We start from the raw sequence: 72,089 nt of genomic DNA, 5'->3' as shown, positions 1-72,089 counted from the left end.
TATGTGTTTGGCTTCGGGTAGCCTTCTAGCTTGTCTCTACCTTAATCGTTCTGAAACAAAAATCTTGGTCTAAAAGAGATGCCCTGCACTGGTTATATTAGTATAAGTAGATTCTCCAATAAATTTAGGAGTTCATATCATTCAATTTATTAGAAAAAAATTACATGTATCATCTAATATCTCAATTTACAAAAGATAAATCTTCTTTGCATTACTATTGCGATAGCTTCATCGTCATATTTGCAAATATATACAATTTGTATTGTTTTTATTTTAATATTTATAATTTATTTATTTATTTTGATAATAATATTTTTTTTGTTAGCTGCATACCTAAAAAAGAAGGTATACAATTAGAGTTTTTGAATGATAATTCTTCTTATCAAAATGATTGTATTAGGTTGGCTATTCTAGATTATGTATGTGAAGAAAGTAAATATTTTTTTTTATATTAAAACTGTTGAAACTACATGATAATTTTTAACTTAAAATTTAATTACACTAAAAGTTATGCATATATTATTAATTATTATTTCTTTTTATATTATATTTATAAAACTTAATATTCAGTTCTCAAATGCAACCACCACTTATGCATTATTAGACACATTTCATCAAGATTACACAAAAAATAAGGTAATTTTTATTTAAAATATTAAATTATTTTGTAAGAATTTGAATATAATACAACAAATAGTTATATAAATATTATACAAAATAAAGTATGCATTGTGTGCTTACATTTCTACTAAGTTTTGCTTGAGTTCCATTCAATTAATTTTTGTAAGAAAAGTAGGCTATGATCTCCAAATCTTACACATATTTGACATATTAGTATTTCAAAAATAGTTAGTTTTTGTTCACATCAACTTAATTTTTATTAAAAGTTAAATTATAGTGAATATACAATTTATTACATTAGATGTAATGATCTTAAAGATATTCTGAAAACTAACATGAAATAATATGGATAATATTGGCTCATTAGAATGTATAAAGGTATTATAATTTCATTAGAAGATCAAGTTATTTTGTGGTTTTAAGTGATAAATTTTTTATTAATGAATTATTTTTATTATTCGATAAAATTATGTTATATTTTGATTAATTTAAAAGATTGAACATTTAATCATTAAAGTTATCAAACTCACAAAATATTTTAAATTTTCCAATAATATCAATTTAGATGATAAATATCTTGATCATAGCATATTCTTGGAATTGAATCCATACTGCTTACTTTTATAAAAAAAATAGATTGCTTGTTGTTGTTCTTAATTTTTTTAACTTAAAATGTTGTAAAGAAAATCAAATGATGATAAAGAAAAAAACAGATATGAGAAACATTTCTTTGTAATGCAGTTTTAAAATAATAAAATATCAAACAAAAAATAATGGACTAAAAAATCTTATAGTACTTGCTGTATATGGTATCAAACTATAATTCTAACTAATTTGTGATGAGAATTTATTTATGAAAAATATAATTATTTTTTAAATATAAAATATTTCTTTATTATATCATTCATTTAAAATATTATTATTTAAACTAATACACATAATTTGTTATAGAGAAAATTGAGGAAATATAGGATATTTGATGATGATAAGCATGATTACAGATTTGTACTAGACCTAACTTTTTATCTCAAGATTTTTTTTATCTATATGGAAGCATAATATTCTTAAAATATCAGAAATTATATGACCATTTCATAATCCTTTAATTAATAGTCAATAATGTAATCAAATAAGAAATATAGTATTCTTATTAAAATATTTATTATATTTAGTTTAGTATTCTTTAGCAATTGTTAATTAATTTATGTCTCTATTTATGTCAACATATATGCACAATAATCATGAATAACATTCTTATATTAGATTCAGATTTGAAACTTCATGTGGTAATAGAAGGTACTAAAAGTTGTTAAATCTATTAAATCAATCAAAAGATAGAGTAATTTGTTCGAACAATAAAAATATTTTAATGATATAAAATTTATCACTTGAAACCACAACTTGATCTTCTAATGAAACAATAGTACATTTATACCTTTATACCATCTAATGAGCCAATATCAACCACATTACTTCATGTTAGGTTCAACGCATGTAATGTAACAAAATAAATATTAATTATAATATAACTTTTTATTATAATAAAATTTATATGAATATAAACTTATAGTTTCTTAAATACTAATATGCCAAATATAGGTAACGATTAGAGACCACACTCTATTTCTCTTGCAAAAATCCACCGAATGATTCCCCAAGTAAAGCTTAATAGAAATGTAAGTTTGCAATACATGCTTTATTTCCTATAACATTTATATAACAATGAGTTTTATTATATTCCAATTCTTATAAAATAATCTAATACTTTAAATAATAAATTACCTTATATTATTCATATAATCTTGATGAAAAGTATCTAATAATGTATACTTGGTGGCTACATTTAAGAACCAAAAATTAAGTTTCACAATCATAATCTGGAAAGAAAAGAATATTTGTTAATATATGCATAATTTTTATTATAATTAAATTTTAAGTGAAAAATTATCCACCAAGCTTTTTATAAAACTAGAAATACTTACTTTTACATATGTATAATCCAGAATTACCCAAATAATAAAATCATTATGATGAAAAGAATCATCATCCAAAAATCGATTGGCACATCCTCTTTTTGAGCTCTAACAAAGTATATATTGTATGCACCTAATAGAAAAATAATTATTAAAATAAAAACTATACAAATTATATATACCTCCCAACATAATCGATGAAGCTATCGGAGCAGAAGTACAAAAGAGATTTATCTTTTGCAAATAAAGATTATTAAATAATACATCTAATATTCTTAAAATAAATTCAAAGATATGATTTTTCATATTTCTTAGAAAATCTATTAGTACTGACATACTCGTAGTCGTGAATAAATCTACTAATATAAAGAGTATAATACTAACATCTTGTAAATGATCAATAGATATTGGGAATCAATTTGATAAATTGAGTTATATGATAGTGTTATTGATTTTGTTTAAACATAATAATATCACAAAAATAATCATATATTTTTTAATAATTATTTATGTCTTATGAAACATCAAATGTTGTCTAACAATAATATTCATAATTATTATATATATATATATATTTATTTATAAGAATACAAATTAATCAATCTAAAAATAATTAATAATACTAAGTTTGGATTAATGTAGTAATAAGAACAAATATTATATACACATAATGAATTATAATAATAAAAATTAATCAATTTAAAGATAATCAAGAATACTATGTTAGTATTATTATGATAATGAGAATAAACATTCATCAATATCATTCATGTTACTTCACATATGATTTCTATCCATTTTTTATATTTCTATGTAAAACATGTTTGTAAAAATTTTTCAATAGACTAGGCTCTTGAATATTGTAATGCTAATAAAAAATATTTGAAATTAATCAAATGTCATCAGGATGGTGCCATAAGTATATCATCAATTAACTTGTTATGCTATACAAATTCTATTTTACATTTACCATTTTATGATATACTAAAAATAAATGAAACATAATTTTTATCTTTTATTTCATAAATAAGACAATAAATCAAATATTCTTAACTGAATTTATGATTTTCTATATATTATAATGATAGCAAAAGATCTATATGGTCGTCAAATGGTTCGGACCTTACAATTTGGATTTGTTTTTATTATTTGTTGTTTTACTTCCCAAATAAGATAAAAGATATTAAAAAGCTTTTATCTTCATAAAAAAAAAATGTTTGCATAAATTTTATACTTAATAATATTTTATTTGAAATATGATATTTTAGATATAAAAACATTTGACATCGTGCTCATCATCATCACTAGCTTATATCATTGTTATTTCTTCAATTTTCTATAAAAAAATTATATGCATTATTTTAAATAGTAAACTTTTAAGTAAATTATATAATAAAGAAATATTTTATATTTAAGAAATAATTATATTTTTCATATATAAATTCACATAATAAATTAGTTAAAATTATAGTTTGATACGAACAAAAGCAAATAATTTAAGGTTTTTTTAGCCACATTATCTTTTGGTTAGATATTTTATTATTTTAAAATTATACTATAAAAGAATGATTCTCATAGTCCTTTTTTCCTTTGTTATCACCTAATTTTCTTTGTAACTTTTAAAGATAAAAAATTTGAGGAAAATGACAAGCAATCTTTTTTTTTAATAAAATTAAGTATTATCGATTCGATTCCAAGAATATGCGACTAATGATCAAGATATTTACCATCCAAATTGACATCATTGAAAATTTTAAAATATTTTGTTAGTTTGATGATTTTTTAAATTATTAAATGTTAAAATTTTTAAATCGATCAAATCATAAAGTAATTTGATTGAATAATAGAAATATTTCATTGATATAAAATTTATGACTTAAAACCGTAAAATAACTTAATCTTGTAATGAAATAATAGTACATTTATACTGTCTAAAAGTACTTTATCGTTTATACCTTCTAAAGCCAATATCATCCATATTACTTCATGTTAGTCTTCATAATACATTTAAGTTTATTGAATCAAATGTAACAAAATGGATATTAACTATAATATAATTTTTAATTATAATAAAGTTGATGTGAATATGAACATATTTTTTTTTAAATGCTAATATGTCAAATATGGTTAAGGTTTAAAGACCTTACCCTTATTCTCTTGAAAAAATCAACCAAATTGATGCCCAAGCAAAGCTTAATAGAAATGTAAGTACACAATACATGTTTTGTTTCCAAAAATATTTATATTAATTATCTTATATTCTTCGTATAATCTTAATAAAAAGTGTCTAATAATGTATAAGTATTGACTGCATTTGACAAATGAAGATTAAATTTTACAATCATAATCTGAAAAAAAAGAATAATTGTTAATATTATGAATAATTCTTAGTATAATTAAATTTTAAGTTAAAATTATCATGAAGTTTTTAACTTTTAATAAAAATAAAAATATTTATTTTCTTCACAAACATAATCCAAAGTTGCCTACCTAATAAAATCATTATGATGAAAAGAATAATCTTCTTAAAACTGATTGACACACCCTCTTTTTGAGCTCCAACAAGATATATCTTGTATGCACATAATAAAAAAATATAAATATTATTATTAAAATTGAAAACTATACAAATGGTATATACCTCACAATATGATAGATTAAGCTATCACAATAGAAATACAAAGGAGATTTATCTTTTCTAAATAGAGATTATTTAATGATACATATAATATTCTTCTAAGATATTAAATAATATGACCTCCCAAATTTATTAAAAAAATCAACTAATACTAATTAATAAATAATTATTTTATTACTTCTAAAATAATTAATTTGTAATTCTATGATGGTAAATGTATAATGTGAAATATTAAGTGTAAATAAAATATCACTCAAATTGAAATGACTAGCAAAGCAAATTATAAAGGTATCGTATAAAGCTAGTTGTTAATTGGAACATATTTGTGCAGCATTCAACTGATATCTCAATAAAAGATGCTTCTTAATCATGTTAAAACACATATACTTATCCATACATTTTGAAGTTACACTCATTCAGTTACGTTTTGAAGGTACACTCAATCAGTTACGTTTTGATATGGTAATTTGAAACTTTTATTTTTAGTCTCCATAGGTTAAGGCTTTATAGAATCACTAGATTTGGGTATAAAAGTAGATGCATAACTGAATCATGACACCTTTGGCTCAGATCATATTCTTTTTTATCACTAAATAGGAAGCTAGCTACTTAGTTTTGATGAACATCTTCTATTGTTTATAAAGTAAATTGTCATGCCGTGTAATTCTTTATGTTGTTTTTTTTCTTTTATTTTTTCATGTAATATAGTATCAAAACTTAATCGCTGACCCGTATGCTTGTCCCTCTTGGATTTGTATGCTATATTTGTATGTAGTTGTTTTTGCTTTTCATGTACTTTCCAACTTTCATGAATGAATTGAATATTGGTACCAATTCTAACGCAATATGATGTGATATAACATAGAAATACAAAAATTGTTAGTTGAAATCTTTAGGAATGTATAATATATTAATTAATGCTAGCAAATGATCGGATTGATGTTGTCAAATTGACTCTGTTAGAACGTCAATCCTTGTTGTCAATATATCATACCAACTCAGGCAAAACATCAATAACATCAATCCTTATTGTCAATATATCTTGGTTACTTTAATTATGGCTATCTAAAATTGAAACATGAAAAAAATATTGAGGAAAATAATTTGGAGTACATAAATTAATTTTTATGACTTTTAAACATAATATAGTTGTTTGAGGTAAAATTCCAAATTATTTTGTTCTGTTTAATGAAATTTACCACCAAATTGGGAGTATAACTAAATTTCCTTTGTCATGAGAAAAAATAATAGATAATTTTAGAAAGAAATATTGATAACAATTAAGAAGAAGTTGACAAAAACATATAGCACAAACAAAACATATAAAATATTTAAAATAATTAGGAAAATATGATTTAATTGAAAGCAGTCTGAAAAATGTTTAAATAAGATTTAACACAATAAAAACATGGAAAATTAAAAATCTACTTATGTTGATAAAGATGTCAGAGAAATGTTTACAAATTTATGAAAAATAAAAATTTCACAAAAGTTGTCTTAGTCTAAGAATATATTTTCCTTGAAAGTCCATAATAATTTATCATACAATCAAAATCTTCAAGGGCATTCCTATAGACTACACCTTCTTGATCGAAAACATAGTTATCTAATAAGGGACATGAGGAGTGCCTACTGGGCCTCTACCTGAACTTCATTAACTTAGACAAACATAGTTCACTCCATCAAGGATCTCTGCTAATTTCCTTGTTCTCAAACACCTATTGCATCAATGATAATATATTTTATAATTTAAAAGATACAATCAACAAAGTAAAAATACTCTTAACATGTCTCCTTAGTTTTGATATAATGCATTACTTGGCTTTTAAGGAATGAATATTTTGATTTTTTTAAAAATAGATGTAATTGAAATAAAGTTTACAAAAGGTAGAATATGATGATTACGAATACTTGTTAATTGGCTAAAATATGTTAATTGTTGCCATTTAGTGTGTCTTCATTAAGAATTAATTATAAAAAATACAGTTATCATTTAATAAATATAAGGCATTGTTAGAGATTACAATTTAAAGGAAGGGAGACGCATAGTTGAAAAGATCATTTTATAAATATAAAGCAGTATTAGAGCTCAAATTTTAGCTGAAGAGAAGCATAGTTGAAATTTGAAAAGATCTACCAAGTTTTCTTTCTAGTCTAAAATATCACATTCTAAATAAAGATCTTAATGATGTTTGATGATGTCTATAATCTATTGTTTGGACTCTGGATTATAGTATCTCTTTCTCTTTCATTCAAATTTATTAATGATAAAAAATGACTAACAACTTGTTTGTATACCAGGCGAAACATGTTGGTATACTATCTTATATACCAGTACCATACTATGATATATTATTGAAACCGATATCGGACTGAGATTGAAAATATTATTTTTTGGTGTGTATTTTATTTATTTCAATTTGTTTACAAGAGTAGTTCTGATTCATTTTTATGGGCATTAACTTTATTTCTGGTAACATGTGGAATTTTACTGCAAGACAACTACGTAGTTTGCCAACATGACAACCAATTTTAGTGACTAAGACTTTTAGTTAAAAGCAAGGGCTTTTTAATTTTAGTTATTTTGGGTTACATGAATGAACAAATAGTGTACTTTTTTTCCCCAAAAGTGGACAAATTTAAACATGCAAGATGATATGCTATACATTGTTTGTAAAAAATGAACTAACAAAATGAAAGAATGCAAGAAGAACTCGTAAGACTCTGAACGTTTACATCTTTGGGTAATGTATCATTCGAACCAGAAGCTCAGCTTAAACACATACCTTACCTTCATTTGAATTAGTGAATTGGTCCCCCCTTTCTCTCTTTGTTAAGCCTTCTGAATTTTTTAATAACATGATAAGCAAAAAGGACACAAGGATATTGTTTGAGTATCAAGTTGAGTAAAGTCAATTTAGCTAAAGCATAGCAAACAATATAAAATGCCACATTATAAAACCTTATTAACTATAGTAATAATTGCATCATAAATGCATAAGAATTTCTTGCTGACAACACATCATAAAAATTTATAGTTCCAACGTTAAGGGCACAAAATTACAGACTTGACTTCAGCAACATTTCTAGAGCCCATGTAAATCTCTCAATTTGGATAAGTGAACATAAACAAAAACTTCGGATCAGTGAGCATAAACTAAAATCTTGATCACAAGCACTACAAAATGCTATTGGAAGTTGAATCTAGACAACATAAGAGCTAATAATGAAAGAAAAGACATTCTACCAAGTGACACTATCTCATAATTCCATATCCATATATTGCAATCGCCATCATCTGAGAAATGACCAAACTGAAACCATCGGCAATTAAGTCCCAAATTTCATCAAGACAAACACACCAACATTAACACCTAAAGGTCGAGGAGAGGTCATAAATCGTTGGAATTTGTTTGTATTAGCATCTACTTGATAGCAAATTTTGAAAATAAAAGAGAAACAACCCATATTAAGTGAGTGTCATCTGGTTACTAATCCTTATCAAGCTATGACAAATAACAATCACCAAGAGAGAACTCTAAGATCACAAGAAAGGTAGCTTTGCATTTAATATTCTATTTAAAATCATAAAAATATTTAAAGATGGACATTTATCTTCTTGAGATTCTCTTCAATTTTTTTTAAAAAATTTCTGACCTAGTTCCTAGCTCAGAGCAACATTAACATAACCAAAAAAACTGATAGCACCAACACTTGAGAGTAAATAAATCTAAATCATCATTGTTAAAATTGTATGACACCCAATGGTTATAACCAATCACACAGCATTTTAGAAAATGATAGTAGCTACCCATAATATCTTCATTTCTTGTTGTTGTTGGTACAATGAATAATCTGAATCTTGAACGAGGCAAATACACAGAGATGCACAAATTACTAAATATGGCATGTCACGTAAATCTAGATGATTGGCATCAATAAAATATTTTCTATATAAGATTAGAGAATGGACTACATAACAGCAGAAAAAAAAATATCTCAGAAAGATCTATTTTTTGAATTTCTATATTCATGACCAAGGTCTACAATACCGAATTGTACCGCCCGGTACGGGCGGTACATACCAGTATGCAAACCGCCCGCGATTAGGCGGTACATTCAAAAACACGTCGTATCGGACGATACGATGTAATATCGAGCGGTAATGGTCGAAATTTCAACCGTTACTATTAGAAAATAAATAGATAAACAAGTTGTAGAAGTAGATAATTGTTATTAACATATCCTCATTCCTTTTATACAGGTTAGAAGGGAGAATTTTCCTCAACAGATTAGAGGATTTCCCTCAACAGAGTAGAGAGATTTCCTCAAACAGTTAGGAAATCTCATCTACTTATCATGCCCCCGCAAGATGGTGCTCCGATCAAGGAGGCCAATCTTGGACTGATGGAATGCAAAAAGTTTACGAACTAGAGGCTTCGTAAATGAGTCGGCCAATTGATCAGCCGTATGAACATGAGAAACACGAAGTTGACGGCGGATAACTTGATCGCGTACAAAGTGGAAATCGATAGCAATATGTTTCATGCGGGAGTGGAATACCGGATTAGTGCACAAATAGGTAGCTCCAATGTTATCACAATACATTGTAGGGGTGGAATCGATGTTGAGTTCCTGGAGTAGATTCGTGATCCAATTGAGTTCTGCAGTGGTAGCGGCAATGACACGGTATTCAGCTTCAGTTGTAGACCGAGCGATTGTCTTTTGCTTCTTAGAACTCCAGCTGATTGGATGAGCACCAAGGAAGATAATATACCCTGATGTGGATGTTCTGTCATCAAGGTTACCTGCCCAATCAGCATCGGCAAAGGCATGAAGACAAAGTGGAGAGTGCTTACGAAAAAAGAGTCCATGATTTAAGGTCCCTTTAAGATATCGTAGAAGTCTCTTGACCGCAGACCAGTGTAGAGTAGATGGTTGATGCATAAACTGTGATAATTTGTTGACAGCAAATGAGATGTCTGGACGCGTGAGAGCTAAGTACTGTAAAGAGCCAACAACTTGGCGGTATTGAGTGGGTTCTGTAGCAGGACTTCCATCCGATAATTTGAGAGAACCACTAGTAGAGATGGGGGTTGTAACTGCATTTGCATCCTGCATGTTTGTCTTTAATAATAAATCTTGAATGTACTTGCGTTGTGATAAAAGGAGACCGGAAGATGTGAAGGTAGCTTCAATGCCCAAAAAGTAGCTCAAGGGTCCGAGATCCTTAAGCGAGAATCGAGCTGCCAACTGTTTGATGAACGCTTGGATGCTGATGGGATTGTTGCCTGTGACAATAATATCATCCACATATACCAGAATATACATTGTGTTTCCATGATAATGTCGCAGAAACAACGAAGTGTCAGATTTGGAGTTAAGAAAGCCGACAGAAATAAAAAATGAGCTAAGTTCAGTGTACCAAGCTCTCGGAGCCTGACGAAGTCCATAAATAGCTTTCTGAAGTTTGCAAACATGCTGTGGATACTGAGGATGAGTAAAACCGGGGGGTTGTTGCATAAAAACATCTTCAGATAGAGATCCCTGTAGAAATGTATTATTAACATCCAATTGTCGTAATTGCCAGCCTTTAGTGGTAGCCAGACTCAAGATGAGCCGGATTGTAGTGGGTTTAACAATAGGATTAAACGTCTTAGTGAAATCAACCCCAGGTCGTTGATGAAACCCTTTGGTGACCAAGCGTGCCTTATATCGGGCAATAGAGCCATTTAGGTTCCGCTTAATTCTAAAGACCCACTTACACCCGATGTGTTTTGTGAAGGATGGAAAGGAATGAGATCCCACGTTGAATTATGGAGGAGGGCATTATATTCCTCACTCATGGCAGTACGCCAATGTGGAGATTTTTGGGCTTGAGTAAAGGTGGTGGGTTCAACGTTGGGGGATGAGGAATTCATGATAGCTTGAAGGTTAAGTACCTGACGAGGTTTAAAAATACCATGCTTAGAGCGAGTGGTCATAGGATGATTAGAGACGACAGGATTGGGAAGTGATGTTAAGTGAGGATCTGTGGCATAAGTCGGGTCAAGTGGAGACACGTCAGGGGCACTTGGGCAAGAAGGAGATAAAGAGGATGGTTGTGTCTCGGAACATATTGCCCCATCAATTGGGGAAGAGTGGAGTGGAGTAGGAATGGGCAAGTGTTGAACTGGAGTGATATAGTGTGGATCAGGAGGGGAGGAAGAATGCGAAGTCATGGGAGGCTCGTCCGATTGGACCGAAGGTATACCCCAGTGAGATAGTGAAGTGGTCTGTATGGCAGGATATGGAAGGGTTTGGAAAGGAAAGTTAGACTCAACAAAGACAACGTGACGTGATATGAAGATTTTGTGAGTGTGGAGATTATAGCAGCGGAAAGCATTATGTTCAAGTGAGTAACCAATAAAGACACAAGGAGTAGATCAGGATGTTAACTTATGAGAGGCATAGGGACGTAACCAAGGATAACATAAACAACCGAACACTCGGAGTTTACGAAGGTTAGGGGGTTTGTGAAATAGTGTGTCAAAGGGGGACCGGTATTGTAGAACTGGTGTAGGCATTCGATTAATTAGGTAGACAGCAGTTTGAAAGGCTGCTGTCCAAAAAGTTGAAGGCATGGAAGCTTGCAAACATAACAATACTTCCATTGAATTCTTTCCTGATTCTTTTCTTGTTAAGGACTTGAGCACGGGGGCATCATTGGTCCAAGGCCCGAATAAAGACAACATTTACAAATGGCCGTCAACCTCTCGAATAACCCAGCCCACTGTTCATTCTTCTGTTGCGGCTCCAATTGATGTGTGGCATCGACGGCTTGGTCATCCCTCGTCCTTTATTCAGCAGAAATTATTATCTCGTCACTCTCTTCCTCTTTTTAAGTCCACTAATTCTATGATGCATTGTGATGCTTGTCTTAGTAATAAGAGTCATCGGCAGCCTTTTGGCTCATCTTCCATTTCCTCTTCTAAACCTTTTGAAATTATATATACTGATGTTTGGGGTCCTGCTCCAATCTTATCTTTTGATAAGTTCCGATTTTATGTTATTTTTGTAGATCACTTCTCTAAGTACACATGGATATATCCTCTTTCCCATAAATCTGACGTTTCTCGCAATTTTTTCTACTTTCCAGAAGTTGGTCGAAAACTATTTTCAGTCTACCATTAAGACAGTCTACTCTAATGGTGGTGGTGAATATCAAGCCCTGGCATCTCATCTCTCAGCTTGTGGCATTCAACACCTCAAGTCTCCCCCACATACTCCTCAACTAGTTGGTTCTGCCGAACGCAAACATCGACATATAGTAGAAACTGGACTCACACTTCTACATCAAGCTTCCATGCCTTCAACTTTTTGGACAGCAGCCTTTCAAACTGCTGTCTACCTAATTAATCGAATGCCTACACCAGTTCTACAATACCGGTCCCCCTTTGACACACTATTTCACAAACCCCCTAACCTTCGTAAACTCCGAGTGTTCGATTGTTTATGTTATCCTTGGTTACGTCCCTATGCCTCTCATAAGTTAACATCCCGATCTACTCCTTGTGTCTTTATTAGTTACTCACTTGAACATAATGCTTTCCGCTGCTATAATCTCCACACTCACAAAATCTTCATATCACGTCACGTTGTCTTTGTTGAGTCTAACTTTCCTTTCCAAACCCTTCCATATCCTGCCATACAAACCACTTCACTATCTCACTGGGGTATACCTTCGGTCCAATCGGACGAGCCTCCCATGACTTCGCCTACTTCCTCCCCTCCTGATCCGCACTATATCACTCCAGTTCAACACTTGCCCGTTCCTACTCCACTCCACTCTTCCCCAATTGATGGGGCAATATGTTCCGAGACACAACCATCCTCTTTATCTCCTTCTTGCCCAAGTGCCCCTGACGTGTCTCCACTTGACCCGACTTATGCCACAGATCCTCACCCAACATCACCTCCCAATCCTGTCGTCTCTAATCATCCTATGACCACTCGCTCTAAGCATGGTATTTTTAAACCTCGTCAGGTACTTAACCTTCAAGCTATCATGAATTCCTCATCCCCCAACGTTGAACTCACCACCTTTACTCAAGCCCAAAAATCTCTACATTGGCGTACTGTCATGAGTGAAGAATATAATGCCCTCCTCCATAATTCAACGTGGGATCTCATTCCTTTCCATCCTTCACAAAACATCATCGGGTGTAAGTGGGTCTTTAGAATTAAGCGGAACCCAGATGGCTCTATTGCCCGATATAAGGTACGCTTGGTCGCCAAAGGGTTTCATCAACGACCTGGGGTTGATTTCACTGAGACGTTTAGTCCTGTTGTTAAACCCACTACAATCCGGCTCATCTTGAGTCTGGCTACCACTAAAGGCTGGCAATTACGACAATTGGATGTTAATAATGCATTTCTACAGGGATCTCTATCCGTAGATGTTTTTATGCAACAACCCCCCGGTTTTACTCATCCTCAGTATCCACAGCATGTTTGCAAACTTCGGAAAGCCATTTATGGACTTCGTCAAGCTCCGAGAGCTTGGTACACTGAACTTAGCTCATTTTTTATTTCTGTCGGCTTTCTTAACTCCAAATCTGACACTTCGTTGTTTCTGCGACATATTATCATGGAAACACAATGTATATTCTGGTATATGTGGATGATATTATTGTCACAGGCAACAATCCCATCAGCATCCAAGCGTTCATCAAACAGCTGGCAGCTCGATTCTCGCTTAAGGATCTCGGACCCTTGAGCTACTTTCTGGGTGTCGAAGCTACCTTCACATCTTTCGGTCTCCTTTTATCACAACGCAAGTACATTCAAGATTTGTTATTAAAGACAAACATGCAGGATGCAAATGCAGTTACAACCCCCATCTCTACTAGTGGTTCTCTCAAATTATCGGATGGAAGTCCTGCTACAGAACCCACTCAATACCGCCAAGTTGTTGGCTCTTTACAGTACTTAGCTCTCACGCGTCCAGACATCTCATTTGTTGTCAACAAATTATCACAGTTTATGCATCAACCATCTACTCTACACTGGTCTGCGGTCAAGAGACTTCTACGATATCTTAAAGGGACCTTAAATCATGGACTCTTTTTTCGTAAGCACTCTCCACTTTGTCTTCATGCCTTTGCCGATGCTGATTGGGCAGGTAACCTTGATGATAGAACATTCACATCAGGGTATATTATCTTCCTTGGTGCTCATCCAATCAGCTGGAGTTCTAAGAAGCAAAAGACAGTCGCTCGGTCTACAACTGAAGCTGAATACCGTGCCATTGCCGCTACCACTGCAGAACTCAATTGGATCATGAATCTACTCCAGGAACTCAACATCGATTCCACCCCTACAATATATTGTGATAACATTGGAGCTACCTATCTGTGCGCTAATCCGGTATTCCACTCCCGCATGAAACATATTGCTATCGATTTCCACTTTGTACACGATCAAGTTATCCGCCGTCAACTTCGTGTTTCTCATGTTCATACGGCTGATCAATTGGCCGACTCATTTACGAAGCCTCTAGCTCGTAAACTTTTTGCATTCCATCAGTCCAAGATTGGCCTCCTTGATCGGAGCACCATCTTGCGGGGGCATGATAAGTAGATGAGATTTCCTAACTGTTTGCCGGATTGTCGTAATTGCTGTTGCGATTGCGTTTAACATGGTATCAGAGCAGCTCCTCCTTGGCGACAACAGTATCGCCGTGTGTTAGCCAAGCGGCCAAGCGGCCACAGTAACATGCTACCTCAAGCGGAGTCACTGAAGAAGCACAAGATAGGGATTCAGAGCCAGTAACGAGCATCGTCTTGGCTCTGCTCATCCACTTCTTCTCTTTCTTCATCGCCGGTCTTGCTTTTCTTCGCCGGCCTTGCTCCCTCTCCTATTTGCTGCCTACAGCAGACGCTCTCCGTCGTCGTCACGCAAGGAGGAAAACATCCTCTCACTGCCTCCTCAATAGCGGTGAACGGCGAACAGCGGTGTCTTCCTCGCTTCCCGGCCAGCAGTAGTCGCAACTGCTGCATCTTCCTCTACCGCAGCAGCCTTCGCTGCCGCTTCCCTCTACACAACGGCGCCTCCTTAACGGCGGTGTCCTCCTCCTCAATAGCTACGAACGGCGAACGATGGTGTCTTCCTCGCTCAGTCTTCCTTGCTTAACGACATCTGCTGCTTCTTCCTCCTTCGCTGTCGCAGTCGCTTCTCAGCCAGCAGCGAACCATAGTCTACATCTAATTGCTGTAGATTTCTCTCATTGCAGTTTCCTTGAGTAACACTGCAGATTTTCGCAGCCATTTCCCGGCGAACCACAGTCTTGAGTACCGCTACAGTTTTCGCAGCCATCTTCCGGCGAACTGCAGCCTCTATAATCTGCTGCAGCAAGCAGCAATCAACAGCAGCGAACCACAGTCTTGAGAATCGCTGCAGTTTTCGCGGCCATCTTTCGGCAAACTGCAGCCTCTACAATCTGCTACAGCAAGCTGCAATCCACAGCAGCTGCCGACAACTTTGGGCACTGTTGTAGATTGCCCAATCTGCTGCAGCAATCTATAGCAGCAGCCCCCTCCCTTATTCTCCACTTCTTCTAAAAAAAAAAAAAATGTCTTTGTTCACTTCTTCTGATGTTTCAGTTCCTGTAGGGACTCCCACTTGTTCTTCTACAGGGCTTAGCTCCATCAATGCTGCCACGCTGATACCCTTTAAGTTATCAAAGGGTGGCAACTATGCGTCCTGGCGAGCTCAATTTTCTAATCTTTTATTTGGATACGACTTGCTAGGTTACATTGATGGCTCTTTCAGATGTCCTCCGGCCATGCTCAACATCCCCGGCGATCTTAGTCCAGTACCCAATCCAGCTCACAAACTGTGGCTACGTCAAGATCGTCTCATCCTCCAAGCCATTCAAGCTTCAGTTGCTGGATCTGTTGCTCCCTTGATATCTTCATGTGTGACAACTGCTGATGCATGGTCTACACTGCAAACCACCCTGGCAAATCATTCGCGTACTTGCAAGCTCAGTCTTCTATCCAAGCTTATGGTGACAAAACAAGAGGGAAGTAGTATCTCTGATTATCTACAACACATCAAGGTTATCATTGATGACTTGGCCTTAATAGGTCATTCCCTATGTGACGAAGAGGTTGTCATTTATACCCTCAATGGTCTCGACACCGACTATAAGGAATTGGCTGGTGCAATTCGGGCACGCGACTCGTCAGTCTCTTTTGAAGATCTCTATGATAAGCTGACTGACTACGAGATGTACTTGAAGCGTGCAGACAAACTACCTGGATCAACTGTCACTGCTCAAGTCAGTCATAAGTCTAAACGGAAGAGCACTCGATACTCGCCGAACATCACCCAAGGTTTGGCTAATGCGCCTCTTGATTCTGTGAGTTCCATGCAACACCCCTCCTATCCTCCTAGTCATCACTTCTCGCAAAGTGGCAACTCCAGCCATCATCCGTCTTGGCGTCCTGCCCTACCGAGCCATCAAAGACGGGTCGTTTGCCAACTGTGTGACAAAGTCGGCCACTCCGCTAAAGTTTGCCGGTCTCGTCCCCGCCTCCCTGCTCCGTCACACTGGCCTCAGGCAAATCTCCTAACTTCTCCGACACCTAGCCAGTCCAACTGGATCATCGGCTCTGATACCATGTTAGAAAATAAATAGATAAACAAGTTGTAGAAGTAGATGATTGTTATTAACATATCCTCCTTCCTTTTATACAGGTTAGAAGGGAGAATTTTCCTCAACAGATTAGAGGATTTCCCTCAATAGAGTAGAGAGATTTCCTCAAACAGTTAGGAAATCTCATCTACTTATCAGTTACCACCCGGCACAACTCGGTAACGATCGATTTCGATCGTTACCGCACTGTAGCAGTGCTATAGTGCTCCAACGATCGTTACTGCACTATAGCAGTGCTATAGTGCTCCAACGGTCAATTTGACCGTTGGAGCCCTTTCTCATTCTATTTAAGTCATTCTTCTCCCATATTTCATTATACTCTCTTAAACTCTCTCTCAAACTTTTTTTTCTCTCTTAAATTCTACAAAACAATGATTTGTGAATTCAATCGAGGCTAATTTGGGAAGATTAAGAGGAAGAGCTTTCTAATCAAGAGGTATGTATTCGCTTTCTTTAATTAGAGAGTAATTAAGATCTTTAAGATTATGATTAGTGTGTTTCATGCATATTAAATATTGAATAATATTTATGATAGTAAAATAAGTTTAATTAAGTTTTATTAAAGTTATTTAATATTATGATTAGTCATTTTAATGATGATTTAATCAAAATTTATTCGATTTTATATCAATTCAATATCTTTAATACCTATTAGGGTATTTGTCATGTTTATAGTGTTGAAAGAGAAGTAATTAATAAAAAATTAACTATGTTAATCGTTTAATTAGTGTAGATAAATGATGATTTTATCATAATTTAAATCATATTGGATTAAAATTACATAATTAAATCATATTGATCCCATTGACCTCCAATTCTACAACGAAGATTCAGAGCCAATGTTAGATTGGGTGGAGGCCCATCGTTCGTTTTGGTGGTAGAATCAACAATCAGATATATCTATATATATGATTATTTAATTCATTTGAATTTTAGAGTTTATATTGTAACAAAATAGTCTAACAATTCAAATGATTTTTCTGTAGATATTTCAATCTATAACGGGCTGAAATACGAACCTCGAACAAAACTACCTCGAAGCCCGAAAAAGATATGTGATACTATTCTTATCTAATTTACATTCATTTTGCTAAACTTATACTATTACTATATTTATTTATATCTTGAAAACCCTATCCTAACTTTTTTTTTATTTTCAGGTATTTTCGGAGAGTTTAACGGACTGAAATCAGGTGTACCGCTCGGTACACCTGGGGGTATCGCTCGGTACACCGTACCGTACCGTACCGAGCTAAGGTCGAAACACCGATACGATACGGTATTGCGAACCTTGTTCATGACAACCAAAGCAATAATATACTCCTAAATTCTAAACATCTAGAAATGTAAACTTAGAGCAACGAGAAAACTATTTGCTACCTCATGTTCAAATGTGGGAAAAAAAATAATTTTGAAAAGTGGAGCCAACAACTGAAAGTCCAACAGCTAATTGTGCGAAGTCTTTAAGTGACTCATCAATAGCGAAGGTATTATGTTCAGTACCTTTACATGCAAATCCAACAGGGTAGGAAAACCTATATTATTAATATGATAAATTGTCAGTTTTAAAATGATGAAACAATTAGTTAAATATTACTACAGAATATATAGCCAGAATAGTGCAAAGTGGAAAACACACAAATAAAGGAGAAAAAACAAAGTCTAAAGGAATCAAAATGTGTCTAAAAATATTATCAATGAATGATCTATAATAAAGAGCAGTATCTAAAATGCAATTCCAGAATTTGATAGGTCTATTTTTTGCTTTCTTATGGAATAGAGAGACTAATAGAAATCACAATTCTTTGTTAGTAATGAGTACTGACAACTAATTTGTTCGAAAGATTATGGAATGTTATTATTGATGAATAATATAACAAAAGGAGAAAAAACAAAGTCTAAAGGAATCAAAACATGTCTAAAAATATTATTGATGAATGATCTGTAATAGAAGAGCAATATCTAGAATGCAATCCAGAATTTGATAAGATCTCTTTTTTTCTTTCTTACATAACAGAAAGACTATTAGAAGTCACAATTCTTTGTTAGTAATTATAACTAATTTGATAAAAAGATTACAGAATGTTAAGAGGCAGGCCAGAAGTTAGACAAGAAAGAGAATTAATTAGAGCACTAGACTTTTCAATGATAAAATTTGAGAAACCACCATAGATACTTTCTAGTAAAGGAGTAACCAAAATATTCAACAAAGAAAGGATACTTGAACCTGATCCTCAAATTCCAGTAAATGAAATATCAATGTTCTAAGTCTCTTTGTCCCTGAATGAGAAAAAAAAAGCAATGTGCCTTGATCATAACATGAATGAAAGGTAAGCCTCAACATATGACTGAAGTATCACAAATGGCAATCTATGAGAAAATTGTTAGAGGTGAAATATCTTTAAGCATGAAACAATTTGCAAACAACTTAATCTATAATCAGTGACGTTAGGCAAAATCTCATTGTATGAAGCTGAAAATATTGACGGTTATGACTAATAGTAGACATTTGTTATAATATTGACAATTATGGAAAGACCCTTACCATAAATTTATGGAGGAAAAGGAGAAAAAGAGGAAAAAATATGATGGAACTTAAAAATGGTGTCCATATTCCTTCTTAAAATCCATATGCAGGCTCAACAAAAAAATAACAGATGACTTCTAATTTTTTTACAAAACCAGTTCACTTAGTATATCACTAAAGTGCATTGAAGTAATTCTTGGAATAATTAAACTCTTCAAAACAATTTGAAATATTTCATTAAGAAGTTCAGAAAGCACAGAAAAAGAGGGGAGGACCAATTCATTAATTCAAATGAAGGAAAAGTGTGTTTAAGTTGAGATTCTAGTTCGAATGATACATTGTCCAAAGATGTAACATTCAGTCTAGTGAGTTCTTCTGGCTTTCTTTCATTTTGTTAGTTCATTTATGACAAATAATGTCTAGCATATTAGCTTGGAGATTTTATATAAAGTCGTCCACTTTTGGGAAAAAAAGTAAACTAGTTGTTCATGTACAAATTCTCTCAAATTTATATTCAAAGTGTGAGGCTTCAAGTCAAACACTAACAAGCACTTAGTAGAAGGATCTTTTATGGATGGCTCTACATCAAGTACGAAATATTCAGACCATTTGAAACAGAGGGGAGAATAACAAAATATGACCATTATGAATAATTATTATTCTGGATAATAAGGGTGAGCTAACCATATGCGCATCAATAAAAAAATGCATAATTTCACAACATAAAACTGATTTATAGTTTTATAATTCAAACAACAACAACCATTAATCAAGAGAAAAAGAAGGTTGTATATGCACCTTCCCCGTGTTGCAAAGGGTGCACGCACCGTTGGCCATGAGCTTCACTGCAGCTTCTTGTTTGTCTCGATCAAGCTCTGGAGCTTTCTGAGGATCATCAATCTCCACAGTATTAGCCTTGTCCGTAAAGCCAATGATAGTTTTACAAGATATATATGATGATGGCAAGGGGCACAGAGGTAGAGGTGTTTGAAGGGATGGTAACTTTGGTGATGGAAATTTCAAATGCTTACCCAATATTCAATTTGTCTCTCCATTACAACCAACAAGATCATGAATAGATTATTAAAAAAAATGATGACTTAAATAAATCAATCGGAATTATCATGTCAAATTCAAACTTGGTACCACATGTGATATTACTAGAATCGCAATAAATAATCACAACCGCTGTTGCTACCTTAATCTCAGTAAACAAATAGGGAAGTTGGAAATAAGAAATACCAACTCAAAGGTTGGTGTTATACTTACAAAAGGCAAATTTCAGATATAGTGCTTGGATGCTGAAACTTGTGGTAAATGACCACAACAACAGAATTGAAAAAATACTGAAATAGTAGCCATGTCATTAATTGGTGAACATTTATATGAAACATAGCAAGCTTGTCTATCAAGCTCATGAACATTGCTACCACTCTGGTACAACTACAACTGATTCAGCAAGATAAATCCCATAGACTGAAACAATCACAAATCGAAACCTTTAATGAAGATCCTATTAATCGGAAGGACCCGAACTACTCCACTATCACTATAATGAAGCATTTGTGAACTATTGGTCTAGTAAGCTAACTTCTAAAATTTAGAACTGCATTATATCCCATTTGACACTATTTTTCAAGCCCTATCTTAGGATCTGAAGTGTATCATGTTGCAGAAGACCTAATCTATTCATGGAAACACATATAAATTTGATATTTTTGTTCATTTCACAGGGAAAAACATAGTAAACAGAATTACAATGCCTCACCTTTATGGAACTCAGATTTATTTGTTTGGTATCTCTTTACTATTAATGGTAAATACTATGGTTTGCAGTTCTCTTAGGTTGAATAACTGCATTCTATAGAAATTATAACACATCGTACTAAAAATAGAAAATTTTAGGCTTAGATTTCACTCTTGAACTTATCTTTATTTTTGAAAAATTTTAAATTAGAAATTATTCATTTCATGAACAGTTTTTTGAACAATATCTGAGTGGTTGATCAACAGTCTTTTGATTGTCAAACACAATTCTAGTTTTGCAACTCCACAATTTTCTAAATTTGTTCACCCTCTAAACAAAATCCTAAGATGCTTTAGTATCTTTGTATACGCAAAGAAACATAAAACAAAAACACTATTTCAAGTGAAATGAAGTACTCCATAGTGAAATAAGATCTACACCAAATAAAAGTTTTCACAGGTTCTAGAATGGTCCTAAAAGAGCATAAAAAATCTGAAGGCTAATGGATATTTTAGGGAACCTTTAGTCACCCAAAAAATAAAGACATAAGAAGTTACATCTTAGATCAAAATTATGCATAGATCTCTTAGTTGTTGAATATGATTATAGTTGTGCAACACCATAAGTTTCCATATTTTCACCCTCTAAGCAAATCCAAAGATGCTTTAATATCCTTGTATCTATGAATAAAGATTTAGCAAAGACACCATAGCAAGATTTTAAATTCATCATGTGAAAGTGCTTTAATCTGGCAATAGAGCAACACAGTTCAATCTTCAAAGTTTCTTAATGGTCCTAAAAGAATATAAAATTCTGAAGTTCAACTAATATCATAGGAAACCTATAGTTAGAAAAGAAAAAAGAAGCATAGGGCCATAGGCAATTACCTCTTATAATGCATAGATCTCACGATTGTCAAACACACTTCTAGAAATCTGTCGAAGGCCATATTGAATGTTATAAGAAATCTCAAATTAAAAAAAAAATGAAAAAGGAAATATGAAGTTTGTTATACGGTTCAATCTTCAAAGTTTGTTTTGGCAATGTGATATCTTCATGTGATACTTAAGGCCATATTGCAAGTGCTTTGTTCTGGCAATGGAGCTACATAGTTCAATCTTCAAAGTTTCTTTATAGTCCTAAAAGAATATAAAATTCTTAAGTTTAACTTATATCATAGGAAACCTATAGTCGGAAAGAAAAATAGAAGCATAAGGCCATAGGCAATTACCTCTTATAATGCATAGATATCTCGATTGCCAAACACTCTTCTAGGTGTGCAATGTGATGTCTTCATGTGATACCAAGGCCATATTGAATATCATAAGAAATCTCAGCTCAAAAAAGAAAAAGAACAATAAGCATCTATCAGTTTGATCTAATTATGCATGATTAGCATACACAACAAAATATATAGTCTGCACAAAAATTCTCAAACAAAAATGAAACAAAGATAGTACCTTACAAAAAAGAAACACAAGAGAAGCAAATTGAAATAACTTTAAACCACATAATTAGATTATAACAATTGGACAATAATTATAGACCACATGTTTCATCAATTGGGCAATAATCATATTGATAACTATGAAATGATAAACAATAAATAGGAAACAAAAATCAAACTTGTAGCTGCAATGATAGTCATGTTGTAAATAAACCTACTAAAATGCTGTAAAAGGCTGTAAGGCTTCTAACTTACCTTAGGCGGTTGCGTTCATATTTGAAGATCTCGAATCCATGTGCTTGTATGAAAATGTGCTGCCTTTTTGACACCACGAAACTTCCCATTGCAATGTTACCAACAACAGATCTTCATGTCAAGCACTAGAGAAGTCTTCCATTTGGAATCTTAATCATTTCCACCTATCCGCCTTTTCATCTTATGAGAACATTAAATTGGGCAAAGGGCAGTTCAGATTTTGTTATTTTGGGAGTCTTAAAGATATTCCAAAACCTGATTGTCTCATCTGCTGCTGCAGAAGTTACTACACCTCCCAGTGGACTCCCAGCCAAGGAAAGAACCCAGGATGAATGACCGGAAACCTCAGCCACTCTCGTCATGGATGGGTAATTCCACAAGGTGAGTTGATTGTTCGACGAACCATGGGAAGTCAGTAATTCAGATTTGTTTTTGTCCCATAACAATGCACAAACTTCAAAGCCAGCATCAATCGAGTTCAAGCAAGCACCATTAATGGTGTTCCAAAACTTAATGCAATTATCATTGCAACCTCCACCAGAAGCCAGCAAGTTGCTCCGAGTTGGGCACCAGTCAACGGCCTTCACAATAGAAGTGTGGCTGCTGATCCTGTGAAGCCATTGACGTTCACATGAATGGTCACGTGAGACAGGCATGCAGGCATCCCATATGTGCACTAGTTTGTCCTGCCCTCCACTCGCTAAATACCGCCCTGACAACATGGACCATTTAAGACTACAAACTCTACGCCGATGCCCATTATAGAAACAGATGAACATGTCATCCTTTCTAAAGTCATAATCAACAACAGTGCCATCAAATCTTCCGACCGTCAAGATTGAATTACTTCTCCACGCAAGTGACAACACAGGGGCTTGGTTCTCATCTTCCATCCCATCCACTGTTGGGAAATCATGGGGGGCGACATCATATGCGCAGCGGAAGAACAAGAAAACAAAAATCCCCGATTCCCAAAAAGATGTTCGTCGTCGTGCGAAGATTGGTGCGCAAAATCCGCAAAACACAAAACTGCGTATAGAGATTGTGTTACCTAGGGAGATCGTATATCCCTGTTTCCTTGCAGATCCTCAGGAGAGGGTGAAGGAGGTCAAGCGTCCTCCTCTCTAGCGGTGATCCACACAGCAGGGTTGCGACGACGCTCCTCAAAACTCCAGGCCTACTCTGAGGTGGAGAGGGAGAGGAGAATAGGAAGGGCAAGCAAAAACTCTAGCCTATGAGGCTGTGAATCCCTCCTATTTATAGAGATCCCGTGTCAAAACCCTAATGGGTCCTTTTCCCTAGTGGGTATTGGATCTGCATCCAATAAGACAAGGGCTCCGTCGGATATCTCATATCTGAACCTCTACTCATCGCAATGCCTACCATATGTGTGTGACCCTCTAGGCCCAATATCGAGCTGGCCGTGAGTCATACCTGTCAGAACTCCTTCTAACTAAGTGAATTATTATCTCTGTAATAATTCACTCGACTCATCGACTACGGAAGTACTAGGCCACTACGCCGTAGTCCCCAGACGATACAGGGGAATCCAATCCATTGGACCTGTCTGTCCTCAGTTACCATGTACCTATAGTCCCTCATCCATCTAATATCCCAGAGACCGTATATCGAGCATGGTGCTGTCAGACCCATACGGTTTCTACTTGAGTCTCGCTCTAATCGGATTCTCCCGGAGAACTCTTTCTCTCTCAACCCGAATGACCCTGGCCAGGGATTTGTCTGAGCAAGAACACATGGGATATTCCTCTCATGATACCGAGAGTGGATGATCCTCTATCGACACTCAATAGCCCTCGTAAGGTCGACTACCACTCCCAATGACCAGCTGTACTAGATCTGGGAACAGCCAAACCTATAAGTCTGGTATCAAAGAGTGGAGCACTCATACAGGACATCCTTGGTGTCTCAAGTCTAAGAACCAGATACACCACTAGGACTACGGAATCGTTGTCTGACAATAAGGCATCATCAACCATCCAGCATTCCGTAAGCGGATCAATCAGTGAACTCATTCTCCAATGAGCACCTGTACTGTATCCCTAGTGTCCCTACACGAGCAGCTATGAGACCAGCTGCATCCATCATATGGACGGGTATACAGCACACCAGTCTATCCGGTTATCACGATGTCCCTCTCGAGTAACCTATGACCGGGATTATTTAGGTTATGTGTTTAAAGGTGAATCGATCTCATTATCGTGATCTCATCACGATCCGATTCCCATTGCACAAATCCAAGGACATCACAATATATATATGCATTTATGCAATAGTTATAAAGTGATATACGCCAAAATATAATAAGCAAAAAGATTCTGTATCAAGTCACACGTGCCATCACTCACGTGATTGGCTTGCTGGGCACCTATGACTAGCATCCACGACATGTCCTGTTGCTGGATCAATTAGGGCTAAATCTGAATTGCCAAATGTGACAGCTAGAATTGCACAGTCTGGCGACCAGCGGATGCAAGTGATAGGTCCTCTGTCTTCTACGGGTTGTAGAAGCTTAGTCGACTCGTTTGCAGCGTCCCAAAGATACACTACGTCCTCAAGGCCAATCACCAACACATTATTGCTTCCCCAGTCAAGGAGATTCAAAACATTATCATCCAACAAGCCGTGGATTACCAAAACCCTCTCTGGTTCTTTAGGGATTCGCCTCTACTGCTTCTTCTACGGCTGAATGGGCTCGTCAAACTGGGGCAGCTTGCTGGCCGGCGCTTCAGGTGCAGTCTTGAAAGCGAGGATACGAGACCTATTCTTCAAAATGCAGTCATCGATAAGCTTTTGGTATACCAACTGTATAAATAGGAAAGGGAACATGTTGTATTAAAAAAGTGAAGTTTCGCTCTTGCTTTGGCTAGCGACCAAAGTCGTTGAGAAAGCGAAGTTTCGCCCTTGTCTTCGGCCAGTGACCAATGTTGCTGTAGCCACATTCCTAAGAGGCTCCACAGCCAATCATCTTCTTCACCGCGGTAGCCTTCGCTCTCTTGTCTTCGGCCAGCGACCAATGATCTTGCTCTTGCTCTACTCATAACAACAACAATCATAACAATAGCAGCGATCTGCTCTTGCTCTACTCACGAAGTCTCTCGATTGTAAACCATTCTTTGCATCGATCCAAGATTGGTATATTTATCAGGAGCACCATCTTGCGGGGGTATGAAAGAAGATAAGATTTCCCCAACTATATAAGGAAATCTCTCTATTCTATTGAGAAAATTCCTCTATTCATAAGAACAATTACTGAAGAAGCTTTATTGAAGAAGTGAAGAAGCTTTATTGAAGAAATGAAAAATGCTTTTAATACATTAACATGTTCCCTCTCCTATTTATACAAATTAGGAGAAAGGATTTCCCTCAACAGAATAGAGGATTTTTCTCAACAGAATAAAGAGATTTCCTCATACAGTTGGGGAAATCTGATCTTCTATCATGCCCCCGCAAGATGGTGCTCCTAATTAGTATACCAATCTTGGATCAATGCAAAGAATGGTTTACAAGCGAGAGACTTCGTGAGTAGGGCAAGAGCAAATCGCTACTGTTATGATTGTTATGATTGCTGTTGTTGTGAAGGCATAGGTTTTAATATATTAACATGTTTCCTCTCCTATTTATATAAATTAAGAGAAAAGATTTCCCTCAACAGAATAGAGGATTTTTCTCAATAAAATAGAGAGATTTCCTCGTACAGTTGGGGAAATCTTATATTCTATCAATTGGTTAGGCAACGAAAAACGATCAAGAAAACCAGAAAAATCGATCTTCACATAAGAAAGTCGACAACCAAGAATCAATTAAAAGAACCCCAAGACCAACAAAAATTTTGAACCCGAATCAAAATTTCGACGGATGAAGAACCAAGCGAAACGAAACGAAACAAGAGAGAAAAAAAAAGAAAGGAATGAGATCACCGCAATAAAAATTGAAGGAAAGGACCCTCACAGCTGTACCCGTTCGTGTTCGTCGGAGAGTAGTTCCGACCTTCGCAGAACGACGAGATCGCCGAGAGCCGAGAGCCGAGAGCCAAGAACGCGCAAGGGGAGAGATAGTTGTGATTGCAACAGAGTGGGCCCTCGAGTTATATAGATGCCACCCAGCCCAAGCGTTACATTCTAAAATCATTCCGTTATATTTACCCAATCTACGTAGCGGATAGTTTGACATCACACCATTATATACAGCTATCATCTACGTTAAATTTTGTGTACCTTATTCTTTTAAAATTTGTATATTAAAGAAACAAGACGTGGCATTTTTTTTTTGTACGAAGCAATGTTTTTAAACTACTAAAATTATTATTAATATAATGAGATTTGATATTCTTTTATTTGTCACTAAAAAAGAAAATTTTTATTTCGGATTTTTTTTAATTTTTAAATAATATCTATAAACTGATGATATTTTTATTAATACACTAGGTTTTGAGTCTCAAATAATAATATATCTTATTTTTAATTTTAAATTTAATACAATTTTCCTTCACATAAATTATGCATCTAATTAATCCAACAAAGATCAATGAACAATTAGACAAAACTAGAAGGAAATGCTGACCATTCTCAATTTAGATGATAAATAGTTAAATGCTTGAATTATTAAGAAAAATATGACAATTAATCAGTTTTAATCATATTAATTTATTATTGTAATTCTAACCAAAATTCATTGAAATTTCATCTTAAATTGTTGGATAATCATAGAGTTAGTTATTATTGTAATTCTAATCTCAATATTCAATCTATCTTATCTTTGCGAACACAAATCGATATTATCTTTCTTATGAGTATAATCATATAGTTAGTTAACTAGCCTCTCTTACCATACCAAGTAGCAAAATAAAATAATAATAATATTTTTAAAAAATAAAGAGGAGGAATTATATTGAAATATGAATTAATAAACTATAGCCATTTACAATTCTATTTATAGAGCCTAAAAAGCATCCCAAATGTCACATTTAACTGATATTGTTGTAAGAGACATATCCTTTCATTAAAATATCTTTTATGCGTATCAAGATTATCTTTACATAATTTTAATTTTTAAAATATAATACTAATAAAATTATATTTATTTATAAGATAATATCATTAGAAAAACTTTTTATTTTTTTCTTTTTACCTAGAAAAGAATGACTTCAGGATTATGTAAAAGACTGAGATACTTTTCTCTCCCTTTATCGAAAGAAAATGTAAAAATATCTATAAATCAAATGCGACTATAATGATATATTAAATAATAAAATAATACTTTTAATTAATATCTTAATAAATATAGTATGAATTATTAAAAATATAATAGTACTATAAAAAAATAATCATATAGGTTGTTGTTATTAGATATCAATTTAATTTATCCCTAAGTCATTTTTGCTATTTTTGACACAATTTTGATTAAAATGTGTTATAATTGATAAAAGAGCAAAAAAATTAAATTAAATTTATAAGTTATGAAATCCATAAAGTAGATTAGAAAATATTTATAAAGAGTATAAAAGAGTTTATAAAAGGTAGAACCAAAATATATGAGATACATTATTCTTAAAATAGATTCCACTACTTCATAAATTTATAAAATTATTATAATTTTATTTAGCTAAGGTGATTGAACTCCAAATCAAAAACATTCTACATGAAACCTTTATAAATATTTTGTAGATTGTTTCAGTTTTCAAAACTTTAATAAAAATTTATTATTTTTTTTACCTTTTCATCACATTTTAACTTGATATGTCAAGAGAACTGTGTAGACTTTGCATCACTTAAAAAAAATTTCTATTATTATCTACTTAGAATACTCTTTAAAGGATCCATAATTTGTGAAAGAGATTTTGGGGGAGATAGATATAAGAGTATTATTATTAAATAAAAGTAGAAAAATATCATTTCCAGAATTCTTTATTACAAATGATCATTAAATTAAAACTAGGATGCTTTATAAAGTGATATAATAAGCACTAAAATTAGAATGTCTTATGAAAAGATATAATAAGCCATGTAGTAGTTTTTGTTGTACAAAGCTGATTGCAAGCTTCTATGAGTACATTTACTCCCATTAATATATATCTTAAAAAAAAGTTTTGTGATTATTGATATTCTTTTATATTACAAATAATATTATTTTTATCATAATATGAACACCTAGAAAAGAGGAAAAGAGATGATCATATGAAACTAACTAGAGCTTATCGAAGTAAGATTTTCTTTTTAGGCAAGATTTTGATTTTCTAAAATAAAATGATTGAAGGTAAAATCCATCAAACAAAATTACATATGTAGTAAAACTCATCATACCACCTAAAATGGTATAAAACATGTTATGCGTACTAGTCTAAATGTGGATCGGTATGCGAATTGCTCTTGTTTTAAGTGGTCTAATCTAGATTATATATGAAAACCTTAGAATCACCATATTTCTCATTATGTTGTTGCTATTGGATGATGCTCACTCATTAGCCATCATTTCTCTCTTTGGTACATACTTTCTTCTTATCATTCTCCTCTTCTTTCTTCATGTCCTTTCTCACTACTTTGTCTCCTCTTCCTCCTCTTTCACCGCTTTATCTTTTTCTTCATCCTCCCTCCTTTGATCTATCTTCTTTCTTCTTTCTCCTTCACTGCTTCCTCTTCTTCCTTCTTCCCAATCCAACACAAATTGATATAGGACAAAAGCATATTATTGAATTCTCTTATATTAACAACTACATAAATACCTTTATGTTCAACATGACCTCTTTTGAGTTTGGCTTCTCAAATGGATTCTCATATTATTAGATACTTCAATCACCATCATTTTGTGTTTGTCCAATGATCTTATATAGTATAAGGTTTATATATTTTATTTTCAAATACAAAATAGTTAAAAATATTAAGAAAGACAAGGTTAAACAACATAATTGTTCCATTTATTTATAGTCATTGCTTGAAATATCTGAAAGAAAATATATTAGAAAAATATATTTTCTATTAGTAACTCATTGCAAAATTACTATCATATTTGGTACATTTAGATGCTTTCTCTATTTAATAACCTTTTTTACTTGAGAGGAGTCTTGTCTAAGTGGAATTAGAATACTTTGGGTGATATTAATGACAAAGTTGATACTAATAAGTTATAGCTTCTAGATGCCATTGCTATTATCTTAAACAAGGATATTATAGAGTTGAGATCCCTTTATAATCACATTCAGACTCTTACTAGGTATGTTAACCTAAAGACTTCGGTCAAGATCAAGTTTAGATAGATTCAGAACGAGGATAGGGATATGAGATTTTATCATAATTTAATTATTGATAGATATAAGTAGAATTTCATTCATAACATTACCATTAGTGTACTTATGAACCTGAGCTTGTCTCTCATAAATTCATCTCCTTTTATTCTCAATTTTATGGTGAGGATATGAATAAGCCCTTTTTTATTTTAATTCTAAATCCCTTTAGCCTAATATGAATAGTATTCTTAATGATTCATTAGATATTTTAACAAATATAAAATTTGTAAGTTTTTAGGTCGTTCGACTTTAGTAAAAGTCCTAGGACTGATAGGTATACTTTTAAATTTTATCAATACAACTGACATACTAAAAAAGATTATCTTGTTAAGGCCTTTAATTAATTATATTTTCATGGCTTTTTGTTAGTTGATTAGACTAGAACCTTCTCTGTCTTCATCCCTAAATATTTCATTCCTAGAAAAATTTTATATTTTTCATCCCATTTCTCTAGGTAATGTGGTGTATAATGTTTTGTCTAAGCTTTTAGCTTCTCATATCAAATCTCTCTTGAATAATTTGTTTCATATTGAGTAATCAGCTTTTCTTTCGAGTAGAAGTATTCATGATAATATTTTGATAGCTTAAGAAGTGGTTCATTCTACGTTTGAAATAAGGGTAAGAGTCCTTTAGTTATGTTTAAAATTGATCTTGAAAAAGAATATGACCATCTTTCTTAGGATGTCATTATTTGCATTTATATTATTTTAAATTATTTTATATAATTTATGTCTTCGATTAAAACTCATATTTCTATTTATATCTTTTCATATCTTATTAATTGTAAGGGATTAAGGTATTTCAAGCGCAATAGGGGTATCGGGACTAATATCCCTATATCTATACATCATTGTGGCCCAAATCCTTTCTTACCTATTTCATAAGGCTATTGATGATAAGTTGCTTACCCTAATTAAATTTAAAAATGTATATGTTTCTCTCATATTATATATGTAAATGATATTTTGACATGCTTTAGGGTGAATAAAAGATTTTGTGAAACCATTAAGAATAATCTCAAGGCTTATGAGACTCTTATGAATCAACTCATTAATCTTAGTAAATATGATTTTTTTTTTCTCGTAGTAGCATGAGAGTTGGTAAGAGAAAGTTCCATTTTAAATATCTTAGTACTATAATCATCCCTCATAGAATTCTTAAATCGCCCTTTGATATTATGTTGAAGTCTTAATGGTAAAATTGATTCTTGGAAGCGGTCTAAGTTATCCTAGGCTGGTGGGTGTTAGAATCATAATGACACTAAGAGGAGAGGGTGAATTAGTATTATAATAAATTTTAACTGATTTTAAAGGTCCATTAATAAATCCATATTGGAAATGAAATTAACCAAAAATGTGAGTAAGGGTTCTGAGTAAAGTAAATTAGTAAGTAACAATAAATTAAAATCAAGAGAAACAATACAAATCGATTTATAGTGGTTCAATCTTTCCGACTTATATTTGCTCTCGATTTCTCTTTCATCGAGGTCATTGGCTTTCACTACTGATCTTCTTTTCAACAGATGAAAATCAACTATCATTATTATAGCTTTTATCCTTTTAATAGGCTTATGAGAGAACCTCCACACTCACTCTTTTATAATATCTCTTATCTCTTATAAGTTAGAATCACCTCCTATAACTCAGAATCACCTCTAAACTCAAAAAAAGAGACTCAAATAATATCCAAAGAGAGAGCTACAACTCTTTACCAACTTATAAATTGATGCTCCATCAACCAAACCTTAGTGAGGTATTTATAGGCCCCAAGAGGCTTAAAAAATAGAGTCAAAAAATTTAAATCCCCTAAATTTTAGGGCATAGGCGGTACTATCGTTGACACATGGTAGTACTACCGTTATAACTTTTGATATTACAATTTTAGACTTTTGGACAGTACCATTATCATAATTTTTAAATTTTAAGTAATACCACCGTCAATATAGGTGGTACCACTATCGGTAGCACTGATAAATAATGTTTGTGCTTATTGGTTGACTTAAGCGGTACCACCACTTGTGCCTAGCAGTACCACTATCCAAGCGAACTCAAGTCCATTGTTTTAGCCTTTTAATAGGCCTAATTTAACCTTGGTCAAAGCCCATTGGCTTTATCAACAAGTTGACATGGTTTTGGCCCAATCCTAACTTAGTTTGACCTAAAAAGATATCAAACAGAACTTTAATAATTCAACAACATATCCTGCACAATTACAAAGCTTTCAACATGTTGTATGCTATTTTGGCAAGTCATCCAATCTTTTGATACTTTATCTGAAACTCTAGCATGTCGCCCTTTCCATCAGCATATCGCTCAATCCATCGGCATGTCAACTTTTCTACGATATATGTTATTTTAGCATAATATCTGATTCTTCTAGCAAGATACCCAAACTTATAGCATAAAGTTCAATCATCCAACTCTATGTCTAATTTCTAATATAATACTTTTCTTAGCACAATGTTTGATTCTCCTACTTCGACAATTTGCCCTTGATGGTTCGAGTCCTTGATCGATATATTTCCTATGTCACTTCTCTCAAAAGTATATTAGTTTGTGAACTCATCAATTGACTTTATTATCAAAATATAGAATTGGATCACCCTCATTAATTTTTTTTAAATGTCACCCTTTTTCATGTTTTAAATGTCTTGATACTTAAAAAAGTGTTTCAGAATATTATATTAAGGATTTCTTATAGTAAAAATTTGATAATACTAATGGCTTTATCTAATTTCCTAGGATATTATTATGCTCCCCAAACAAGATGGTGGTTAGGGCATTCATTTGACCACTACTAGTCTTGCTCTTTAAGTGAAAAAAAGTTTCCATAGTGCTGAATTAGGAGTCCAATCTTTAGGTCAAAGTGATTACTGTTAAATGACATTATCTCCCCTTAGAAGCATGTTAATTCTTCTCTTGTTAATTGTTGTTGGAGTTTTTTTCTCTATATTTTCTCTACGAGGGTTTATCTTTCTTCATCAGTGATAGTATTTCTATTGATGTGATATATGATAACTGATTATTTGATGTCCCTCTTTTATTGAAGCTAACATTTATAAATATGGATTTTAACTTTAAAAATGTCATAATTTCTAGTTTGATTTAGGGTTTGTCTTTTCAAGTACTAAACCCATTTCGATAATATATTGGAATGATACATATCGGTATATATTGGTATATTAACACATGGTATGCTGGTGGTGTATACTGGGGGTTTGGCGAGAAAGAAAAAGAGAGAGAAGTGGAAGGGCGATGTCGGAATAGAGAAGGAAGGAGGAAGGAAGAAAGAGGGAAGAAGTGGCGAAAGAAGAAGGAAGAAGACGAAAGATGATGAGGAGAAAAAGAATAGTAGTAGTGTACTTGGGAAGCTACAACATTAATAGTACTGGTGAAGCAATAATATCATCGAAGTGGTGAAGCAATAATATCATCGAAGTGACAACAGTAACAACAACGATATCTTACTTAATGGCGAAGTTGTAGCGAGAACAGTGATGAAGTAGCAACAACAAGGCGGTAGCATCTTACACAAGAAGAGGGCTTGCATTTGTGATGGTGAGTTGGTGACCTCTTATGCGACAATGAAGCATGACGATAATAGTGGCAAAGCAGCAATGGCGAGGCGACAACATCTTAAAGGAGAAGAGAGCTCGCATCGTAAGTCATAATCTCTTTTTTATAACATTAATTTGGATAGGACCTCCACTATATCTTTGATTTTTTATTAAGTTAATTAAATTGCTCAAAATGGGATGGTTTGCATATTGGCCCACATCTGGACAAGTATATATCACCCGTCCTATACCATTTTGGGTGGTACAATAAATGTTCGTTTGGTTAATAATTAATTATAGGATACATGTAAAATACTATCCTTATTTGGGTTAGTGGGAGGACCTTTGGTTACAAGGATTAGTATTCCCTTAGCCTCTATGATGATAGAAAGATATGGAAGGCACAACTATTAACTAAATTTGCTTATAGGTATTTGAGAGGTTGCTCTAGTGACACTGGTTTGAGTGAGGAGTGTTAGGTGAAGCTATAGAAGGTTCTTATCCTCCCTAGAGTTTAATTATTTTGTTGAAAATTGCTTCATCATAGGCTTCTTACCATTGGGAGATTAGCTAAGATTGGTATTTGTGATTTTAAACGGCAACGTTTTTGGAACACAAATTGTTGGCATAGCTATTAAGTTTTGGTGTTATCGTAAGACAACAATATGAGACCAATAAATAAAGATATCAAATGCTGCTCTCGAAGACAATATGAAATTCCACTTAAGCTATTCTTCATAATTCTATTCTTATAAATGTCATCAACAAAAGGTGCAATAAGACTAACTCACTCCTAATTGAAAACGAACATCTACATTTGAAAATATTTTCTAGAAAAATAACAAAATCTTGTTTAATTTTTCTTCAAGAAATTTAAATATTACCTATTTATTTTTAACTTTTAATATAGTCAAGCGGTCAAATATTACCTCCTAATTCAACACGAAATAACCAAATACTATTTACTTTTTCTTTATGAAGATTCAAATATTACCTGATTATTATGAGTTTTCAATATAATCAAGCAATCAAAATCTAATCAATAAATGAAGCCCACTAATCTGTAGAGTGTTTTTGTTATTTAGCTGGCACTACTTTTCCTACATGATTGACATAACAAATGAGTACCATGGACTTGAATAATATAATGAATATCCTATGGCCTAGAGGGATATAGCTACATACATTTAAATTTACTAAGATTTTGTAGTGGCCAAAGCCTCTTGATGTGGTAGCCATGTTTATTTTTGAATAATCTAATCATACTTGTTTGAGGCTAAGGCAGAGAGATAAGAAAATAAAACTTCACAACTTACCTATAAAGGCCATGTTCTTGTGAAAGCTCTAATGTTCTCATATAAATTCACTAACTAACTTATGACCATAAACCATAATGTCATATTTGCAAAGCACCAAGCATGATTTCACTTGCTATAACTTGGAATGTTATGGCCATAACTTATGCAAAAGCTAAAGGTTTGATAGAAGCATATAAACATCACAAAATATGAATTATCTTTCTGCATACAGAAAGTATATAATCCCAATATGGTTGTAGAGTTAGAATAAATTACCTTTTCTATTACTAGTGGAATAGAGAGAAAGATGGGTTGATCAAGTACAAAAAGGAACTCAAGATGTTGCCCTCACTGGTCTCATTCAAAAGACTTTTAGAGATTTATGATTCACATAAAAAAAATAGAAAATCATTTTCGTTTATCTAATACTGTATAGAGTGAGTAGAGTGATACCAAATTTATAGATTCATCAAGAGGATACTCAAAAGCTACATGAACTAAAATCCTAGAAATCAATTTGTATAGTACTTTCTTCTTTTAACAAAGTTCTTCCTAAGCAAAGAACAAATTGAGAATTAGAAACAAAAAGTAAAATTAAAAGTGTCTCACAGGATTTACTCATTATATTGTAATTATATTTAAGCAATGGCACCTAGCAAAAACACAGATTCAAACATGATTCATAATTTCTATCCGTACTAATGTACCAAGTCTCGCTCAATACAGTATGCATACTAATAGTATGCTAGGGCATATTGCGAATATGCATAAAATGAGTTAAAATCCCTTTAAAATATCTAAAAAATAAAAAAAGTTAGAATTTGATTTTTAAGACATAAATAATTATAAATTTAGCATAGCTTTAGCAAAAATAATGTAAATTAGAAAATATTGTCATATATCTTTTTCGAGCTTTAAGGAGTAACATTGTGGTATGTTTTAGATCATCCTTCCGTTAATATTGAATAATCTAATGGCTAAGGGGTATTGCGAAAGGCAAGGTGTTGACTATCACGAAACATTCTCACCCATAGTCAAGCTAAAATCCATCTGAATTCTATTGGCTATTGTAGCATACTATGATTATGAGATTTAGCAGATGGATTTAAAAACTGCATTCCTCAATGACAACATCGAGGAGGAGGTGTATATGATACAACTTTAGGGATTCATGTCCAAGGATTACTCAAATAAGATGGTGTGTAGGTTGGTTAGGTCCATTTATGGACTAAAGCAAGCTTCTTGAAGTTGGAACATAAGATTTGATCAAGTAATCAGATCTCATGACTTCGTGAAGAACGAAGATGAGCCTTATGTATACATAAAGGTAAGTGGGAGCGCTATCACCTTCTTGATGTTATATGTGGATGACATCCTAATAATTGGAAATGATGTAGGAATGCTATCCATAGTAAAGATTTGGTTATCTAGATACTTCTCCATAAATGACTTAGGGGAAAGCATCCTATATCTTGGGGATTCAGATATATAGAGATAGATCTAAGAGGATGCTTGGCTTGTCGTAGTCCAGATACATAGTCACAATTGTCAAAAGGTTTAACATTAAAAATTCCAAGAAATGTCTTATACCGATGAGACATGAGATATCACTTTCTAGGAGTATGCCCCCAAATACTCTTGAAGAAAGGGCGAACATGGATAGGATACCCTATGCCTCAATGATAGGGTATATCATGTATGTCATGCTATATACCAGACCTGATATAGCGCTTGCTCTGAGTGTCATAAGCAAGTATCAGGCAAATTCAGCCTTGGAGCACTAGAAAGTAATAAAGTATATCATTAAGTACTTGAGAAGGACTAATGATCTTTTACTGGTATATGGAGGTATATTGCTGCAGCAAAGGCAGCAAAGGAGGGAGTTTGGATGAAGAAGTTCATCACAGATCTAGGAGTCATGCCAAAGAGCGAGGAGCCAATTCCCTTATATTGCGATAATAACGGGGCGATTACTCAAGCAAAGAAACTCAGGTCTCATTAGAAATGTTCTAAGGAGGTTCTAGCTTATTAGAGAGATCATGACCCGAGGAGATATAACAGTGGAAAGGGTTTCATCTGAAGATAATATCACAGATCCACAAACAAAGCCATTGTCTCATATTGTCTTTGAGCGTCACAAAGGTTTGATGGGGATCAGGCACATAGGTGGTTGGCTTTAGGTCAAGTGGGAGATTGCTAGTCATAGGTGTCATACAAGCCAATCATGTGAGTGATGACACTTATGACTTGACACACAGTCTTTTTGCTTATTATTATTATTTAATATTTTATCACTATATATATATATATATATATATATATATATATATATATATATATATATATATATATATATATATATATATATATATATATATATAGTGATGTCTATGGATTTGTGCAATGAGAATCGAATTGTGATGAGATCACGATAATAAAATCGATTCATCTTTAAACACAAACCCTAAATAATCCTGATCATAGGTTACTCAAGAGGGACATCGAGATAATTAGACATACTGGTGTGCTGTATACCCGTTTATATGATGAATGTAACTGATCTCGTAGCTACTCGTATGGGGACACTAGAGACACAGGACATGTGCTAGTTCACTTATTAATCTGCTTACGGAATGCTGGATAGTTGATGATGCCTTATTGTTAGACAATGATTCAATTGTCCCAATGGTATATCTGATCCTTAGACTTGAGATACCAAGGATGTCTTGTATGAGTACCCAACTCTTTGATACCAGACTTATAGGTCTGAAAGTTTCAAATCTAGCACAACCGGTCATCGAGAGTGGTAGCCAACCGTATGAGAACTATTGAGTATTGATAGAGGATCATTCAATCTTAGTGTCATAAGAGGAATATCTCATGTGTTCTTGCTAAAAAAAATCCCTAGTCAAGGTCATTCAGATTGAGATATAAAGAGTTCTCTAGGAGAATCCGATTAGAGTGAGATTCGAGTAGAAAGCATATAGGTATAATAGTACCATGCTCGGTATATGGTCTCTAGGATATTAGATAGATGAGGGACTATAGGTATATGGTAACTAAGGGCAGATAGATCCAATGGATTGGGTTCCCCTGTATTATTTTGGAACTACGGCGTAGTGGCCTAGCACGTCTGCAGTTGATGAGTCGAGTGAATTATTATGGATATAATAATTCACTAAGCTAGAAGGAGTTCTAACAGGTATGACTCATGGCCAGCTTGATGTTGGGCCTAAAGGGTCACACACATATGGTAGGCGTTGCGATGAGTAAATGTTCGGATATGAGATATCTGTCGGAGCCCCTATCTTATTGGATATCCAATAAGCCCCTGAATTATTAGATCCTATGAATGAGATCCATTAAGAGCCAATGAGAGATTATTTGATAGAGATTAACTAATCTAAGAGGCTTGGGTAGTTGGATGGAGATCCAATACCCAATAGGGTTAGATCTACTAGGGTTAAGTTGATAGGAGACATCTATAAATAGGAGGGAACCAATGATTCATAGGCTAGAGCCTCTTTGGGTTGTCATCTCCTATTCTCCTCCTCAAATAGTAGGCTTGGAGATTTGAGGAGCATCGTTGCAACCCTACTATGTGGATCACCACTAGAGATGAGGGCATTTGACTTTATTCATCCTCTTCTACAGATATGTAGGGATTCAAGGATATATTATCTCCCTATGTAACACAATCTTTAATATACACAATTTTAAGTTTCACGGATTTTGTGCACCAATCTTCGCACGATGACGAACACATCTTTAGGAAATTTGGGGATCTTGTTTTCTATTCTTCTGCTACGCATGTGATGTTACCCCAAGATTTCCCCACAGTGGTATTAGAGCCAGGTTGTTCAGGTGAAATATTAGTTTTGAACTTCGTGTGTTGTGTTTTGGAGAAGTTTTTTATGTCAAAATCATTGACACAAAAGCGAGAAAGGGCAGCAACTGTTGTTGCCCTTGCTACCCTCGCAGATGGCAGCACTGCCATCTACGTGCAGTAGGCTTGCTGTCGACGACCGACAGCCTACGAGGGTCGACAGCCCGCTAGCGCTTCCTGCAGTCGCTAGTTGCCTATGGGGGCCAACAGCCCATGAACAAAGGAACCGCGGGGGTAGTGGGGCCTATGGGCACTGTGCTTGTGGGCAGAATCGCCTGTAGGGGCGATAGGGTCTACAAGGGCGCTCGTCCGACAAGATAGCACTGCCTACGGAGGCGGTGCTACCCGCGGGGGAGCCCACCCGTAGGGGTGGAGCAGCTCGTAAGCACACCGCTCGTAGGCAAGGGCAGCACCCCCACCCCCCGTTGTAGAGAGTCGCCGCTAATAGGGCGACCGCAACAGAGGAGAGGGAGAACTGTAGTAGGGTTTTTGGGCAAAAAGATAGTTTTACCTTTGTGAACTTGAGAAATTTCATATTTTGTCCCTTTGTCCAAATTATGAAAATACCCCTCATAATTTAGAAATTTTCCTACTAACCTTGATTTCAAAAAAATATTAATTAATTAAAAGTTTAATTAATTATTATTATTATTATTGTTATTATTATTATTATTATTATTATTATTATTATTATTATTATTATTACTATTATTATTATTATTATCTAGTAGTTCTACATGATGATCATGTGTATATGTGATGTATGATATGTGGACGAATGATCATGGGCTGTCGGAAGTGTGTAATTGTGATTATTATTATTGGGGCCTGTAAGCCTCCATTTTATTTTTCGTTTATTGTCGGGCTTGTATGCTTATGATTAAGTTGTAATTACACGAGGAGGCATAACAGAAGCATGTAAGTGATAGCGAAACCCATGAGACAAACGATCGTGATGCATGAAGATACGTCGAGATGCCAACAGAACCGACAAGGACAAGATAGACGATCACAGGGCATGGAGATGCACCGCTACACACATAGATCTTGATGTGAGTGATTAAGCCCACTAGCTCGGGCTTGATCACATTAAGCTATGGTCCATGATTTTCTGGTATGATTGCTCATGTGATGTGTGATTACTTGTACACCTACAAACCTACTATATATATATATATATATATATATATATATATATATATATATATATATATATATATATTATGCATGCGATGTTGATATATATTAAGTATGTATGTGTGTAACATGTCATATTATGAGACCAAATCAAAGAAACCCCTCTCTCGATAATATTAAATCGATAAATGTGAAGCAATTAGATTAACCAACGTGACCTTCCATCGTTATAGGTAGGGACAGATTCTTGATGTAGGTTGAATTAGTCGAATCCCTCGAGGCTCACCTATATCATGATTCGCTATCTTACCTATGACATAGAGGTGTCACCGGTGACCTGAGAACATGGTATGCTTAGTCGAGTGAGCTACAAGATTGATACATCCGTCATCACAAACAATAATGATATCATATTTAGTAATAAATGTAGTTGTCTCTTTTTTATTTTTCTTCCTTTCATTCTATTCTCGCTTCCAAAACCTACACTTTTTCTTCATGTGACCTGGCCTATTGTAGTGGAAACACTTGATATCTCTTCTAGACTTGGATCTTCCTCTATAATCATATGGATTTCTATTATGAGTTCTTTCACTTCTTTCTTATTTTTCAATAATAAGTGCATTAGAATAAGATTCTCCTTGTTCTTTCCTTTTGGCATCTTCATTTAACAAACTATTTTTAACTATGTCTATAGTTATAGTCCCCTCTGGCATGGAGTTAGAAATTGTCACCATATAGGTTTCTCAACTTTTTGATAAATAGCTAAAAAGTATTAATTCTAGCATATCATCTTCTATATTCATTTTCATAGTAACCAGCTTGTTTGCAATACTCTAAAACGAGCTTATGTGCCCAACAATGTTACTATCATTTTTATATTTTAAATTGATAAGCTTTTGAGGAGAGAAATTTCATTTCTCACTATCTTTTTCACAAAGAGATTTTCTAATATTTGTCAAATAACATCAGCTTTGGTTTTATCAAAAATATGCTCTTGCAAATTTACATCCATCCATCTTCTAATATAGACAATAGCTTTTCTATGTTGAACCTCTCATTTCTCATCTTCCAATGTAAAATATTTTCTTTAATTTTGATAAGCTTATACAAATCTTTACAATATAGCAAATCTTCCATCATAGACCTCCATGTGGAATAATTTGAAGAGTACAATTTAATCATATTGTTTGACTCTTCCATTTTAATCACACAAGAAAAACTAGTACCAAATAACTTGGCTTTGATACCACTTTATTGGGAAAAACTATTATAGTGGAATAATTATTTTCCCTTTTTGTATATCAAAATGGGTTCCTTACCAAAATATCAACTTGTTACCTAAAACAAATATTAACTAGAGCAGCATAAATAGTAGAACAATGAATCAATCATAAAGTGAGACACTGAATTTTTACGTGAAAAGCCCAATGCGAAAGAAATCACGAGACCGTGGTCCACTTCAAATCTCCACTATCACCAATAATGATAATATGTTTACAATAAGTATTCTCTAAAATAACTAGAGGATCATAATAACATTAAGAATACAAATCTTAGCTCAATAATAGCATATCATCATCATCATATATGAATAATTTCATAAAAGGAAAGGTTTAAGTCTCACAAAGTGAGTATATCAGAAAAGCACCTCGAATAGGACAAATCGTAGATTGGCACCATTATGATTAAAGAGCTTATTGCAAGGATTCTCTATATAAAATTTGGACCAAAATCGATAAAATTTAGTCATTTGATCGTTTAATAAAAACCTCAAAACCTAGCTTTCTCTCTCCTCTATCTTTCTTTTGTTTTCTGCATCGATCTTTTTCCTTTCGCCCACCTCTTATGTCGCGCACAACGCTATTTTATTTTTTATTTTTTTTTAATAATTGATCAGATTTAGGCTCAATGCTCCTATTGTCCGGTCCAAGACCACCTAGATCTAATAATATTTTAATTATCTAAGTTGGGAGTTGATTCGGAGTAAACCGAGATCCTTCTTCTAAATTGATCCCAAATTAATTTCTATTAACATCGAACAAATTAGACTCCAATTATGCCTAACCTTGTAAAATTACGTTAAGATATTCTCAAAAATACTCCTTTCCAATGCTTAAGTTAGTACGTGATTTAGAGGATTCAACTAGCATTATAAGAGAAAATATTATTTAAGATGTGAGATGTTGATTATCTAATATTAAAATTTTGGTCACTTGATACTAGAATATCAACTACCCGAGGATCCAGCGCTGAGATGATGCCAACCATATTAGTATTTCTCTTTCACCATTAAATCACCTCTTCAACTGGTCCGTTTGCAAAGAGAATCACTCTAGAGGTTTCACGTTTAACAAGCTATGACAAGCCTTAATGGTAACTAATAGTCAAATAACCTACTAAACTACTACTAATAGCATCAAAATTAAAAGGAGGGACATGTCTGCACTATAAACTTGACTCTTACCGGTGATAAAAGGGAAAGGAAAAATTGAGTTAACTTTATCAAATCATATTTCAAACAAGGAAAAATATAAATTTCAACTCCACCAGAACCTAGTCGGTATCAAAGTACATTTTGCTTCTCATGCTTAAGCTCCAAAATAAGCATAAAAAAAAGAAAGAAACACGTCAACAAAGTGTTTAATACGATCAAATCAATTGATAGAGTTAATGATCTAATCTATATTTTGAGTAACGGAGGACTAGCTTCGATCATAAAAAGATAATTAAATCAGGAAGAATCAATGTTAGACCATATTGGAATATGTTAGAAGATTGGACGTCGAGCCAGAGGATCGATTGACGTATCGATAGAAGGCTTTCTGCCATGAGTTCGAGCATTGGGCCAAGAAGATCGAACATTACGCTAAGGAGATCAAATGTTGCGATAAGACAACATGCCGATTGGGTAATACGTCGAAGGAGAAGACGATGCGCCGAAGGGTCAGACGAAGCGCTGAATGAACCAATGACATATCGAACAACATGTGATTAATGCTCTGTAATAAGTCTAGATCAAAGTAGTTTTAGTTCTAATTAGATTAGTTTAGAATATAATTAGGCCTACTCAATTAGGGGCTCATTGGGCCTGAGTTACAACTATTTTGGGTCAAGTAGAAGGCCCATTCGATCACCCAAGATTATGTGGAACCACCCATGAGTTGGAAAAGTCAATAGCACACTTTTCCATGCTACCAGGCAGTGGTACCACTCAATGTCAAATTGGGAGGCGATGGTACCACCCAGTGCAAGCGATAGTGTCGTCTATACCCTAAAAACTCGAGGATTTGAATTTTGGCTTCAAGTTTTGAAGCCATTTGGGGTCTATAAATACCCCACAAATTCTTGCTTGCAATACATACAAAAAGAGAGCAAAAACTCAATGATTCCAATATTGTAAAACTCTTTTAAGTATAGAGTCCCTCCTCCAAGAGCTTAGTGATAGTCCTAAGGGAAGTGTGTGAGGGAACACTTATAAAAGAGGGGTGTAAAGGTTCTCTCCTGAACTTGTGAAAAGAAGAAAGAGTGTAAGGATAGTTGATTTTTGTCCATTAGAAAGAAGATCGACGGTGAAAAGTTGGTGGCCTCGAGTGAAGCAGAATCGAGAGTGGACGTAGGTCACAATGACTGAACCACTATAAATCGATTTATATTTATGTTTTGTTGTTTACCTTTATTGCAAACTGCTTTACTTCCTCGTTACTTTAGCTGCATACTCGTATGAACATTTTCAAAGTTAAACACTCCTTGATACGATTTTATCGTACGAAGATTTTCAACTCGACGTAAGTTTTACATACGCACCAATTCACCCCCCACGCCCTTCTCTTAGTACCGACTTGATCCTAATACAAAGAACAAATATATCTACAATAAATAATGTGCAAGCTTCTTCCCCGACGAGTTAATGCTGAGTTCTAGACCAAATCTATAGGAGCAAGCTAATTGCACGTACCAATGGTGCCAGCATAAGTTCTTGAGAAATCCTAACAAATTGAACATACTGATGACAATTCAGAATTTCATATAAAATGACATTTTATTTAATTATATACTTGTACTACAATTATATACAAGCCAGTATATAATTGTATATAATTAAATATAATTGTAGTACAATTCATATACTTGTATATTTAATTATATACAAGCCAGAATTTTTTGTCACGTCTTCACTTTCACCCCATATGCATAGGACATACAAGGAAACAGCAGTTTAATTGCATAATAGCTCATTATGGATGCCCAACGATAACACAGACTTCTAACAAAGAGCCACTCATGAGCTCAGCCATAGCCTCAAGTATCAGGCACGAATTTTCTACAATAATCCATGGACTAAGTGACACAAACGGATGCAAATTTCTCCAGCCCTTCAGCAATATATTCACATTGCAGGAGAAGATATCCAAGCAACTTCATTATATACTATGCACAATGAGTAACATACTACTAGCCGTCTTTCATTGTCACCTCAGGCACTGAATCCCTTCTGGAGAGAACTCCACTGACCGGCAGGAATGCTAATGGAAGCTTCAGCAGACACCTCAGCCATCATCTCCTTGCTGATACCGGCATTGCAGATGTTTGCTAGAGACCGCATATGTTTCATCCCATACTGAGATAGAGATCCACAGTGTGCTTCAAAAGTCCTCACCTGGAAAGAGAAAAAAAAAAAAGACATCACAGCTTTATAAAATTCAAAGGAACAAAAACCAAAGAATTTCCCACATATTCCATAGGTTATAGGTTATCTAACACAAGTTTCGTTGTTGAAGTTCCTCAAGAACGAAATTGAGTACAACTGGTCTTGCAAATCATGGATCTGTAGATTGTACCTTCATATATTTTTATCCAATAGAACTGGAAATAATACACCTATTTATTCGCCAGTAAATTATAAAGCAGAAGTCTTCACTTAGATAAAAAATTGTGCCATGTCCAACCAAATTGGTACAGACAAGAAAATGCTTGAAAATAGACTCAATTGCATGATGACAAGATCATGTGATCACAGGCCACTGAAACATCAATATGATAGAAAGGTATTGCTACAAAAGCAGCCACAAACCAACTAGGACATGTTTCACAATCCGATCTTGTTATCATGGCAAACATGAGCCAGAAACCAAAATTGGTATTTCAATCTTGATTTGTGACTGCCTTAAATAGCCATAATTACATTCATAATTCATTCTGTTCATCCATAATTACATCCTTAAGGGTCTTTTTTCTTGTATTAAGTCGAAAGGAACATGCTTAAAGGCGCCCATACAGTTACAGTTAGTTTAACATTAATGAGAATCCCCATCAAGATATGATAGTGTTTGGAAATTCCCTGGTTGTTAGCATCCTATGCAACAATGACAGGCCAAGTTGTCTGCCATCAGAGGTGAAGCATAAGATACTACTTGGGAAGGACTCGTAGGCAATTTTGAAATTGTTAAAAATCATGTTGATCAATATACTCACCATCGATTTGAGGCAGGACCAATCATCCACTAAAGGCTGGCCTGCAGGGCGAACAGTTTTCAGCACTTCTGACCCTTGCTTAGAACTGAACAACAACTTCCCGATGAATTCTATACTATTGTCTACATGCAACCGATGTGATATTACTTCGAGAAGTTCCTTCTGAGCGTTACGTTTATGAGAAGAGCCTTCACGTGCCTTTTGATACTTCAATAAGAAAGGTAAAGTGTCAGTCTGAAACAACAGATGAAGCAATTGAAAGAAGTAAAAACACAAAGTTGCACTAGGTAATGCCAGAACCATGTACTGCATTTAGGGATCAGAAAGCATGAGAAGAATGAACAGAACAAGCAAAGCAAACTACATAGTAAGGATGATGCCAACCTTATGCCAGAGTAAGGAAGATGCCAACCTTTAACCGAACATCATGGTTGGTCGAGTCCCTTGAGATTATGGTGGTTCGGAGGCCGAATAGGATAGGAATCACAAAAAGTTATGATCAACAAAAGTTGTCTACCTTTTGGGCTTAGTGTGATTGGTCGAGTCCCTCAAGGTTACACTAAGACGTTGATTCGATCCCGATCCCCACTAAAAGTCTACCGAGGACTTCCGTTTCACGTGTTGAGGGTGTCGCGTGACTCGCTAGTAAAATAGTGGGAGTAGATTAAGATAGAAGTCTATATCTTGATTGTTTATTTTTCTACAAAATCTACATGTTATTTATTTCTGCTGCATTTTTATTTTCGAAAAAATCTCGCTTTCAAATCCCTTACATGGCATATTTGATGTCAACCACCTCACTAGTCCAAATTATACGGACTGGCTCCGCAACTTGGGAATTGTTCTCACGGTGGAGAAAATCACATACATATTTGATATAGTGATGCCTACGCCCGAGGAAGGGACAAGCGAAGAGACATGAGATATCGCTTTTTAGGAGTATGTCCCCAAATACTTCTGAAGAAAGGGCGAACATAGATAGAATACCCTATGCCTCAATGATAGGATCTATCATGTATGCCATGCTATGTACCAGGCTTGATATAGTGCTTGCTCTGAGTGTCACAAGCATGTATCAGGCGGATCCAGGCTTGGAGCACTAGAAAACAGTAAAGTATATCCTTAAATACTTGAGAAGGATTAAGGATCTTTTACTGGTATATGGAGATAGTAGCCTCAAGGTTGAAGGCTACACGGACTCGAGTTTCCAATCTGATATCGATGATAGCAAGTTAAATTCGGTGTATATGTACACTTTAAATGGAGGAGCAGTGTGCTGGAAGAGTTCCAAACAAGATACTATAACTGACTCGACCACAAAGGTGGAGTACATTACTGTAGGAAAGGCAGTAAAGGAGGGAGTCTGGATGAAGAAGTTCATCACAGATCTAGGAGTCATGCCTAGCAACGAGGAGTCGATTCCCTTATATTATGACAACAACGGAGCGATTGCTCAAGCGAAAGAACCCAAGTATCATCAGAAGTGTTTTGATGAAGTTCCAACTTATTAAAGAGATCGTGGCCCGAGGAGATATAATAGTGGAAAGAGTTCCATCTGAAGATAACATCACAGATCCATTGATAAAGCCGTCGTCTCATATTGTCTTTGAGCGTCATAGGGATCTGATGGGGATTATACATACAGATGATTAATTTTAGGTCAAGTGGGAGATTGCTACTCATAGGTGCCCTACAAGCCAATAATGTGAGTGATGACACGTGTAACTTGACACATATCTTTTTGCTTATTATTATTATTTGATATTTTATCATTATATAGTACTTTATATATATATATATATATATATATATATATATATATATATATATATATATATATATATATATATCCATGGATTTGTGCAATGAGAATCGGATCGTGATGAGGTCACGATAATGAGACCGATTCACATTTAAATACAGACCCTAAATAATCTCGGTCATATGTAACTCGAGAGGGACATCGAGATAATTAGATAGACTGGTGTGTTGTATACCCGTCCATATGATGGATGTACAGGTTCTCATTGAAGAAGGAGTTTACTGATTAATCCGCTTATGAAATGCTAGATAGTTGATTATGCCTTATAGTTAGTGATTCTGTAGTTCTAGTGGAATATTTGGTCATTCGACTAGACACCAAGGATGTCCTATATTAGTACTTCACTCTTTGATATAAACTTATAGGTTTGGAGGTTCCAGATCTAGCACAGCCGGTCATTGAGAGTGGTATCCAACCTTTCGAAGATTATTGAGTGTCGATAGAGGATCATCCGATCTTGGTGTCATAAGAGGAATATCCAATGACTCACGGCTAGCTCGATATTGGGCCCAGAGGGTCACACACATATGATAGGCGTTACGATGAATAGAGATTCAAATATGAGATATCTGCCGGAGCCACTATTTTATTGGATATCCAATAAGCCCCTGAATTATTAAATCCTATAGATGAGATCAAATAAGAGAGATTATTGGATAGAGATCCACTAATCTAAAAGGCTTGGGTAGTTGGATTGGGATCCAATACCCATAGGGCTGGATCCACTAGGGTTAAGTTGATATGGGACAGCTATAAATAGGAGGAAACAAATGATTCATAGGCTAGAGCCTCTTTGGGTTGCCATCTCCTATTCTCCTTTCCCTTTCTCCTCCTCAGATAACAGGCCTAAAGATTTGAGGAGCATCGTTGGAGCCCTACTATGTGGATCACTACTAGAGAGAATGGCATTTGACTTCCTTTATCCTCTCCTACAGATCTATAGGGATTTAGGGATATACGATCTCTCTAGGTTACACAATATTTAATGTATACAGTTTTAAGTTTTATTGATTTTGCACAAGAATCTTCGTACGACAATGAACACATCTTTGGAAAATTTTGAGATTTTATTTTTTGTTCTTTCGTTGCGCATGTGATATTGCCCCCTAGATTTCCCCACAATGGTCTAAGAGGACAGGCTGCCTTGCCCGTGGGATGCCCCATTGTGACCCCTCCAATGTTTAAGTTAGAGGGATGAGGGAGGAGAGAGTTAATAGTATTCATAAAAGTGTAGTGTTCACCCGCTTGCCCCTGTTTAGCCTAGGCTTAGTTTTTATACCTGGGCATATGACAGCAAGGACAAGGATTGGTGAGGGTGCCCCCACCCTGATTGTTAGGGGACAATAATGGAGGTGGCTTACTGACATGTTATCTTGAGGTCGACATTAACATTAGGTGATCGGGATGATATTTACTATCTAGCCTTTTAGTCGCTTTAAGTTAGATAAGGAGTGATCCCTCCTTTAGTCGTCTGAAAGGGAGGTGTCGGGGAGGCAAACCATGCCATCGATTACTAATGCAGGGGCGTGCCCCTTTCTTCAACTGTGGTGTCAGCCAGGAGTGGGTCTTGCGGGCTTTCTTTGGGAAGTTGAGACAGATAGGGATCACGGGTTGATCCCCTGTCAACAGTTGCAAAGAGTTGATGGGGGCTCCCATACTTTTACTTAGGTGGCCTCCTCAGTTCGGATGGTGGGATGAGTTAGTGGTGCTAGTACTTTCTCTCAAACTTAGTATGCTTATATAATCAATTCAAGTGTATATCACTAGTATCCTCCATATGCTATGGAATTTGAAACTATAAATTTAAATCTTGATAAAATACTAGTATCAATAATCTATTGGTTTGATATGATCATATATTGAGCAGTTCATAGACATGTACCACCTAGTATCATCCAAAAGGATCATATATAAATAATACAGACCAATATTATACCATGTTTGGAACCATGTATTTAGGTAGACATAAGGTCCTACAAAATAATATATGTAAAGATAGGGACTCATATAAAATAATCAAACAAACAATGCTTTAGCTCAAAATTCGTGTCCAGAACTTACCTATCATATTTGGCTCTTTCAGAAAATCTAACTTGTGAATCCACTAGTGTATACTAGAAAGACCAACCTATACAAGATAGTAGAATGAACTAGCGAAAAAAACTAATTAGTCCACTAGTGTATACTAGAAAGACCAACTTATGTAAGATAGTGGAATGAACTAGAGAAAAAACTAATTGGTTCTGAAATCTAAATAAGGCATTTTCACTAGGTGCTCAAACCAAGTAAATCATCTCCAAGGTGTGTAAAAAAAAAAAAAAAAGTCTATCATAGTACTCAACTTAAAGAATTTTCTCCCGAATGGTTTGGAATTTAGGATCACTTGGCTTCCCATAAAGCTGGATGATAGCATTTCTTTTATAACCTTCCATAAACAAATTAAAACAAAGAAGATATATAACAAACAGACCATAAAACCATGAAAAAATAGATTAAAATTTAAAATAATTTATTTCCCATAATAAGATGTCAAAACCAACCATTAAATAGATATGGCAAACATATTAGTTTTGCACCATCAAATTCATTTCTAAGTTTACACAAATATATGCATAAATTTTTCTCCAAGTCATTAAGCACACCTGAAATTTAAAAAAAATTAAATAGCCTAATGGTTTAAAAAAATTTTATCTAACAAATTTCTAACACAAGAAATGTAAATTATATAATTAATTGTTCAACATTATATCTTTGAATATGTGATAACAATAATGCTCTTAAGTAGTTACACTACAATATATATTTAGAAACAAACATCAGGAAATATGTAAAGAAATATATGCAAGTACTTGTCTGTGACATTCCCATCTGCTCCAGGTTCCTTCAAACACTTTCAAATATCAAAGTAATATCCTCAGCAGGAGAATAAAGATATACACTTGCCAGAATATGGAATGAAAGTCTTGTTAAATAACACAATTCCATTGAATTGGTAACTTTGCCCATTTCTCGAAGGATGATATAAGTGGCTACAAGGAAAGATTGTAGTTGAGCTCTTTCTATATACAGGACAAAGGCAAGTAACAACACCAATGCATATGTTTACTATAGCATTGAAGGGTCAGATGATGCTACTACCATCATTCTATCCCATGTCTTTGTAACTAAAATGGAAGCTACTGATTTAGGAAGAGCCCTTACTGACCAAGAGCAAACCAAATTTTGTTTAACCATGTCAGATAGTTCATTCACACCATTGAAGTCAATAATTCTTCCAAGATGATGCAATGCAATAGATGACTATTCTGGTTCTGAATGACCAACATTATGTAGAATAAGCCCACCAATAAAGCCTCATTTCATTATTAGTTTACCGTTAAGTTTATCAATGCTCATTTCACATAATGATGATAACCATTTATCAGTCTACAAATACTATGAAATTTTTGATGCATTACAATAGAAGATCAAGATTATAAAACATAGAGAAGAAACCGTAGGAGAGAGTAATGTTCTCAGGCAACTTAAATAGAAAATCAAGCATAGCAGATGCTACTTGCCAACAAAGAGATATTAAGATGTGAGCTATCTCGGGCATTTTATTATCCAATGCTTGCATGTGCTCAACAGTAATCGATTCAAGCACGCAAAAAATAATAGCCTTGGCATTTCTAGCGACATGACATCCCAAAGGAATAGTATTTTTGTAACATGAAGATGATTCCTTATTGTTTCTAGATAATGACCACCAACAAAGGTCCGCAAACTGCATGGAAGAGAGTTTAGTTGCATACCAATAGCTTCCAAAATTATTTCTCCAAACTCACCAAACTGTTTTCTTATGTTTGGGAATAACATATGCATGTGAGGAAAATGTACTTGAAATGATAGTTTAACATCTGACTGATCAGAAGACTCAAATTCTGTGGGAGTGTGTTTTGGTACCTGATGGATATGAATATGCAGATTAAAAATTCTATTACTAAATTATCGGTAAGTGCTAACTCATCCTCAAAAACTGAAAAAACGATGAAATTTGTGAAAGACCAGAGGCAATAAACAAGTGTTCCTTCAAGTATTGCTTTGTATTTCAAGATACTGACATCCATCCTAAAAATCTAGAAAATGAACATGTGCAACTTGAAAATCTAGATATTTTCTGCATCCATGATAAATGTGGAACTAAAGTTCTGTAGATGAAACCAGCACTTTTGATACCAATGGGATATGTCCGTTCATCATTTCCAGATTAATCTTTCAAGAAGTGCCCAGCACCTTGGCAGCCCATGTAACTTTACCATTTCAAGTTGTATGTTGCCTGCTTTCAGTTGGGTGTACAAAATTGTAAGTTGTCCACTAAGATTTGCAGCTGACTGCAGTATAATGTCATTAACATTCTCTACAGAACAGGATAACTCAGTTGCAGAATGCAGTAGAAAGAGGGGAGACTCTGTAGGAGGATTACAAAGTGGCAAAGCAATGGTTGATTCTGCCTAATCAAAGTTGCCACATCAGATTCAATGTCGACTTGTGATATTTCTAAAGCCTACTGATTATCTTCAAAATAATATGTACAAGGTTTCCAAAGAGCCAAAATTCTCTCAGATTCGAGGTCCAGTTTAGCGGAAGCAGAATTTGTAGAACAGTTATATCTCTTTTACTTTCAAGATAAGCTATTGTCTCCAGATTGACATTACATCTCTTAAGGTCTTCATAAAACACCACTAATCCATTTTTATTCATGAATTTGGATCCAATGATTTTCATCTGATTCATAAGCTCTGAATTGCATCCATATGAAATCGATTATAAAGAATGAGTTGGCATAACATTCTGCAGCCAAGAGTATGGATTCTATTGCAGCTTCATGGCTTTCTGGGGTTGTCATGCTGGGAACACAAATCAGCTGCCAAATGTTCAAATTGGGAAGCCCTATATACCGAATCTTGATAGTTTACAAGTTGTAGATAATCTGCTTGTGAATACAAGTAATCAGCAAAGAAACCAATATTCTGAAAGTTGTTATTTGAAATCTTATTCACCTCTGAAACACCACAACTGAAATTCAATCTGATCCAGTCCCCAGTAAAATAATTTGAAACACTTGTCAGAACAATTTTTGACAGATCTCTAGGAGCAAACTACAGATTAGCATCTTGGAGTACATCTTTTCTTGTGGCAGCTTTAGATGCATCAATCTTTCTCTTTGCTTCATCCGGATTACTGGATGTGCTAGAAGCCCCATGAGAACATATCACAAAGAAGAAACAGCTAAAGACTCTTGATCAGCCACCTTAGGAAATGAACATTTGCAAAGGTCAATATCTGAAGGAAATGGCATATGTGGCCCCAAAACAAAAAGGAGTACACTGCAATATAGAAAGACAATGAAGACAGTATATTGTCAGCTAAAAACCAAGTAATGTAACAACCAACAAGGTGCATTTGATAAGATTCATTTTGTTGCAGGGAAAAAAAAATAATAATAATTTCTTCTTTTTTGACTCTCACATCTTTTTAAACTGTAGTCTTCACCGATCACTTCATTCTCTCTCTTTGCATCTCCAAAAATAAGCATAATAAAGTATAAACTATAAAGATGTTAAAATTTTTTTAATTTCTCTATGATATTAGCATATGCTGTTACAATAGACCTTGGTGCAATAGATTCACGTCTCCATTCACATTCCACAAAAGGAAGAATGGCAGGCCTTCGTAATGCAGTACATATAACATTGAATGCAATACAACAGTTCTTCTATTTCTCCAAGTGTATATCATTAGCATCTTCAGAAGTTGTATTCTTTGTTCCAGTAATCACAGGATCACGGAAGGGTTCTAGCATCTCTAAAAGAAATAGAAGCCTATGCTTAAATTCCTACAAGGATGGTAAAAGCATCATCTATCTGATTGGAAAGAGTAAGCAAAATTATGCTTGATACTTTAATAGAAGGTCAAACCTTATATTTTGACAGTACATCATCCATATGCTCAGACAAGGCCAGCAAGATATATTTCAAAGCAAGGATTGAAACATCGTACCGTACCGACATTTCGAGGTTGGCTTTATATGGTACGGTACGCCTAATTTAGGTGTAATGGAGTTTAAGATAATACAAATATGAGAAAAAAAGAGTTTGAGATAGTTTAACAGAGTATGAGAATGAAATGGAGTGAAATAGGGGAGAAGAATGGTTTAAAAACATGAGAAGGGTTTGAGATAGTTTAAGCGTTCCTCCTGGTAATGGGTGGTCCGCATACCGGTAACCTATCGGACCGGTACGTACCGCCTGTACCGGGTGGTACCATTCAAAATTGTATACCTTGCTTCAAAGCAGCATAAGCACGACTAGTAGATTCTGGAAACACCCGGTAGGGGCATTATGAACAGAGTCAACCAAACATGAAGCATGAAAATAAGTGCATAATCTATCATATGAAATTTTTTCCTTTTCTTGAATTTTTATTCAGGAGGAAGTGGATAGAATTTGGATAATAACGGGGGCATTGTGATGAAATTCACAGTTTCTTGAGCACACAGATGAAAGATGGATGTCACATACAGGGTTCATGAACTAAAAAGTACTAAATGACAGTAACTAAAACTAAAGGACTTGCATTCACAGGATTTGAAGTGTATATTTTAAGTGTATATTGGTATCTTAGAAACATGTAAAAAATAATCTGCTACCCATTAAGAAATATATAGCTTTCCAAGCCACAACAGTAGTTATATTGGTCCATAAAAGTCCCATAAGAGTTGAGCACAACACTCCAAAGAACTCTGTACAAGGCTACGTCATAGTTGTATCATCAGAACACTGAAACAGTAGGTTCTTTATTGGCTCTCTAGAAAAAAAGGAAAACTCCAATCCAACAGACAAAAGTTTCAGTTTCACAATAACTGCTATGATGATCAGGATCAAATTCAAGAGATCAGGGTTTTATTCAAGTGTACAAATGACTGATATTGTTGGAATCTTCATAATAAGGTAATAGATGGATCACAAAATAACATCTATGATAGGTCATAGAAAGTATTTTTTTAGTTCATCAGGATGGACATGTCAGTACAATACATGCCGATCAGCACAGTTTAAACATATGGCTGGAACAAGCCTTGTGCTTGATTGTGTGTTCAGGGACATCCTTGGTATAAAACAAAACTCTATGCTAGTATTATACTAGCATAACATAGTTCGACAATCATCAACCACTGCCATCTGAACAATCATCAAATGGTGAAACTAATTGTCATCTGAACAATCATCATCAAATATTATACCACAGCAGAACAAATTGCCTCTGAACTTCATAGTCTTTGTTATGCTAGGACTATGATGTTCAAATCAAATAACATTTTTCTCAAAATGAGGAGATTATTTCAAGAGAAAATTAGTGATTGATAATTTGACCATCCACAATAAATCACAATGTATTGACCACAAAAAAGGTCAGATCTGCACCAAGAAATGACCAAGTACTCATCAAACACAGATAGTTTTAATTGCTTATGTTAGATAATTCACCAAACATTGTTTATATATTTTCATGATGAATAGGTTAATTATGATGAATCATGATTTATATACATCTACCTATTCTAACATTAAATAAATACCAAATTTTGTCACATTAAATAGTAAACATTATACATTGATACATATCCATATCCATCATATCAATATCTTACACTTGTATCCATGACTTCATAACCAACCAACCAACCAAACGAGCATTCATTATAATAAAGAATTAAGCCTTCATAACAGTAATAAAAACAAGAAGAATGATGAAATTACTTGAATAACACCAAGAGGTCCTCCAGAAGTTCAATTGCAAGATCAACATGAAAAAGGGTCAATGCAGTTACAAAAATACAAGTTGTTGACTTAATATGTAGACTTATTATGGAAAAAGATGAAACCTTTGCAGTAATTGTATATATCCATGGTGATAATGGTCCAAAGCATAAATCAATCAATACACATGCTGCTTTTGCCTGAAGATTGAAAAATAAATGCTTACTTAGAAAGCCAAAAAGTAAGTTGTCTATTCATAATTAAACTTGGTATGAAACCAACAAACACGAGATGATAAGAATGAAGACAGATAGCCCGCACAAGCATTAAGAAGATGACGATGACATTATTATTATCTGCAACAACAAATTAATATGAATTGTTGAGACTTTTGATAAGAATACAAATGCATGTAACGTATATCACCCAGATGCATCACTGCTGAACCTGAGAGAGAGTATGCTGGACAAAAGGATGTTTCCACAAAGAAAAACTATCATCAACTTGATTTAGGAGGCTAATTGGAGGAAGACGTGCCATCAAATGAAAGGAAATCAGAATCCATCCAAATTAATTAATATATAAACTAGTAAAAGGTGTTAAAAGTTTTAACTTAAAACAGAGACCTTTCACCTGGAAGCAGTGCTTGTATAAGTGGTAATAGGGACCAAAATTTTAAATTACTGTTAGCCAATTTGCAGAACAGGAGAGGCTATCTATTCATTATAAAAGAATGTAAACACTCGACAAATTAGTTACAGAAGCAGACTCCTGGTGGCTAAAAGTTATTCCAATAGGAAAAAAACAGGATACTTAGTTTAAAAAACATTATAGGGTAGGTGATCATTTAGAACATACTTGTGAAGCACATCCAAATAAGACATGAGGACTGCCTTCTTCCGCTGCAGATATATCCAAGACATTCAAATAAGAAGCATCCCAATAATCTTCAGTTCATTTGAATTCTTCCCCAAACAAGCTCAAGTAATCAGTAGGTTGCATGTGCCTGGTTACTTCAGTTTTAACAATTTCATCAAATATTGAAGACAGACCCAACTATTCAAGTACAAAATTGCCAAATCAGGCTGTAAATTGATTTGATAAGAAACCATATCCATTCACATAATATGCATGAAAAAATAATTTAATTAACATTAGTTTCTTCATAAACTTATTGTGGAATCCTCTAAACTAAGAAAGAACACTTTTAAACACGTGGAAAGCCAAAAAGCAAAAGAATTTCTATTAAGTAATATGGAACACATCATCTATAATTATTTCAATGTTTGACACAAAATATTACAGAACAAAATGCAAAGAAGAAACAGAAGAACATCTGTAACTAACAATGTGGAGACTTGTTCATTTAAATGGCAGTCCAAATCCTTTGAGAAGATGGACCTACATAGCCATCGTGTCTCTCACAATTCAATTGGAGATTCATATATGTCATTACAGCTGCCAATAAAAAGTTAAAAAAAAAATTAACCATCAAGTTTTAGTTCACAAAGTCAAATAGAGTGGAGTAGTTTACCTCATCATGTTCCAAGGATTGTCAATCTTAATCCAACCAATTTAGAATGATACCAACCGGTACGGGCGATACGTACCGGTCCGACGACATACCGGTTTGCGGACCACCCGCTACCGGACAGAACATGCTAGAGTGCTACAATGCTACAGTAAGAGGAAGAAATATTTAAAACTGCTCGGTAACAGTGATACAGTGCTCCAATGGTCAAATTGACCATTGGAACCCTTTCTTATGATATTTAAAAACCCTTCTTCTCCTTTATTTCACTCCATTACATTCTCATACTCTCTTAAACTATCTCAAACTCTTTTTTTCTCACATTTGTTCTCTCCTAAACTCTACAAAACAACGATTTGTAAATTGAATCGAGGCTAATTTAGGAAGATTAAGAGGAAGAACTTTCTAATCAAGAGGTATGTTTACATAAGGATAATCCGTACTAAACTGAAATATGAACCTTGCATAAGATATTCTTCAAAGCCTGAAAAAGATATATGATACTATTCTTACCTAATTTACATTGATTTTACTAAACTTATGCTATTACTATATTTATTTCTAACATAAAAATCCTATCCTAACTTTTATTTTATTTTTAGGTATTTTCGGAGGGTCTTACACCTAAATTAGGTGTACCGCTCGGTACACCCTGACGTACCGCTCGGTATACGGTACTATACCATACCGAGCCAACCTCGAAATACTAATACGGTACGGTATTGCATACCTTGATCCAACCTATAAAATTTCACCATTAAGAGCCTTATCCACATGCTGTGGTTTCCCGTCCTAACAATTATCATCCATAGAAAGCATACTTGTTGGTTTCTTATATAAGTAACTTACATTATGGACAATGCTAGTTCATGATATATAAGTTACACAGTCCCGATATTTGCATGTTAGTCCATAAAAGAAGTCACTTAAATCAAGGATTGAAATTTTGTACTATACCAAAATTTCAAGACTTATTTGATACGGTATGATACTATATACCGAGTGGTATATTTTGGTATACCGCTGTGTGTGTGTGTGTATATGTATGTATATATATATATGTATATATATATATATATATATATATATAGGTAAGCTGCACAGTTTACCTCTATGCGGGGTGACGTGCAGATAAAAAAAAAATTACGACATCTAAAAAACAAAAATATTGCGATGATGCCCGAGGCGACATTGCCCAATAAGAGAAGAAAAAAAAAAATCTTCGCTTCTCTCCGCCCCACAAGCCGATGCCTCTTCTCCCGTGCACAGATGAGAAGTCGTCGACAGACGAGGAGGAGAGAGGTGACATCCAGGTTTTACCTTTTTTTCCTATTTCTTTCTTCGTCTTCTCCCTCTTCTTTCTTCTCCCTCGATCACCGTCGATAATAACACCTCAATCGATAACGATAATGCCTTAATTGATGGTACCGCTCGGTAGCGGGCTGTCCGTGTACTGGTCTATTGACGGACCGGTATGTACCGCCCGGTACGAGCAGTATCATTCGGTATTGTAGACCTTGATTTAAAGAACTAATGGGCACTTTAAATGTTAGAACTAGGAATAGAAAACTCTATTTCTCATAATAACTGGAGAGGTCAATATATGTTGCATCAATTTATTGTGACGGACTAGTCTTACCATGAAACAGTTAGGATCATGCTTATGAGTACTAACATGTTTTCAACACTGGCTTTTTATGGCCTTAAGCAACCCTCCACCTTTTTCATTCGGGCTTGGGACCGACATTGGCGGTGTTAGAAACATTGGTACTCATAACAAGAAATCAAGTAAAGAAACTAATTTTCTTTGAGAAAGATCAAAATTGAAACACCTAGCAGGAATTTAAAAGTGACAATTGTAGATCCGAAAAATAAGTATACTTCGGTCTAATTAGACAACAAAGAGGCCTTTGAATCATGGCACTACTCGCTTTTTTAAACCTAACAATGAGAAACATTTTTTGCCAACATATAAAAACATAAGAAAGTTTGTTTTCTCTATGGCTGTGATTTTGGTGAAGGGGGAAATTAAGCATAGCCATCTCTGAACATATCACTAACCTATGATACAATGACTTCCAATGCAGAAAATCCTGGAGAAAATGAAGTTCTCGATTGAGGCATTCACATCAACATAATAACTCTACTAGATTGAACATGTTTCATCTTGTTAACAACTAAGCAAAAATTTATTTACGCCTAACACATACTTATATAAGATAAATTTGTCCATTTAAATTTGTTCCTCCTAACCTTGCCTCCTGCCTAACGTTCAAGGTGAGAATATTTTTAATTAACCTAGTCTATTGGTACTCCATTTGTGCTAAGGAAACCCAACTATATAAATATTTATCCTATTCGTTTCATGAAAGATGCAATCTTTACGTAACTTTTATTCAATTTTCAGATCCATATATCAACTGGGTAGCTTGTCCTAATATCTTAATGAGGGAATGCCTTGGAAGATGAAGAGATAGCTCCATTAACAAGTGTACTAAAATTAAAAAAATCAGAAATTAAGAAAATATGGGAAGACTCTTTCAGATAATAATTTATATAAAAGAACACAATTAAATTGATTACACTATCATGGACTTAAGTTAAAGAGACATTGTAATACAAAAAAAATGTTCAAATTTTGTCACACCATCGAGGAATTAAGTTATATCATTTTTCTTGTTGTGATCAATTGCAACTTTTATTTCGGCATATCCGAAGAGTTTTGCAAGAATATATAGAATTTTTGAAACTTGAATCATATAATGTAAACTATCCGTCCAACCTATTATTTGCTTACTTTTGTCTAGATTAGTTGACATAAACTAATTAGACATCTTGTTTCTGTAGGATTTCATTCCAATACATACATATTTAGTTTAGCAACTTAAGATCCAATATACAAAAACCAAAAACTTATAATGAATAACAAATATATATTCAGGATAAGGATTATAATGAATAATAAATGTATGTTCAGGACAAGGATTGAAATTTCATACAATATCGGAGTTTTGAGATTCGCTCGGTATGATATGGTACTTACTGTATACCGAGAGGTATATTCGATATATATATATATAACATAAAAAGGGGCGATTGCCTCGTCACCCTTTTTGGTACGTGGGGAGGGTTTTTTCTCCCACACGAGCAAAAAAACAAGCGACGTCACTTTGTTTTACTTATAAATTAACATATGACTTCTAAATTTTTTACAAAATCAGTTAACTTAGTATACCAATAAAATGCATTGAAGTAATTCTTGAAATAATTGAACTCTTCAAAACGATTTGCAATATTTAATTAACAAATTCAGAAGGCTTAACAGAGAGAGAGAGATGGGGGACCAATTCACTAATTCAAATGAAGGTAAAGTGTGTGTTTAAGCTAAGCTTCTGGTTCGAATGATACATTGCCCCAAGATTTAAACGTTCAGAATCTTACGAGTTCTTCCTGCATTCTTTCATTTTGTTAGTTCATTTTTGACAAACAATATCTAGCATATCAGCTTGGATATATAAATTTGTCCACTTTTGGGAAAAAAAAAGTACACTGGTTGTTCATTCATATACAAATTCTCTCAAATTTTTATCCAAAGTGGGAGGCTTCAAGTCAAACACTAACAAGCACCTAGTAGATGGATCTTTTCTGGATGGCTCCACGTCAAGCACGAAATATTCAAACCATTTGAAACACGAGGGTAACAAAAAAAATCTGACCAGTATGAATAACTATTATTCTGGATAACAAGAGTGAGCTAAGCATATGTGCATTAATAAAAAAAATACTAGATGATCTCATTGGTAATTGATAAGACATTCATTCTCTTGTTCTTCGATGCGTAATTTCACAACATAAAATAGATTTCTAGTTTTACAATTCAAACACCAACAATCACTAATCAAGAGAAAAAGAAGGTTGTATATGCACCATCCCCTTCTTGCAAAGGGTACACGCACCGTTGGCCACGAGCTTCTTGTTTGTCTTGATCAGGCTATGGAGTTTCCTGAGGATCATCAATGTCCACCGCATTAGCCTTGTCCATAAGGCTAATGATAGTTTACAAGATGTACATGACGATGGCAAGAGGCACAGAGGTAGAGGTGTTGGAAGGGATGGTAACTTTGGTGATGGAGACTTCAAATGCTTACCCAATATTCATTTTGTTTCTCCATTACATCCAACAAGATCATCAATATATTATTAAAAAAATGATGACTTAAATAATTCAATCGGAATTATCATGTCAAATTCAAACTTGGTACCACATGTGATATTACTGGAATCGTAATAAATAATCACAACCGCTCCTGCTACCTTAATCTCAGTAAACAAATAGGGAAGTTGGAAACAAGAAATACCAACTCAAAGGTCGGTGTTATACTTACAAAAGAAAAATTTCAGATATAGTGCTTGGATGCTGAAACTTGTGGTAAATGACCACAACAGTAGAATTGAAAAAATACTGAAATAGTAGCCTGTCATTAATTGGTGAACATTTATATGAAACATAACAAGCTTGTCTATCAAGCTCATGAACATTGCTACTACTCTTCTACAGCTACAACTGATTCAGCAAGATAAATCCCATAGACTGAAACAATCACAAATCAGAACCTTCAGATTCAATGAAGATCCTGTTAATCGGAAGGACCCGAACTACTCCACTATCACCATAATGAAGCATTTGTGAACTATTGATCTAGTAAGCTAACTTCCAAAATTTAGAACCTGCATTATATCCCATTTGGCACCATTTTTCTAGCCCTATCTTAGGATCAGAAGTGTATCTATGTTGCAGAAGACCTAGTCTATTCATGGAAAGACATGTAAATTTGATATTTTTATTCATTTCACAGGGAAAAACATAATAAACAGAATTACAATGCCTCACCTTTATCAAGCTCATAGATTTATTTGTTTGGTATCTCTTTACTATTATGAAATATACTGTGGTTTACAATTCTCTTAGGTTGAAATAACTGCTTTCTACAGAAATTATGACGCATCTTACTAAAATCAGAAATGCATTGAAGTAATTCTTGGAATAATTGAACTCTTCAAACAAGTTTGCAATATTTCATTAAAAAATTCAGAAGGCTTAACAAAAAGAGAGAGGGGGGACCAATTCACTAATTCAAATGAAGGTAAAGTATGTGTTTAAGCTGAGCTTCTGGTTTGAATGATACATTGCCCAAAGATGTAAACATTCAGAGTCTTGCGAGTTCTTCCTGCATTCTTTCATTTTGTTAGTTCATTTTTTACAAACAATGTTTAGCATATCATCTTGCATGTTTAAATTTGTCCACTTTTGGGAAAAAAAAGTACACTGTTTGTTCATTCATGTAACCCAAAATAACTAAAATTGAAAAGCCCTTGCTTTTAACTAAAAGTCTTAGTCACTAAAATTGGTTGCCATGTTGACAAACTACGTAGTTGTCTTGTAGTAAAATTCCACATGTTACCATAAATAAAGTTAATACCCATAAAAATGAATTAGAACTACTCTTGTAAACAAATTGAAATAAACAAAATACACACCAAAAAATAATATTTTCAATCTCAGTCCGTTATCGGTTTCAATAATATATCAGAGTCGTATGGTACTGGTATATAAGATAGTATACCAACATGTTCCGCCTGGTATACAAACAAGTTGTTAGTCATTTTTTATCATTAACAAATTTGAATGAAAGAGAAAGAGATACTATAATCCAGAGTCCAAACAATAGATTATAGACATCATCAAGGTATTTATTTAGAATGTGATATTTTAGACTAAAAAAAAAACTTGGTAGATCTTTTCAAATTTCAACTATGCTTCTCTTCCGCTAAAATTTGAGCTCTAATACTGCTTTATATTTATAAAATGACCTTTTCAAGTATGCATCTCCCTTCCTCTAAAATGTAATTTCTAACAATGCCTTATATTTATTAAATGATAACTGTATTTTTTATAATTAATTCTTAATGAAGACATACAAAATGGCAACAATTAACATATTTTAGCCAATTAACAAGTATTCCTAATCACCATATTCTACCTTTTGTAAACTTTATTTCAATTACATCTATTTTTTAAAAAATCAAAATGTTCATTCCTTAAAAGCTAAGTAATGCAATACATCAAAACTAAGGAGGCATGTTAAGAGTATTTTTTCTTTGTTGACTGTATCTTTTAAATTATAAAATATGTTATCATTGATGCAATAGGTGTTTGAGGGCAAGGAAATTAGCAGAGATCCTTGATCGAGTGAACTATGTTTGTTTGAGTTAATGAAGTTCAAGTAGAGGCCCAATAGGCACTCGTCATGTCCCTTATTAGATAACTATGTTTTGGATCGAATAGGTGTAGTCTATAGGAATGCCCTTGAAGATTTTGATTCTGTGATAAACTATTATGGATTTTTAAGATTTGAGAAAAATATATTCTTAGACTAAGACAACTTTTGTGAAATTTTTAATTTTCATAAATTTGTAAACATTTCTCTAACATCTTTATCAACATAAGTAGATTTTTAATTTTCCATGTTTTTATTGTGTTAAATCTTATTTAAATATTTTTCAGACTGCTTTCAATTAAATCATATTTTCCTAATTATTTTAAATATTTTATATGTTTTGTTTGTGTTATATGTCTTTGTCAACTTCTTTTTAATTGTTATCAATATTTCTTTCTAAAATTATCTATTATTTTTTCTCATGACAAAGGAAATTTAGTTATACTCCCAATTTGGTAGCAAATTTCATTAAACAGAACAAAATAATTTGGAATTTTACCAAAAACAACTGTATTATGTTTAAAAGTCATAAAAAATAATTTATGTACTCCAAATTATTTTCCTCAAAATTTTTTTCATGTTTGGATTTTAGATAGCCATAATTAAAGTAACCAAGGTATATTGACAATAAGGATTGATGTTATTGATGTTCTGCCTGACTTGGTATGATATATTGACAACAAGGATTGACGTTCTAACAGAGTCAATTTGACAACATCAATCCGATCATTTGCTAGCATTAATTAATATATTGTACATTCCTAAAGATTTCAACTAACAATTTTTGTATTTTTGTGTTATATCACATCATATTGCGTTAGAATTGGTACCAATATTCAATTCATTCATGGAAGTTGGAAAGTACATGAAAAGCAAAAACAACTACATACAAACATAGCATACAAATCCAAGAGGGACAAGCATACGGGTCAACGATTAAGTTTTAATACCATATTACATGAAAAAATAAAAGAAGAAAAACAACATAAAGAATTACAGGGCATGACAATTTGCTTTATAAACAATAGAAGATGTTCATCAAAACTAAGTAGCTAGCTTCCTATTTAGTGATAAAAAAGAATATGATATGAGCCAAAGGTGTCATAATTCAGTTATGCATCTACTTTTATACCCAAATCTAGTGATTCTACAAAGCCTAACCTATGGAGACTAAAAATAAAAGTTTCAAATTATCATATCAAAACGTAACTGATTGAGTGTACCTTCAAAATGTATGGATAAGTACATGTGTTTTAACCTGATTAAGAAGCATCTTTTATTGAGATATCAGTTGAATGCTGCACAAATATGTTCCAATTAACAACTAGCTTTGTATGATACCTTTATAATTTGCTTTGCTAGTCATTTCAATTTGAGTAAGATTTTATTTACACTTAATATTTCACATTGTACATTTACCATCATAGAATTACAAATTAATTATTTTAGAAGTAATAACATGATAAGCAAAAAGGACCATAAAAATTACAAAAGGATGTTCTTCGAGTATCGAGTTGAGTAAAGTCAATTTAGCTAATGCATAGCAAACAATATAAAATGCCACATTATAAAACCTTATTAACTATAGTAATGATTGCATCATAAATGCATAAGAACTTCTAGCTAACAACACATCATAAAAATTTATAGATCCAATGTTAAGGGCACAAAATTGCAGACTTGACTTCAGCAACATTTCAAGAGCCCATGTAATTCTCTCAATTTGGATAAGTGAACATAAACAAAAACTTCGGATCAGTGAGCATAACTAAAATCTTGATCACAAGCACTACAAAATGCTATTGGAAGTTGAATCTAGACAACATAAGAGCTAATAATCAAAGAAAAGACATTCTACCAAGTGACACTATCCCATAATTCCATATCCACATATTGCAATCGCCATCATCTGAGAAATGACCAAACTGAAACCATCAACAATTGAGTCCCAAATCCAAGACATTCAAATAAGAAGCATCCCAATAATCTTCAGTTCATTTGAATTCTTCCCCAAACAAGCTCAAGTAATCAGTAGGTTGCATGTGCCTGGTTACTTCAGTTTTAACAATTTCATCAAATATTGAAGACAGACCCAACTATTCAAGTACAAAATTGCCAAATCAGGTTGTAAATTGATTTGATAAGAAACCATATCCATTCACATAATATGCATGAAAAAATAATTTAATTAACATTAGTTTCTTCATAAACTTATTGTGGAATCCTCTAAACTAAGAAAGAACACTTTTAAACACGTGGAAAGCCAAAAAGCAAAAGAATTTCTATTAAGTAATATGGAACACATCATCTATAATTATTTCAATGTTTGACACAAAATATTACAGAACAAAATGCAAAGAAGAAAGAGAAGAACATCTGTAACTAACAATGTGGAGACTTGTTCATTTAAATGGCAGTCCAAATCCTTTGAGAAGATGGACCTGCATAGCCATCGTGTCTCTCACAATTCAATTGGAGATTCATATATGTCATTACAGCTGCCAATAAAAAGTTAAAAAAAAAATTAACAATCAAGTTTTAGTTCACAAAGTCAAATAGAGTGGAGTAGTTTACCTCATCATGTTCCAAGGATTGTCAATCTTGATCCAACCAATTTAGAATGATACCAACCGGTACGGGCGATACGTACCGGTCCGACGACATACCGGTTTGCGGACCACCCGCTACCGGACAGAACATGCTAGAGTGCTACAATGCTACAGTAAGAGGAAGAAATATTTAAAACTGCTCGGTAACAGTGATACAGTGCTCCAATGGTCAAATTGACCATTGGAACCCTTTCTTATGGTATTTAAAAACCCTTCTTCTCCTTTATTTCACTCCATTACATTCTCATACTCTCTTAAACTATCTCAAACTCTTTTTTTCTCACATTTGTTCTCTCCTAAACTCTACAAAAAAACGATTTATAAATTGAATCGAGGCTAATTTAGGAAGATTAAGAGGAAGAACTTTCTAATCAAGAGGTATGTTTACATAAGGATAATCCGTACTAAACTGAAATATGAACCTTGCATAAGATATTCTTCAAAGCCTGAAAAAGATATATGATACTATTCTTACCTAATTTACATTGATTTTACTAAACTTATGCTATTACTATATTTATTTCTAACATAAAAATCCTATCCTAACTTTTTTTTTATTTTTAGGTATTTTCGGAGGGTCTTACACCTAAATTAGGTGTACCGCTCGGTACACCCTGACGTACCGCTCGGTATACGGTACTGTACCATACCGAGCCAACCTCGAAATACTAATACGGTACGGTATTGCATACCTTGATCCAACCTATAAAATTTCACCATTAAGAGCCTTATCCACATGCTGTGGTTTCCCGTCCTAACAATTATCATCCATAGAAAGCATAATTGTTGGTTTCTTATATGAGTAACTTACATTATGGACAATGCTAGTTCATGATATATAAGTTACACAGTCCCAATATTTGCATGTTAGTCCATAAAAGAAGTCACTTAAATCAAGGATTGAAATTTTGTACTATACCAAAATTTCAAGACTTATTCGATACGGTATGATACTATATACCGAGTGGTATATTTTGGTATACCGTTGTGTGTGTGTGTGTGTATATATGTATGTATATATATATATGTATATATATATATATATAGGTAAGCTGCACAGTTTACCTCTATGCGGGGTGATGTGCAGATAAAAAAAAAATTACGACATCTAAAAAACAAAAATATTGCGATGATGCCCGAGGCGACATTGCCCAATAAGAGAAGAAAAAAAAAAATCTTCGCTTCTCTCCGCCCCACAAGCCGATGCCTCTTCTCCCGTGCACAGATGAGAAGTCGTCGACAGACGAGGAGGAGAGAGGTGACATCCAGGTTTTACCTTTTTTTCCTATTTCTTTCTTCGTCTTCTCCCTCTTCTTTCTTCTCCCTCGATCACCGTCGATAATAACACCTCAATCGATAACGATAATGCCTTAATTGATGGTACCGCTCGGTAGCGGGCTGTCCGTGTACTGGTCTATTGACGGACCGGTATGTACCGCCCGGTACGAGCAGTATCATTCGGTATTGCAGACCTTGATTTAAAGAACTAATGGGCACTTTAAATGTTAGAACTAGGAACAGAAAACTCTATTTCTCATAATAACTGGAGAGGTCAATATATGTTGCATCAATTTATTGTGACGGACTAGTCTTACCATGAAACAGTTAGGATCATGCTTATGAGTACTAACATGTTTTCAACACTGGCTTTTTATGGCCTTAAGCAACCCTCCACCTTTTTCATTCGGGCTTGGGACCGACATTGGCGGTGTTAGAAACATTGGTACTCATAACAAGAAATCAAGTAAAGAAACTAATTTTCTTTGAGAAAGATCAAAATTGAAACACCTAGCAGGAATTTAAAAGTGACAATTGTAGATCCGAAAAATAAGTATACTTCGGTCTAATTAGACAACAAAGAGGCCTTTGAATCATGGCACTACTCGCTTTTTTAAACCTAACAATGAGAAACATTTTTTGCCAACACATAAAAACATAAGAAAGTTTGTTTTCTCTATGGCTGTGATTTTGGTGAAGGGGGAAATTAAGCATAGCCATCTCTGAACATATCACTAACCTATGATACAATGACTTCCAATGCAGAAAATCCTGGAGAAAATGAAGTTCTCGATTGAGGCATTCACATCAACATAATAACTCTACTAGATTGAACATGTTTCATCTTGTTAACAACTAAGCAAAAATTTATTTACGCCTAACACATACTTATATAAGATAAATTTGTCCATTTAAATTTGTTCCTCCTAACCTTGCCTCCTGCCTAACGTTCAAGGTGAGAACATTTTTAATTAACCTAGTCTATTGGTACTCCATTTGTGCTAAGGAAACCCAACTATATAAATATTTATCCTATTCGTTTCATGAAAGATGCAATCTTTACGCAACTTTTATTCAATTTTCAGATCCATATATCAACTGGGTAGCTTGTCCTAATATCTTAATGAGGGAATGCCTTGGAAGATGAAGAGATAGCTCCATTAACAAGTGTACTAAAATAAAAAAAATCAGAAATTAAGAAAATATGGGAAGACTCTTTCAGATAATAATTTATATAAAAGAACACAATTAAATTGATTACACTATCATGGACTTGAGTTAAAGAGACATTGTAATACAAAAAAAATGTTCAAATTTTGTCACACCATCGAGGAATTAAGTTATATCATTTTTCTTGTTGTGATCAATTGCAACTTTTATTTCGGCATATCCTACGAGTTTTGCAAGAATATATAGAATTTTTGAAACTTGAATCATATAATGTAAACTATCCGTCCAACCCATTATTTGCTTACTTTTGTCTAGATTAGTTGACATAAACTAATTAGACATCTTGTTTCTGTAGGATTTCATTCCAATACATACATTTTTAGTTTAGCAACTTAAGATCCAATATACAAAAACCAAAAACTTATAATGAATAACAAATATATGTTCAGGACAAGGATTATAATGAATAATAAATGTATGTTCAGGACAAGGATTGAAATTTCATACAATATCGGAGTTTTGAGATTCGCTCGGTATGATATGGTACTTACTGTATACCGAGAGGTACATTCGATATATATATATATAACATAAAAAGGGGCGATTGCCTCGTCACCCTTTTTGGTACGTGGGGAGGGTTTCTTCTCCCACGCGAGCAAAAAAACAAGCGACGTCACTTTGTTTTACTTATAAATTAACATATGACTTCTAAATTTTTTGCAAAATCAGTTAACTTAGTATACCAATAAAATGCATTGAAGTAATTCTTGAAATAATTGAACTCTTCAAAACGATTTGCAATATTTCATTAACAAATTCAGAAGGCTTAACAGAGAGAGAGAGATGGGGGACCAATTCACTAATTCAAATGAAGGTAAAGTGTGTGTTTAAGCTAAGCTTCTGGTTCGAATGATACATTGCCCCAAGATATAAACGTTCAGAATCTTACGAGTTCTTCCTGCATTCTTTCATTTTGTTAGTTCATTTTTGACAAACAATATCTAGCATATCAGCTTGGATATATAAATTTGTCCACTTTTGGGAAAAAAAAAGTACACTTGTTGTTCATTCATATACAAATTCTCTCAAATTTTTATCCAAAGGGGGAGGCTTCAAGTCAAACACTAACAAGCACCTAGTAGAAGGATCTTTTCTGGATGGCTCCACGTCAAGCTAACTTCCAAACTTTAGAACTGCATTATATCCCATTTGACACCATTTTTCAAGCCCTATCTTAGGATCAAAAGTGTATCTATGTTGCAGAAGACCTAGTCTATTCATGGAAAGACATGTAAATTTGATATTTTTATTCATTTCACAGGGAAAAACATAATAAACAGAATTACAATGCCTCACCTTTATCAAGCTCATAGATTTATTTGTTTGGTATCTCTTTACTATTATGAAATATACTGTGGTTTACAATTCTCTTAGGTTGAAATAACTGCTTTCTACAGAAATTATGACCCATCTTACTAAAATCAGAAATGCATTGAAGTAATTCTTGGAATAATTGAACTCTTCAAACAAGTTTGCAATATTTCATTAAAAAATTCAGAAGGCTTAACAAAAAGAGAGAGGGGGGACCAATTCACTAATTCAAATGAAGGTAAAGTATGTGTTTAAGCTGAGCTTCTGGTTTGAATGATACATTGCCCAAAGATGTAAACATTCAGAGTCTTGCGAGTTCTTCCTGCATTCTTTCATTTTGTTAGTTCATTTTTTACAAACAATGTTTAGCATATCATCTTGCATGTTTAAATTTGTCCACTTTTGGGAAAAAAAAGTACACTGTTTGTTCATTCATGTAACCCAAAATAACTAAAATTGAAAAGCCCTTGCTTTTAACTAAAAGTCTTAGTCACTAAAATTGGTTGCCATGTTGACAAACTACGTAGTTGTCTTGTAGTAAAATTCCACATGTTACCATAAATAAAGTTAATACCCATAAAAATGAATTAGAACTACTCTTGTAAACAAATTGAAATAAACAAAATACACACCAAAAAATAATATTTTCAATCTCAATCCGTTATCGGTTTCAATAATATATCAGAGTCGTATGGTACTGGTATATAAGATAGTATACCAACATGTTCCGCCTGGTATAAAAACAAGTTATTAGTCATTTTTTATCATTAACAAATTTGAATGAAAGAGAAAGAGATACTATAATCCAGAGTCCAAACAATAGATTATAGACATCATCAAGGTATTTATTTAGAATGTGATATTTTAGACTAAAAAAAAAACTTGGTAGATCTTTTCAAATTTCAACTATGCTTCTCTTCCGCTAAAATTTGAGCTCTAATACTGCTTTATATTTATAAAATGACCTTTTCAAGTATGCATCTCCCTTCCTCTAAAATGTAATTTCTAACAATGCCTTATATTTATTAAATGATAACTGTATTTTTTATAATTAATTCTTAATGAAGACACACAAAATGGCAACAATTAACATATTTTAGCCAATTAACAAGTATTCCTAATCACCATATTCTACCTTTTGTAAACTTTATTTCAATTACATCTATTTTTTAAAAAATTAAAATGTTCATTCCTTAAAAACTAAGTAATGCATTACATCAAAACTAAGGAGGCATGTTAAGAGTATTTTTTCTTTGTTGACTGTATCTTTTAAATTATAAAATATGTTATCATTGATGCAATAGGTGTTTGAGGGCAAGGAAATTAGCAGAGATCCTTGATCGAGTGAACTATGTTTGTTTGAGTTAATGAAGTTCAGGTAGAGGCCCAGTAGGCACTCGTCATGTCCCTTATTAGATAATTATGTTTTGGATCGAATAGGTGTAGTCTATAGGAATGCCCTTGAAGATTTTGATTCTGTGATAAACTATTATGGATTTTTAAGATTTGAGAAAAATATATTCTTAGACTAAGACAACTTTTGTGAAATTTTTAATTTTCATAAATTTGTAAACATTTCTCTAACATCTTTATCAACATAAGTAGATTTTTAATTTTCCATGTTTTTATTGTGTTAAATCTTATTTAAACATTTTTCAGACTGCTTTCAATTAAATCATATTTTCCTAATTATTTTAAATATTTTATATGTTTTGTTTGTGTTATATGTCTTTGTCAACTTCTTCTTAATTGTTATCAATATTTCTTTCTAAAATTATCTATTATTTTTTCTCATGACAAAGGAAATTTAGTTATACTCCCAATTTGGTGGCAATTTTCATTAAACAGAACAAAATAATTTGGAATTTTACCACAAACAACTGTATTATGTTTAAAAGTCATAAAAAATAATTCATGTACTCCAAATTATTTTCCTCAAAATTTTTTTCATGTTTGGATTTTAGATAGCCATAATTAAAGTAACCAAGGTATATTGACAATAAGGATTGATGTTATTGATGTTCTGCCTAACTTGGTATGATATATTGACAACAAGGATTGACGTTCTAACAGAGTCAATTTGACAACATCAATCCGATCATTTGCTAGCATTAATTAATATATTGTACATTCCTAAAGATTTCAACTAACAATTTTTGTATTTTTGTGTTATATCACATCATATTGCGTTAGAATTGGTACCAATATTCAATTCATTCATGGAAGTTGGAAAGTACATGAAAAGCAAAAACAACTACATACAAACATAGCATACAAATCCAAGAGGGACAAGCATACGGGTCAACGATTAAGTTTTAATACCATATTACATGAAAAAATAAAAGAAGAAAAACAACATAAAGAATTACAGGGCATGACAATTTGCTTTATAAACAATAGAAGATGTTCATCAAAACTAAGTAGCTAGCTTCCTATTTAGTGATAAAAAAGAATATGATATGAGCCAAAGGTGTCATGATTCAGTTATGCATCTACTTTTACACCCAAATCTAGTGATTCTACAAAGCCTAACCTATGGAGACTAAAAATAAAAGTTTCAAATTACCATATCAAAACGTAACTGATTGAGTGTACCTTCAAAATGTATGGATAAGTACATGTGGAGTGTACCTTCAAATTACACTTAATATTTCACATTATACATTTACC

At 33.7% G+C, this 72,089-nt stretch overlaps 1 protein-coding gene and 1 long non-coding RNA gene across 4 annotated transcripts; both read right to left on the bottom strand.

Annotated features, from left to right (window-relative positions):
• Positions 1-44,560: 44,560 nt before the first annotated feature.
• LOC135629286 (vacuolar-processing enzyme-like) lies at positions 44,561-45,870 on the bottom strand. Its single transcript, XM_065136461.1, has 3 exons — positions 45,859-45,870; positions 45,559-45,792; positions 44,561-44,743 (listed from the first exon to the last, which is right to left on the bottom strand). The coding sequence occupies exons 1-3, from the start codon at positions 45,868-45,870 to the stop codon at positions 44,561-44,563; spliced, it is 429 nt and encodes a 142-aa protein (XP_064992533.1).
• Positions 45,871-51,431: 5,561 nt separating this feature from the next.
• On the bottom strand, positions 51,432-58,458 carry LOC135628689 (uncharacterized). Of its 3 annotated transcripts, XR_010492929.1 has the most exons (3): positions 56,041-58,458; positions 55,308-55,382; positions 51,432-52,749 (listed from the first exon to the last, which is right to left on the bottom strand). It is a non-coding gene; the product is annotated as an uncharacterized LOC135628689 (long non-coding RNA). The 3 variants fall into 3 exon arrangements; XR_010492927.1 differs by having other exon boundaries at positions 55,308-58,458; XR_010492928.1 differs by lacking the exon at positions 55,308-55,382.
• Between the last annotated feature and the right edge of the window lie 13,631 nt (positions 58,459-72,089).

Source organism: Musa acuminata, chromosome BXJ3-1 (assembly GCF_036884655.1).
Source record: "Musa acuminata AAA Group cultivar baxijiao chromosome BXJ3-1, Cavendish_Baxijiao_AAA, whole genome shotgun sequence".
NCBI lineage: Eukaryota > Viridiplantae > Streptophyta > Magnoliopsida > Zingiberales > Musaceae > Musa > Musa acuminata.
This window is presented reverse-complemented; position numbering and strand designations above follow the sequence as displayed.

Excerpts from the sequence above, each read along its gene's own strand:
- LOC135629286 (XM_065136461.1), bottom strand. Across the intron at positions 44,744-45,558 it reads GGTCCTGCCTCAAATCGATG|GTGAGGACTTTTGAAGCACA; the intron begins GTGAGTATATTG and ends TTCTCTTTCCAG.